This window comes from Uranotaenia lowii, chromosome 1, assembly GCF_029784155.1.
Source record: "Uranotaenia lowii strain MFRU-FL chromosome 1, ASM2978415v1, whole genome shotgun sequence".
Lineage (NCBI taxonomy): Eukaryota > Metazoa > Arthropoda > Insecta > Diptera > Culicidae > Uranotaenia > Uranotaenia lowii.
Genome location: NC_073691.1, coordinates 134,125,409 through 134,197,497, shown reverse-complemented (window position 1 = coordinate 134,197,497; position 72,089 = coordinate 134,125,409). Strand labels below are relative to the sequence as shown.

At 37.8% G+C, this 72,089-nt stretch overlaps 2 protein-coding genes across 2 annotated transcripts in view; one reads left to right on the top strand and one right to left on the bottom strand.

Moving 5' to 3' along the window:
* Nucleotides 1-10,572, top strand: part of LOC129740121 (uncharacterized) — a 14,035-nt gene extending 3,463 nt beyond the window's left edge. The window contains exon 3 of the mRNA XM_055731723.1: nucleotides 9,540-10,572. Within this exon, the coding sequence (XP_055587698.1) occupies nucleotides 9,540-9,906 (367 nt within the window). The 3' untranslated portion in view covers nucleotides 9,907-10,572. The remainder of the gene's footprint in view (nucleotides 1-9,539) is intronic.
* Nucleotides 10,573-18,697: 8,125 nt separating this feature from the next.
* LOC129740119 (uncharacterized) lies at nucleotides 18,698-39,969 on the bottom strand. Its single transcript, XM_055731722.1, has 3 exons — nucleotides 39,574-39,969; nucleotides 39,266-39,444; nucleotides 18,698-19,503 (listed from the first exon to the last, which is right to left on the bottom strand). The coding sequence occupies exons 1-3, from the start codon at nucleotides 39,664-39,666 to the stop codon at nucleotides 18,915-18,917; spliced, it is 861 nt and encodes a 286-aa protein (XP_055587697.1). The 5' UTR covers nucleotides 39,667-39,969; the 3' UTR covers nucleotides 18,698-18,914.
* Nucleotides 39,970-72,089: the final 32,120 nt, after the last annotated feature.

Here is a 72,089-nt window from a genome sequence, read left to right as displayed (position 1 = left end):
TTAAAAATTTGGCAAAAATAGATAAGATAGTCCTTTTTATAACCAACACAACGCTGCTAAAGTTTTGCATAACCGATCTCTAGTAATGTAGCTATCGCCGAAATGAAGTGCCCGGATGCTAAATGATCATAGCCTTAGGCAGTTGTATAGCTGAAATGTAAGCGTCATTCGCCAAATCAGTCAAAAATTAACGACCGCTAATTGAAACCCGTTAGAAATTCGCTGAATTGGTTGGAAATTGACATTTTGACAGGTTTCACTTCCACACGTGAACTGGGGGAACATTGATCACTTTCTTAATTCAATTTCGAATATTTTGGAAGGGGTTGTTTTTTTTGTAACATTAAAAATGTTAAAAATACTAACTGAGGTAAGGAGTACAAAGCACTTTTAAAGCATGATTATTGATAGCAGAATATTCAAACGACATTAGTGGCTTTAACTAAATGTTCGTTACAAAACCAGATTTCATGTTTCGGGGTAACTTTAATCAGTATGATTTAAACGTATTCCAACAACTTCCAAATTTTTGTTTTGATGCCAATTAGCACAGAAGGCTTAAAACATCAATAACAGTATTTTTTTGTTGGGACTCAATTGAATTTTTGAACGTTTTCTTTCAAAAACAGATATACATAGGTACCGTAATCCGGGGTAATATTGATCACTATTTCAATATTTTTCAATTATTTTTTCTGTTAAGGGGAATGTGGCATGTTTCATATTTTGAAAACCAGTACTGGACTCCTATGAACGTAAAACATGGTTGCAGAAATTTATTAGACTCCATTAAATTTGATTTAAAAATCGATTACGTCTCTGTTTTGAATCTGATGCATTGAGGAACAATTGGTCATTGGTTTCGACGGTTTTTACGAGTTTTTTTTTTCATCATAAAGGATACAAAACACCTTCAAAATATTTACAAATGCTTGTTTGTAAATTTTACCTTGCTTCTGTGCGTTTTCTTTTAAAAACATTTATAATCGAAAAAAAGAATTTTTTTGGTGCTTATATTTAGGGGCAAAAATTAAATTAATTGATAAATAGTTTGAGCTACAAAATACAAATGAAATTTTACCTTCACACAATCCTGTAGGCTCTTCCACTATTTCCATTTTCATTTTTTCTTCATAGTTAATCATTTGATAGGGTTCGTATCCATTTGTCCAAGGCTTTTAAATGCAAAAAACAGTTTTCAAAAATTCAAACCATAGACTGAGTTATTGATGATAATATGCAAAAATTTATTGTTGGTCAAAGTTACCCCGGTGATCAAATCTCTCCCAGTTTACGGTACTCAAAAGATGGACAATGTTGCTGCATACATTTAGGGGCAAAAATTATAACATTTCTCAATAGTCTTTGGCCAAATAACACATGAAATTTTACCTTCATGCGGTTCCCCAGGTCCTTCTACTGTTGCTATGTTCTTTTTTTATTCAAACTTAGCCATTTGATAGGGCTTTTAGCCATTTGTTTTAAACAGGCTTTCTCATAGAAAAGTTCAGTTTTTTTTCTAAATATCAAAAAATTATCGTAGAATGACCATAAAAATATCTCTAAAACTATACCTAAACAAAGGAAAATAGTTAAAATTTCATATAAAACAACCCACTTGCTTCTAAATGCTATAATTTTATCAGGAAAGGTGTTTGTTTGTGAGTCTACGAAAAAACAGAAATTTTTAAACTTTTAAGCTAACCTATTAAAGTAGCCTATTTAGAACTCAATTTACAGGCTTCAAAACGTAGCAAACAGTTTTCAGATATTTTAACTCCAGACTTAGTTAATGATGGTTATCTGCAAAAATTTCATTTTGATTAAAGTTATCACGATGATCAAAGTTTCCCTAGTTTACGGTACTTTTCAACTCCCAAGTGATAATCTTACAAATGATTCTTTTAATTCTTCATTTCGGTACTTTTTCATTTGGTTAAACATAATTTTGGAATTTCTCGTTCACTTCAAGTAAAGAGACGAAATGTTCCGATTGGATTTTCCATTTTTTGTTAATGTTTTTCCTATCTTACGAGAAATTTTTCCTACCGAATAATTTGGAATGACCCGACCCGACCCCAAATGACCCGACTTTTCAGAAAGTTTTGCACTGCATGCTTAAATTGATCCTAGGCCTATTACAAGATCTCATGCCAAATTTTGTCCAGATCAGATTATATGGGTTTTGAGACATTTTTTCCGGGAGGAACATGAAAATCCAGATTTTCATCAATAACTTAGGCCGTTGGATCTGACCGAAGCCATCTTAGTGGAGTGTTCTATAACCTTATTTATCCAGTTATGAGCTTTTTTTAATCTTTACACATATGTCCATGAAACATGAAATTTAAATTCATTGACAATCTTTGAAACGAGTCGAAAGGTTCTGCAACACTTAAACTATTTTGAAAGGAAGAGTGAGTGGAGTTTTAAAAAAAGTATACTCTTTAAAAAAAGACATTTTATAAATTAGTTGCTTTTGTCTCACTTGGAAGATATGATTTTCCCATAATAAATGTTAATTTCAAGCTTGTGAACGCGCTCAACAAAGCCCAAAATTTCGGATCGTATGACTGATTTGTGCTAAGGATTTCCGTTTTATATAAAAAAAAATCTTTTCAAAAAGTTAATTGAGAATTTGCTTTTCGTGAAAGTGGGATTATTTGTTATGAATGTAACTTCTGTAGCATCTCATCAATCTTCATGAAACTTTCACATGACATTGAAATGCTCCCCAACAACAGCTGAAATCTTTATCATACAATGTAATTCAGTTTGACGAAGTTCTGATTTTTTTCTGGATTACAAGCGCCAAACAATACTTCGCTCAGATGGGATGAAGGACTTCTAAACTAATCTGATGAAAATGTAGTCCGTAGTAGTCCTTGCAATACCTAACAAAATGCAATACCTAACAAAAGGCATTAGATTACAAAATTTTCAACTTAAAAAACCGGGCAATATCAGAGCAAATCAGACCAAAATTTAAATTAGACCATAAAAATTCAAGTATAAAAAAATGGAAAATAATCATATAAAAATATTTTTTTATTGAGTCAAATCTGCAGCCCCGAGGAACTGGGGTATGAATCGGCTTTTCCTACTTTTTCCTTTGAAAAATCGTACTAGCTCGGATAAAACCGAGCAATCTGGAATGCTTAGTTTAAAGCTTAGAGCTACTTTGATATTGTACAGAAGCAAGTTGCACGAATTTCTATACAAACACATGGTATTTGAAATGTACAAGTTAGGCCATTCAGCTCTCTTTCAACGTATTGGTAAAAGGCCCCGAAAAATAACTATGGAAATACTGGCAAATGTATGAAATTTATCAAAAAATCTCAATTTCTTAAAATTGGCAAGAAATAAAACTATGAGAAAAATATGCACTGATGCATTTTAATGCAACGAACAATACTTGGCTTTTCAACACCGCTAAATGAAATATGCAATGGTTTTGTTATTAAAAAGGACATCAAATATTTTTTCAATTTTTTTTTCCAAAAAACAACCTTTCGAGTGCCTTTGAATTAAAGTTAAATAATGAAAAATCATTAGTAATTAGGTAGCTCACCATTTCTTCTGCAGATAAAACATGTCAATGTTAAAAACAATTCGAGTTTTTATCAGTTGCATGTAATCAATAAAATATCACATCTTATCAGGCGTTTATCTTATGCGACCAGGTAGAGAATTATTCGATGTGCAAAAATGAGGCTAGAGAAGATTGAGCGTTGTTGTCTGATCCGATATTTTTTTGCAGCAAAAAATCTTTTAAAGCCGTATTTCATCAGTAAACATTCCAGATAATTTGAATCAGTATTGTTTTCGGAAAAATTTAAAAAATGGCAAAGAAAAACGATTGACAAATCACCCTTATAAATACCTATAAATATATATCCGGATTTCGAATTTGAAAAAAAGTTGGGTTTAATTTTTTTTAAGTATTACAGATTTAATTTTTGCTAAGTTCGAGGTATTACCTAAGAAGCATTTAAAAACGCTTTTCATTTCTCGTGCTCAAAGAAAACGTAGGTATCTGCAAAAATAATACGCCAACAAAAATTAAGACCATTTAGCGATTGCCGAAAAGGTGTTTCAGTGCTAAGAGCTGTTTCTGAGCATTGAGAAGGTACAATTTGAGACAAAACCTTCAATATGAAGCAGATATTGTGGAAAAAGTTAATTATTTCCAACTTGAAGAAATTTTAAGAGAAAATTCAATTCTTTTTATACTCCTTTTTTTTAAATGAGTGCAAACTCCTTAAAAAGCAGTTATGCAATCTAATTTTGATATGAAGATTTACCCAAAAAAACTTATCTATTTTTAATCAAAATGATTGGAGTTAACACATATATGCTTAAAAAGGATAAATTGAAGTTTTTAAGTGATAAGCGAAAGAAAAATGAAAAACCTGCAACGCGAATGTTAAAAAAGTTGTTTTATACAACCCGATGATTTTTTTTCGTGTTTCGGATAGCCTTCTCTATAAGGTTGCAAATTTTGAAAGTTTCCGATTTTTTCCCTTTCTTCTAGAAAAGACACCGAACAACGTTTTCATCATTTCATAGGACCTCATACCTACATGTTTAATACAAATAAAGAATTTTTTGTAATCAAACTTTATATGCTTCTGATTTGTAACCTTTTAGTTCTTGGTATGAGGTTGTTTCTTTACCGATTGCTACAAACTTATAGTTTTGATTACCTTATACCATAACTCTTGTATTATTTTTAAAATTTTCAATTGTTAATAAAACAACTTTGACAATTAATTGAGTGCAAAGTACGATTTTTTCACCACTTCTCTAAAAATCCTGTTGTCAAGCTCATGAAAAAAAAATATAAAGATATGTGTGCTTTAAGCTTGAGCAAAGCAATTAATTTAAGCAAAAAATGACTATTTGCTCCCATATGTTTTTCGATGCCTTTTGGGTCACCAAGCATCGTTGAAAAAAATGAGATGATTTGGTTGATTCTTGACTTAGCGCAACGCGTTTCAATTTTGTATGGAAGAAGAAATTTTCGCACATTAAATCATCCAGAAAATTCAAATAAGCTAGAAATGAAATTGGTCTTTGATTTTTGGTTTTGACTATTCTTAAGTTTAATTTTTTGCTAACATGATTAGCAACTAAGAATTTCATGAAAAAAATTATAACCATTTAAAATAAATAATCTGAATCCATTGAAAAGTATTCGATTAAATTATTTCATGAAATGTTTTTGCAATGGTAATATAAATCAATAAATTCTCTGGAAATGCAATGCAGTTTTATGAGATTTTTTATTTCCATCCTTTGGTTACACAGCTTTCAAATAAGCCGACAAAAAAGCAAAAACTTTAAAAAAATCTGAAATGAAATGTAATTACATTTGTTCACATGTTGTTCACATGAATTGTACTGCAAGAATCAGAAAAAAAAATAATCGAAACTTGATTTTTTTTAACTTTTAGTACATCTCTGGCGATTTTTGAATGAAAAATTTTATTTTCCCATACAAATTTCCATTCAAAATTAAAACTCGTTGCGCTAATTCAGGACTGAATGGATCGTTTCCAAAATTTTTACTGCTATTTCTGGCAGCATAAAAAATCAAAAAAGATTATAAGAGCTGTAAAAATTTGAGAATTTGAAATTACCATACAAATCTTGCAGCAGTCTATTGCATGCTCATGAACTGAGTAAAATTTTTTAAATCTTTTTAAAGCATATTTACAAAAATTGTTTAAAGCGTGTTTTCTCAGTTTTTTTTGACTTTGAAAAACTTATAAATTAATAATTGTGGTTGAATATTGTTCCATGTTTTTTTTTTTTAAATTTCAAGATTTTATAAAAAGTTTTCAAGATAATACATTTTGTACAAATCGGTAAAAAATAAAGGTTGAAATAAGTATTTCCATTTTCAATTTGGCGCATTAGAAATCATTCGGAAGTTTTTTATCTAGGCTTTTGGGAAGCGCCATAAAAATGTCTTGATACTGAAAATCAATAACAATATCTCTTGGATGATTCTTCACGTTTTCTCGAGGGATTTAAGGTTAGTTAATGCACCCTGAAAGTATTAGAGTTGCCAGTTCAAAAAAAATGAAAACGGACATAAAAAATCGAACAAAATCATCTTTGTAGATTATCGTCTTAGCTGAAATGCTCTTTGACTGCACTGCAGAGTTCAATAAATTTCTTAAAATATGCCAGAGCGCTGTTTTTAATCGTGATCAATGATTCACCTAGTTGACGAACGATTGTCACATATATTTTAGTTTTTATTCAATGATTTGTATTTCAAAATGATTATCAGCATTAAAAATTTATTATTTAAGCAGCATTAAAAATTTAAAAAAAATAATTAACCCCTGGCAAATAATTTTGTGTGTTTTGTTCTAACTTCAGATTCTATCTATTCCATGACTAATTAAATTTAACTTCACCTCAATAACAGTATTTTCTACTTTAATTGACTTTTTTACATTTTAATCAACACTTGTTTGTCTTTAGTGAATTTCAAAGCAATGCACTCAAAAAAAATTGATATATATTTAGCAACTAGTACGTTTGGCTACATTGCATTAGGTAAAGATATGAAGTTTGCAAATAATGCAACATCAACACCAAGAGAAAAACAAACAAAACTTTCGTGACTTTGCGTAATTAAAAGACAATCGATTAAAAAAGGAGGATAGATTTTTCTTCTTTTGTTGCTACTCTTGTTAAAAAAGCTTTTATTTTGAATCACAATTTAAAATAAACCAAATCAAGAATTGATTTTGTATTTCATTACAACCGTGTTTGCATCTAGTAAAGAATTGTAATGTGTTTTCTTTAACTCTTAAATCCGTTTCAATTGCACCAGAATAGTGTTGACGAATTGAAACCATTTGAAAAGTGTAATGAAATTTTAATGACATTTTCATTATAGTAGGGGAGAGTGGGGTATCATGGGCCATGGGGAAACGTGGGCCACTTTTAATATCTCAGATGTTTGTTAAGATAAAAATCTCAAACCAACTGTCATCGTCGTCGCTTTGCGTGAGCATATATTCCTATACGTTGTTGACTGAAATACGCATCATATGCTTCTTTAATTTATCAAGCAAAAGAAAGTTAGAAAAATTTACTTGCATAATTGAAAAAACACCCGCTAAGTTCATCGATGGGGAACCAAAAGTGCATAACAAAAATATGCTCATACGCTTATGATCTTAGTTTTGTCATGATCTTTCACGTGGAAAAGGAATTTTTGATGAAACATCAATAAGTCACACAAACGCAACCAATATGCAAATCATAGCTTTTGGGGAATCGTGGGCCACACATCTTGAATCACCTATATTTTTATGTTTTTATACACATTCAGAACTTAAAATACGTTTTTCCTACCTGTAAAGTTTTCTTATGCCAAATGAACAGTTATGAAAAATATTTTGTCCATCTTATATAGGAAATTAGCCAAAACGTTCGCGAGCTAGTTTTTGAATTCTTTGCCGTCATACACAGCTCGCTTTTTTATTTCATCATCTGAAATTGCTTTAAAATAACGAACTGAATTAGGAAATCACAGTTTTGGGTCAACTCATAAACTTTACTTGTAATTTGGTCAATTTGGATTTGGTGACCCACGATTCTCAACCATTTTTCAAAATCCAAGAAATATTGCTTTTTTTCAAACAGTCAGAATTAGGTGAAAATAAATTATTAAAATTTAAAAAAAATACCTTATGATACCTTGAAAATGTAGAAAACCATACCATTTTTTATTTTCATTTTATCTTTTATAATAAAGAAGTTATGGAACAACGAAAAAAAGTGGCCCATGATTCCCCACTCTCCCGTACATATTGTGTGTTGCCTGATTTCAATGCCATTGTCCCAATCGAAATCAGAATACAGGATGCCTTAATGTTTTGAATTTTCAATTTCAATGTTAATGTTTTGAATTTTCAATTTTAAAATAATTAGAAGTTGAATGCCACAGACTTAAACATATGAATCAGTCCATCATATAATAACTCCTGCTTGTCTACTCAATTTTAATATTTATGCAATTTTTAAAATTTATTTTATAAATTTGAGCTTGAAATCCATAACGTTCTATTGCATAAATTCTTGATTTTGCAAAGATGACTATTAACTGGTTCAAATTTAGTCATTGCAAGAATAATTATCAATTTTTGTTATTGATTTTTTTTTTGATGTTACATATTTTCACTGAGTGGTGAATATTTTAGAAATCTTGAGACAGTATTATGGTTCTATTATTTCCTTTCTTAATGATAATACGTTATTCTGATCCCTGAATACGTATACGTATACTTTTTGGTTCTAAGATGATTGGTATTGCTGTAAATAGCGATAATGCTTAACTGGTGCGTCTTGTACAGTTTTCCCCTATATATGTGCGTTTGTTTCCCGCTTCCGGTCGAAATTACCCAAGAAGCTGCCGGAAATTTGGTGCCGCACATTCGAAGAAACTTAGATTTAGCGCTGCCAAAGAATTTTCATTGCAGAATGGGTCGGTCCAGAAAAAAATTATGAAAAAACGGTTTGGAAAGAAATGTGGAAACATTTCAACAATCAAACCTCCTTTTCGGATACTTTGAGAATTTTCAACTTTCTGTTCATTCCCGTTTTCTAAATTGGAACCTGCTTTCCTTGAATAGCATATCATCGCACATGTAAGTAAATACATTAGTTTACATTTGCGGGTCAAAATTACTCAAGAAGCTTCCGGACAGTCGATTCCGAATATTTGCACACATTTGTTTGGTTTTTTTTAGAAGCACTGCTACAGAATATTCTATTCTTTTTTTTTCATTTATAGAGGATTTTAACCATTTTGGTCATTCGTCCTCTTACTATTTATTCTCTTACTTACTGAATATTTATTGCAAAGTAGATCGATCCAGAAAAAATGCGATGAAAAAGGTGTTGAAACATTTCCATAATCGAACTTTTTTTTGAATTTTGAAAATTTTCTTTTCATTCCCGTTGAGATAGAATAAATGTGCTTAATTTAGTTCACAAAATGCCATTTTTTCTCCTTTCCACAAACCGAGTTTTGAGTTACATTTCTTGATCGTGCAGCTACACAAACAAATTTCTGCGCACCCCAATTCCTCTTCGTAAAATTTTGTAAACAGGACGTGCGAACTGTCATTACAAAAGGGAATTACGTCATCGTGAATCGACCCATAAGGATGACCAAGGCGAATTAAGTTAGGTGGTCTAAACTGCCAAACAGCATTTGGAGCGTTAAATGTCGAAACGGCCGAAACTGACGCGAAGAAAATATTGATTATCAATGACGTCACAGATCATATCACTATTAAAATAATGCTGCTCTAGCTCAACTGTTTTTTAACAGCTGTGAAAATCTCGGTTCGTTTCGTCTTCTCTGTCGCATACAACCCTCGTATAATTTTGACAATTTTGGACCATTTTGGATCCATAATAAAGATTAATGGACTATATTTATTATTAACTAAGAAAAAGCTTGATAAAGTTAATTTCATTTCTTTCCATTCTACTTTCTGCAGTTACGCCCCGTCGTACTTCGATCATCAGGAGCCCTTCATGATGCCGTACAGCATGGACTTCCACCATGGCTTCCCCGGACACGAAATGTACCCGATGGGAATGGGCGCTCATCTCGGCCATCACGACGGAGCTTCGGCCCTGCACGCCGCCGAAGGTGGTCTGGGAGCCGCTAGCAACGTGAATGCCGTCGTCGACACAAACCAGGCCGCCGACAAGTCAGTCAACATCGGAAGCAGCAGCAACTCGGGAGCGGCCGTAGCCAGCAATCCAGCAGCCAGCTCGAACGATCGCCTTCACTTCCCCGGTGGCAAAATCAAGCGACAGGACTTCCTGTACCCAGCGGTGCAAACGGCCAAATTCTACTAGGGATCGGCTGCCGGAACATTAATGTCCCACTCATACAAAACATTCCTCCCCCAAATCCCCCTCCATTCCCCAAAAACACATACACACACAAAAATCACAAACACACCCAAGTCCCGAAACTAGGTGGAACATCCACCGGTCAGGGGACCGAAAGCCAAAGTCAATAGCGCCGATAGAAAGTCTACTACTACTACCTCTAAGCCGTAGCCAAAAGTAAAAAAAGAGTCTGAGTTGCGCTGATTCCCCGTCCCCTCGTAACCCAACAATTCCCCACCCCCAAAAAATGGTAATCCAAAATCCAAAAAAAATGTACCGAAGAAGAATCGTAAACCCCATCCCGATAGCCCGACCTGATCCAACCTCTGACCAGAGATGAAGAGACCGACCAAAAGGTGTAATCCAAACACGAGACCGGAGATTCTACTCGCCCCGAAGAACTGTTTTAAGTACGTAGCCTTTAGTATTTATTCGGAGTTCCATCCAGCTGGCTTGATGGGGAGCAGCGAATCGCGGCCGAGTCCAAGCCAAAGCCCCGGACTGGAACCCAACTGGAAACTGTTGTAAAAATATGCTTCCGCTTTCACTGAACCAACGCTGTCGATAAACTTATTATTTATTTATTTATTGAAAGAACTGGGAAATTAAAGAAAATCATGGTAATAACAACTTGAGACTTTTCCTTATCCGAGATCTAATCTCTTAATTCGAAAATTGTCCCTCCACTTTACTTTACATTTCGCTCGAATGGGTGCCTAGTGAATTGATTCGGGAAAGTCGCGTGAAAGCTTCGACGCTTTGCAGCAACTCATGCGACGAATCGTCCAAGTCCAGCAGAAAAGATTCGTGTTAGCATGCAAATAAACATCTCTAGCATACGGACGGCTAGCTCTCTGTTAACCACTTTCCTTCTAATTCCTCGTGCTCACCTACCGTTTCCTGATTCCGTGTTCTGCACAAAAACAACAACTATACCATTTCTCAAATTAGAAAAAAAAAATCACCTCTGGTTGTCCAGCCGAGTAAGCATCGCGATTAATTATTTTCCCCCAGCAGCTCCGCCTTTCGCGAAACGATCGTCTCGCGGCTGCTTCACCAAACTGGAAAATTGCTCGCCTCGTTGGGTGTTGATTCATACCTTCATATGAGAACCGGTTGGTGAGCATGAATGACTACCTAAGTATACATATGATAAACAACGATTGCGGTGACGACGGCGGCTCTCTTCATGCGAAAGCTTGTTAATCTTTTCTAATTAGCCCGAAAGTGGTTTAGATTCGACAATCTGGATGAAACGCTGCTTACCCATTCGTTTTTTCGGTTTGAATTTTGTTTGATCCATTTTGGCTGGTATGAAAAAAAATCTCTTTCCATTCATGTATGCTCTTATTCTCATGAATTCAAAGATCAAAGCATCGAGTTGAAGGATTTGTGATATAATAATGTTTTTCGATCGTTAGAGCTGCTAAGTATGTTTGAAATATTTTTCACGGGTTGTTTTTAAATCAGAATCCATCGTAGCTTGGGTCTGAGATGGTTTGTAAAATAGTTTCAAGAATCTCACTTTTAAAATGGAACACCAGCCGAATGATTAAGGTGATTTTCATAAATATTGGTTCACGAGCACACATTGACACAAGAAGTTGATTTATTTTGCAGAATAAATTCTCTAGCTTTTAAATCGGTGGGCTCCCATTCAAAACCATTGAAAAACAAAATTTTATACTTATAAAAATGGAGGCGTTTTCTTTGTAACACCACCACGATAAACACACGGTCGGAATGAAGTAAAATTCGGTACCCAAGGATTTTTCGGGTTAGAGTTGGTTTCTTTTATAGTTTCAAGAATCTCACTTTTTATGCAAGCGAGGCTCCCATACAAAATCAACAAGGAACACAACTAGAACCATTTTAAAATGATTTTCATGAAAATTGGTTGACACAAGAAGTTGTTTCATTATGATTATAATTTTAATGGCATGTGCGGCGGAATGAAAACTAGAGAGAATTTATTTTATAGAAATTTGAAAGAAAGGTGGATAGACAGGCATAAGTGCGCCAATAGGAGAAAGCTTGATAGGTGTGAAGTTGATTAATTATACGGAATGAACAAATTGGACAAAATATTGCATACAATATCTTTATATAAAAGAATTTATCAATTTTGTCAATAAAATATCTTGTACATTATTCAATCTCGCTTTCGAAATTTTCGAGAAATTCGATGGAGGCCCCAGAAAACGAAACAAGGAATTGATATTTGTTCCAGCCTAAATAAAAATAAAAAAGACATTGCATGGTAAATACACAGAGCGGGTGGAGATAAAAATTGATAAGATTTTTTGGCTTAAAAGCTACTTTGTTTGAATTTTTTTCAAAGTTTATGTACTTATGAAAATTCGAAAGAAATGACGTAATCCATAAATTGAAAACTCAAGGCATATGCAGCATTTATAACCAATTTTTAACGATGAGTTAAACCACTGATAAACATGGGTGAAGTTGAGATAAGTTTTTTTTATCACATGGGAGAACAATTCCCTTCACACCGATAGACTTCGACACTCAACCATTATAACTTTCATACGCCATCTTTTTTTTATTCTTCTTCTTCTTCTCTCCCTTTCATCTTCTTCTTCTTCTTATATTTCTACTCGCCGATACGATTTTTAGCACGACTCGGAACCGTCTTATAGAGTATTTCCTGAGACAGATTGTGGTAGGGTAAATTTTTGTTTTTGTTTTGAAAATTGTCAACGCCAACTGGTCGCGAATTTGATCTTTGGTGATAAGCACTGTTCAATGATTTCTTTTATAAACTTTTTTCTAACTAAAATCATTAACATACCTGTAGAGAATATTGGTAGGATAGTGAAAATAAAACATCTGAACCGTAATATGTATGGCATGATTTATGGTCCACCCTCCCTATACCATTCGAATGTGCATCTCGTAATAGAAAAGTGCTTCGTATGTTTAATGCTCACAATTAAATACGTATGTGTTCGTGTGTTTCGATATGTAAGTATAACATTTTTGAAGAGCGAGAAAATATTCGTTGATGGGAGAGATTGAGTGAGATAGTATTTAAGGCCGATTGGAATCAGGCCTAAGTTCGGTAAGAGATGTTAACAAGTATAGTTGATTCGCGTTTCATTTTCTGAAGAAGAAAAAACGATTGGTTACGACAATGCCTTCATGTCTTAACTTGGTATGAATTCACAATTGATTAAATAAAGAATTTTTATTCTCCTCACCAAGGCGCGCTTACAAAACCACTACAATAGCATTGCCAATTTTATTTCGTTACTATCTGGTCATTGAACACGCGTAATGTTGTTGTTATGTTTACCCTACCACGATATGCCGAGCAAATGTAAACATGAGAAATCAGCTGTTTGTCTGACGAGTGGGGGAATGGCTTATCAACAAGCTCCTGTTATGGTCCAGTTACTGAGACTATTTCTAGCGTTACATTTCATAAGGGCGAAACTAGCAGTTAACTCGAAACGAGAAAAACGCGTTTGAAATTTCGGAATATCTTATCAAAAATCCTATTTACAAAATCGACCCCTTTTTGTTCAAGAAAATCAAAAAATGTGCATTATATTCACATATTATTCGTTGAATCTCAAAAACTTCAACTTTTTTCTTTAAATTTCAGAGATTTTCTAGTTTCGCCCTTCTTTGTTAATTTTTGATTACAGTTACGCCTGTATGTAAGTTTCGCCCAATTGATCGGCCGTTTTTGTTTTGGTTTTGAAGTTTCACCCTTTGGTCATTCACGTAAAAACTAATTAGGCCGTTTTGTTACACACAGTCAACTCAGTTACGCCTATTGGCCCTACACGAATAGAAAAGCTAACCCCATTTTGAATAGGCGTAACTTCACGTTCCAACGAAAATGCATCAACAGGAAGTTTCGTCCAATAGAATTTTATCAATTTTTTTAAAGTTTTGAGTGATTTTAAGATGGAACCGCGTTTATAAGGTAAAGTTTCGCCCTTTTGACATGTTACGCTTGATTTGGCCAGTGAATCCGTTCATACTCCGTAGAGTTTACAATCTTTTTATAAAGGGTGTTCGGATCAAAAAGTGTTCATACTTAATTGCGTGTGAATCAATTATTTGTTTATTAAAAAAAAGTCAAAGTATCTTTCAATATGAATTTTAATGTGTATAAAAGATGAAAAAATGCTCAGTTAAGATTCCGGTTGACCTAGTCAAAATTTGCAAGCCTTTCGATTGACGCCTGCCTTCAGAATTTGTACAGTTACCTTATCCACTTTCTTCTCCGCAGAACGTCAGTTCTCTGTGAACTGTTTGTCGCTGCTAACATTTTTTTTGGTCTTTTTATGGTTCTGCTTTGCTATCGCTGAATATTTTTCGATTGTGCGAAGTTCTGGTCCGAAAATCCTTATCAGGTTTTTTATATGAATGATTAGAAACAATACGGCGAATTTATGTTGACCACTTTTTGAACCGATCACCCTATTTCCTTGGGCATCAAACTCCATGGCCTTTTTTCATAACGGCAGGATGACAAATCCGGCAAAAAAAGCACAGACAAGTCATGTTTTTTCAATAATTTCCTGTTTGACGGTCCCGGCTGCAATGAAAATGTCTTTATACAAGCCTCATGTACAGATAGCTTCCCAAACAAGATATTTCTTGGAAAACATTGATAGTTTAATATGCTTGAAAATGTCTGCCACCCTTCCCCACCCTGTTGCAGCATAAAATTCTTGTCCCGGAAGCTGTCTGAAGTCCGCCTTGGCGTGGGTTTCGTCGTCCATTACAACGTAATCAAACTTTGTCAACAATGGCGTATACAGCTTTCGAGATCTTGTTTTTGCCGTAAGGTTTAGCTTTTTAATGCGATTAGCTGTCACCACTCACTACCTTTTTATATGTCGATAGACCGGATCGTTTATGCACGGCTGTAGACGATATTCCCAACTTATTGGCGGCATCTCGAATGGAGATATTGGAGTTTCGCTTGAAAGGGCTAGCCACTCTTTCGTTCGTTTAAGCGGCTCCTGGATTTAGGTTTTCCCCCAGATCCCGGCTTCCTAGTTGTCAAATACGCTCCCCGAACACTTCTATTACTTTGGTGACGGTTGGTTTTGTCACATCTAATGATTTGGCTATTTCTGCGTACGTGTAGTTTGGGTTTTCCAAACGCATGTACAGAATTTTGATTCGTAGCTCCTCTCTCTTGAACACCATTTTAAAAACTAACGACCTTATTTCGAAAGCCAAATAGAAGCATCATTCTGCACACACACACACATGCACGCACACACACACACACACACACACACACACACACACACACACACACACACACACACACACACACACACACACACACACACACACACACACACACACACACACACACACACACACACACACACACACACACACACACACACACACACACACACACACACACACACACACACACACACACACACACACACACACACACACACACACACACATACACACATACACACATACACACACACATACACACATACACACACACATACACACATACACACACACACACAATTTACGACCGGTGTCTTACAAAATTTCCTTAACCTAGATTTAGGGCGGCGGGATTCGATCCCTGGACCTCTGGCTCATAAGTCAAAGACTTTCGCTATTAGGCTTCACGACCATCCCTTCAAAAAGGTCAAGTTTGTGGAATTCGGAACAGTGGATGGTTTAGGGATGAAATGAAGATGCAGAAAATAAAGTTTTTCTATATGAATAATTAAAAATAAAAGTACAATTTGGCAACACTGAAGATAACACTACACACCAACATAAAATAAACTTCTATGACAACGTTTTATATCTTGGCAACACTAGGCAAAACGAACAAAACAAAGTCAGTCATTGATCTATTGTTGTGAGCGACAATGGCTGAGAGAATCTCTGATTTAAGAATCGTAAGAATCTGAAAATCACGACATTAGCATTGTTGGTAGAGTAAGCAATAGGAGTGCAGATGATCAAGGCTGCTACCTACCTACCTACCTAAGGGTCCAGCGCCGATTGACCGGCACATAGGGCTGAGATAAAAGATCTCCACTGCTGGCGATCCGAAGCCAGCGTCTTCACGTGCTGCCAGCCAAGGTTCTCGTCAACTGTGCGGATTTCAGAGGCTAGACTTCGCCGCCACGAGCTTTTGGGCCTGCCTCTTCTTCGATGCCCATCTGGATTCCAGTCAAGCGCCTCTCTGCAAATCTCGTTTTCATCTCTTCGCAGCATGTGCCCAATCCATCTCCACTTACGTTCCCGAATCTCGATTTCTAGCGCCTTTTGATGACACCGGCGATGAAGTTCAACGTTAGAGATCCAGTTGCCAGGCCACCAAGCGCGGATGATGTTCCGCAGGCAGCGATTCACAAAACAAAAACAAAACAAAGTCAGTCATTGATCTATTGTTGTGAGCGACAATGGCTGAGAGAATCTCTGATTTAAGAATCGTAAGAATCTGAAAATCACGACATTAGCATTGTTGGTAGAGTAAGCAATAGGAGTGCAGATGATCAAGGCTGCTACCTACCTACCTACCTAAGGGTCCAGCGCCGATTGACCGGCACATAGGGCTGAGATAAAAGATCTCCACTGCTGGCGATCCGAAGCCAGCGTCTTCACGTGCTGCCAGCCAAGGTTCTCGTCAACTGTGCGGATTTCAGAGGCTAGACTTCGCCGCCACGAGCTTTTGGGCCTGCCTCTTCTTCGATGCCCATCTGGATTCCAGTCAAGCGCCTCTCTGCAAATCTCGTTTTCATCTCTTCGCAGCATGTGCCCAATCCATCTCCACTTACGTTCCCGAATCTCGATTTCTAGCGCCTTTTGATGACACCGGCGATGAAGTTCAACGTTAGAGATCCAGTTGCCAGGCCACCAAGCGCGGATGATGTTCCGCAGGCAGCGATTCACAAAAACTTGCAGTTTTCGCGTCGTCACCGCATATGTGCACCAAGTTTTATACCCGTACAGCAATACGGATTTGACGTTTGAGTTGAAGATTCGGATCTTAGTTCGTAGAGAGATCTGGCGTGACCGCCAGATGTTTCGGAGACTCGCAAACGCAAATCGGGCTTTTCTGATCCGGGTTTCGATGTCCTTCTTGGTACCACCATCAGGCGTAATTTCTCTACCAAGATACTGGAAGCACTCCACTGTCTCAACCTGTTGTCCAGCTACCACGAAATTGGAACGATTTTCTGTATTGATTTCCATCGACTTGGTCTTTCCGACATTGATTTTGAGACCTGCTGCCTTGGAGCTTCCGGTGAGGTCGTCGAGTTTGCTCTGCATGTCTTGATGTGTTTGGGCGAGCAAAACAATATCGTCTGCCAGGTCAAGGTCGTTCAGTTGCTCCATGGTTGAAGGATTCCACAGCAATCCTCGGTTTGGTCTACAGTCAATCGATCGATTCGATGAGATGGACTAGTTTCTCTGGGACCCCTCGTCGTCTAAGAGCAGCCCAGATATTTTCGTGGTTCAGTCGGTCGAATGCTTTTTCGAAATCAACGAACACCAGCAGAAGAGAGTCCTGGAATTCGTTGATTTGTTCCAGTATTATTCGTAGCGTTGTGATGTGGTCCACACATGATCGTCCGGATCGGAATCCAGCTTGTTGCCGTCGGAGTGTAGCGTCGATTTTCTCCTGGATCCTGTTCAGGATCACTTTGCAGAGTACTTTGAGGGTTGTACAGATCAAAGTTATGCTTGTTGGCTGCTGCTACGATTGTTTGAAAAGACGGATTGGCTCTAGCGCTGATTTTTAAGACTGCTGCTCCGATTGCTTGTTTCTGATTCGGCCACCGGCAAAAAGACGTAATGGCTAAAGAAGCGCAGATTTTTAAGGCTGCATCCAACATGACTGAAGTAAGGTGTAAACACTTTGGCAAAAAGTAGACGAGGGTTCGATGCGGCGAAGGGGGTAAAACGAGGTGAAATTTTGACAGCTGGATGTTGGCTGGCCTTTGTTTTTCAAACATAGTCTTTGGCTAATCGTCAAGAGATTGCTCAAACACAAATTTTTCCTTGACTTTTTCCCAGAGTGTACGTATTTTTGATATTTGCATTGATATTTGTTTCATTGATCATTCATTACATTTTTTTGTAAGATAAGAATGATACGTGGTAGAATGTGTTTTATGTTACAGTAAACTGGGGTATTGCGAACCTAGGTCAGGCAAATAGAAATTTTGCTGCAGCATTTTTAACTGTTCGACAAAAAAATTGAGCACTTTTTGAAAAGATTTGTAATCGTTAATGATAAAAATTTGTGCCGGAACCAAACAAAATCAACAAAGCCGTTGTTTCATAGATGAGGCATGCTCAGTTTGGTGAAACTTGTAAACTTATCCAATGCAAAACTCTCTCAACGACTTAAAAAAAAAGAACGCTGCACACGGTTGATTTGGCCATTTTTAACGATTTCACGATTTTTGAATCCGACCACGTTTTTGACTTGAGTGTCCAAAATTAATTTTCGTCTCGCGGCTTCCATCACGTGTTCCTTTTTTGGAACAAAACGAAGCGTATTGAAATTTTCAGCACTGAAAGAGGAAACATTTCTGAACAAAGTACTGTCAAAAAATTCCAGATCCGACAACTAGGAGCGCAACGGTATAATAAACAGTGCGTCCAGATTTGTCGTGATCCATGGCTTAAGGATATATTTAACTATACATTCTTGGGTACTTACTTTGATTTTGGGTTTGTAATATTTGAAATGAATATGCAAAACCCAATGTGAATTTGATCAGATTTTATTGAATAAATAAAGCGAATAAATAACTACAAATTACTCGTTTGAAGAAGGCAGCTCCAGTGGGTTAAAGTAATAATATGGCGAAAGAAGTAACTATCACAGGACAGAATTGCTTTTCAGAGTTGAAGTTTCAGGTACCAGAGAGAAAAAAATACCACTCCTAGGACATGGAAGACATGTCATAAGAAAGGAAAAACGGTTACAGTGGCATCTGTCCCCCGTATGCGAGCTCGTCGGCATCCTTGGCCGTCAGTTTGCTTTCCAGGCCCTTGGTAAACGACTCAACGAAACCATCGATGGCACGAGCCCAGCCAGCGCTGTAGCTGTCGATGTGATGATGATGCTCTGGCGGGTGGGCCACCACCTCATATGTAACATGTTTTTTGTGCAACAGCTTCTTAATTCCGATAATACCGGCTAACAGAAGTGCCAGCTTGCTCACTAGTAGAGCTTTTCCCACCAGCAACGCGATTCCCTTCAGCACCAGTGCACCCATAATGCCGGCCTTCATGAAGAACGCCATCAGCATCGGACCGTAGTGTTTCATTCTGCCTCGACCTTCTTCGAAGAATTTTCTGGCATCCATCGACACACCGAAGTTCAGTTTGCCACCTTCGCCCGTGGCCACCACTAAATCCGCCGCCTGGAAGGCCCGCCACTTGACGCTGCGGCTCTGAATGAAACGCCAAATCTTGTCGGCCACAATAACACTCAGCTTGTGGTCATCGGAACTGCTGGAGCGTGCCAGCACCGAGAGCTCCTCCGGATCGTCCGCCGTGCCATCCGATCTGTGTGAATGTAGATAAAAATATGGAAAATGAGTTTGGCATTCAGAAACAGCAGATACTGCACTATTAGACTGTGTTGAATTGGAATCATTTTTGAGTTTTTCAAACCCTGGGGTGTAAAAGCTTCGTTTTGGTTAAAACGTTATCCATATTTCGTTAATGGTTTTTGTGAAAAATTATAAATTCTCTAAAAGAAATTTTCTGCTGAACAGTTTCGTTCAGTACGGTTTAAAGATAGTATTTCGGCCGGAAATTTTCTAATAAAAGGCAATGCGTAAAAAGTTCTCATTGCGTGTTAGATGACAATTTTCGGCTAAAATACAATCTATGAACCGCAATAACTTTTTTGTTTCAATTCCAATAGTATTGTAGCCTTGGAGTCAAATATGTGTCTTTGTTTAGGATTTAAGAAAATTATTCGTAAAATGCAAACGTCTAGCGCAGAAAAAAGTTATCAATGAAAAACCAGATTTTTTTTCTTCCTCCCGAGAAAAATACCTTAAAATAATAGTCACGTTTGAGATCCAAGCAACCTCCCCCCCCCCCCCCCCTATGGTCATATCGTTCTGAAATATGACATGTGACTTTATGGTAAGCTAATGATTAGTTTTAACTTGGGGCGAGTGACATTAACCATGTTTTATTCTTCCTATACTATGATATGCAAAAAATGCAAAAAAATACTGTTATGGTCGGTTATGCCGACCATTCTTGCAAGGACCTCTTCTTCAACATCAGCATCATCAACGTTCACAGCCTTCACCTCGGAAGAACCGGTGACGACAAAGACGAATTCTCCACCCAGCTGGAGCGTGAATACGACTGCTGCCCAAAAGATGATTTCAAGAACGACATGGGGGATTTTAACGCTCAGGTCGGCCAGGAGGAGGAACTCAAACCGGCAATTGGAAGGTTCAGTGCGCACCAGCTGACCAACGAAAACGGCCTCAGACTTATAGATTTCGCAGCCTCCAAACGAATGGCCGTACGTAGTACCTTTTTCCAGCGCCGCCTCCCACACAAGTACACCTGGAGATCACCGTACCAAACGCAATCACAGATCGACCACGTTTTGGTGGACAGCCAGCACTTCTCAGACATCATCGACGTCAGATCCTATCGAGGCGCCAACATCGAGGGAGACCATTATCCGGTGATGGTGAAGATGCGCCCAAAACTCTCCGTAGTGTACAACATACGAAACCGACGCCTGCCACAGTTAAATATCGAACGACTGAAGCAACCTGAGGTCGCGGCAGACTAAAGCATGGATCACTACAAATCTGAACGCATTAAAAAGGGTGTATCTCGGAGCTATGTAAACGAAATAAAAATGTTTTGTGCTCAAATTGTAGGGTTTTTACTGCACTTTTAAGGAAAAATAATAAAAAAAAGAATCCGGTGTGGTTTTGATTAAATTTCGTACTTTTCGTCGAGAACCACTCATCTAAGTTTGGACACCCTATTCAATGACCTCAGCGGTCATTCACTGCCCTCAGCGGCCATTTTGTTCCACAATCTTTTCATCTCTGTTGCATCCCGAGTCGTCCTATCATTCTTCTTCATCTTCTGATTAACAATGGCCCAAAATTTTTCGAAAGGGCGGAATCGAGGGGAGTTGGGTGGGTTGATGTCCTTTTCGACAAAATTCACCCGTTGGCCCGATATCACTGTAGTACCACTTTGCTGTAGTGGCAGCTTGCCAAATCTGTCGAAAACTTTACTGGTTCTTTGTAAGATCTAATAAAAGGAAAAAAACATTTTTCAGGCACTCCTCCTTGTACATTTCGGAGTCCATGGTCTTGTTTTTCACAAAAAAATAGGGTTTTTTCGGCCGCAGATCAAAATATCTTGCCAGATCAAACATTTTTCTGCAAAGTTATTGGCAAAAACGAATTTGAACTTGATGGGGACATTACTCCGACCAGTGGCTCTGTAAAATTTTTGGTCAGGAATCCTCCCAAAATCAGATTTCGTGATTTTTGAACCAGACCACATCGGGTTTTTGAGCGTGGGTGTCCAAAATTAATTTTCGTCTCGCGGCTTCTATCCCGTGTAACTTTTTTGGAACAAAACAAATCGTGATGAAATTTTCAGCACTGATAGAGGAAACATTTCCGAACAAAGTACTGTCAAAAAATTCCAGATCCGACTACTAGGAGCGCTATGGTAAAATAAACAGTGCTTCCAGATTTCTGATGATCCATGCTTTATGCGCAGTCGCTCGAAGCAGCGCTGCCGGCAGAGGGCGAGCTTGACGAAGCCCCTCTCGAGGACTGTTGGGAAACCATCAAGACAGCCATCAATGGTGCTGCGGAGAATGTCATCGGTCATGTGGAACGAACTCGATGGAACGACTGGTTCGACGAGGCGTGTAGGAGAGTGATGGACGATTTTTTTTTCGATTAGGGTAAATGTACCCGAACTTGGCCCCTAAGGCATGGTTGACTATATTTCCCATGATTGAAGTCTTCCTGTAATATGTACCTTCAAAAGTCCTTCGACAAATATGATTGCTTACTAGCCTGAAATGTAGTAAAAATATGTCCTTGCTTTAAAGCGGTGGATAGTTTGATATAAACCTGATCAAACTATTGATTGAAATGCTCCTTATTGTGGCCCCCGTTCCGAATTGTGGCCCTTTATGAGTTCCTTAAATTGGCAGCCTCTAGAAGAAATTTGCCTCACTAATACAACAACAGCCCCCACGAATTCGTTGATAATATCCTGGAAGGAAGCACAACAATGTTCTGTGTTGTTTTCAAAAAGTCGAAAGTACGAAATGTCAACCAATTTTTAAAATCGATATTTGCGTGCAGAATTATAATCTTACGTAAAAAAGTTTCATTTGTTTGTTTCAGTTTTTGTTGTGTTTAAAATTTCTATTATCAGAATGACAATCTAGAACAAAAAGGTTCGAAAATATTGCATTGGTTAACATAAAAATGTTTATTAACCGAGCAAACAAATCGTTTGTTCAATTTTTTAAAATGAAATCATGATAGATCTGTTTCCAATGAAGTTAACATACGATAGTGAATGTTCATATTTTTTTTATTCCACTCCCATAAAAGGAGGAGAGACATTTACAAACCAAGAAGACATTTACAAGCAAGAAGCAAGCTAAAGCTAAAACTCAAGTAAGCGAACAATTCTTTGAATCATACCTACATACTTAAAATGTCGCCCTTAGGAATTTTCTAGCAATCGTTTGCGTACACCCGGATAGCAAAACAAGACAAACTATCGCTCACTCCAGCCAGCCTGATAGAAATAGATTGCATCTCACTCGTTCGTTTGGGGACTGTAGCCAATGGAAGCGAACAACAAATTTACAAGCTGGGTGAAATTCAAGCTGCATCCCACTCGCACTCATGCAAAATCATCATCCAAACTCGGCAGCGCTTCCTTCGCATATTCCTTTCCTACGGAAAACAAACGTCGTCACCTCTGCTGATGCACAGTGATCCATAATATAAAACAAACTTGGTCAAAATATTATTTTTGGTTTCACATGAAATTGAAAACAATAAAATTTAGCTCTTAGTAACATAATTTTTCAACATTGTAATGCAACTACTTTTTTTAATAAACATAATATTTAGAATGTCATAATTTTAACTTTGTAACCATTCCTTTCAAAGCGACACATAAACCACAAATGTTCATCTCCAGCACAAATAAAATGAAATCAAAATACGTTGGACCTTATTTACATTTGTAGATTTCTTTTTTGGGTATGGATAAAGTTACTTCAACGTTGTGATCCAAGATATCGATTCGGATCCGAATCCTGTTGATTTCGTGCTCAGAAGTTGAGAGGAAAAGTTCTAGAAGTTTACCAAAAAAAAGGCAGCTAAACTTTTAGTATTATAATTCCAACTAAGATGCCAAATACGCTTGAGAGATAAATAAATTGATTATAGTCCAAAATACATTTATGGTATTTTCAAGTTATTTTAATTCAATCATTCTTTTTACTTTCGACCGGTTTTAAATTTCCAGACCACTGTGCACTAAAGGCCGACGATTCGGCTGCCGGCTGCCGGCTACCGTCTGCCTGCTAATTTCGTTCTCACACATACATACAAACCTCAATTAGTGGAATTTCATGCCAAGATTAGGCGAAAAAAATGTTTATATTTTCTTCAATTTTAGATCAAATATGTAAGTTGTTTGGAGTAGGTTATAATTTTATATTTTTTGCCACGTTTTGCTGTAACCAACGGTATTTTTTAGTGATTTTTTCATAGGGAAGTGTGTTTTTTAAATCGATCCGAAGGTGACAGATGCACTAGCAAGGTAGGTTCATTTCAGATTTTTTCCGAAAATCGTAATTTTACTTCCAGTTCGTCATGTGAAAAAAAATTATTACGCAGTTATTTGGATTCAATTGCGGGCAAATGCTATGCAGAATGTAGACAAATGCGATTTTCTTTTATGTTTGATTTATTTTATATTTTTAGGCATATGTTTGACATACAAATTACCAAAATGCATTTTGGCATGCCAAGATAAGGAGCATGCCAAGTTAAGGCTCACTTACCCTATAGTCGTTTTAACATCTTTATGTCATTCGCGACTTATATCAACGATGCAGTTGGCGGACAAGTCATTGAAAAACTTATCCGGTACAACTGTGTTCGATGTTTACTCTTGGGCTCGAACTCACGGACATCGGCTCAGGAAGCAACAGACTTGCCAACTGAGCTATATCACAAGCCCCTGAAAGGGTGATGGACGAAGAGAATGCCGCGCGAGTGGTGTTGAAGCATGAAGATAGCAAGTGCGATGTGTAGCATGCCATGATTTTATTTTTTTTTATAATTTCGTTTATTTGGAACGGCTCGGACCTTTAGTTTAACGGAGCCAAAATCAAGTTTCTTTTTTTACAATCAAATTCTTAGAACTAAGAGTAGGTAAAGAGACGAATAGAGGAAAAGAGTAGTTAAATGCGGAGATCAATAGATTTAAGAAAAAGATATATCTCGAACATATAGTCTAAGTCTATCGCAGCCAACACATCTCTCACTGGAACGTTAGGTGATTTTCCTCGGGCTCTTAAAGAGTTGACTAAGTTCCCTCTGGCGACAAGATGGACCTCACATGACCAAACAAGATGCTCGATGTCGTGGTAACCTTTGCCACAACTACATAGATTGCTGCTAGCAAGATTCACACGATAAAGTAGCGCGTTTAAGGGACAATGATTAGACATGAGTCGAGAAAATACTCGAATAAAATCTCGACTAAGGTCCAACCTATTGAACCATGGTTTAAGGCTTACCTTAGGGATAATCGAGTGGAGCCATCGACCCATCTCATCCTCGTCCCAATTGCGCTGCCAGTTGACAAGAGTGTTTCTTCTGACCAAAAAATAGAATTCATTGAAGGCAATTTGACGCTGATAAATATAGCCTTCAGTTGCACCCACCTTTGCTAGTGAGTCTGCCTTCTCATTGCCCAGTATCGAGCAATGTGAAGGAACCCAGACGAAGGTGATGTTAAAGTAGGGTTGCCATCCGTCCCGCAAAAGCGGGACATGTCCCGCTTTTTTGGTAAATGTCCCGCCGTCCCGCTTTTTACTCGAAATGTCCCGCTTTTTGAACTAAGTTTTCAATTAAAAATAAGATTTCCCTACGTTTGATTTATTTTGCTTTATCAAAACTGCACATCACACAAATAAGATGTGATCCCTTATTTCTTTGGGAAATATCTTTAAATTTATCTATGCAATTCCTAATAATTTAAAGCTCCATTTGAGTAGGTATACGCCATATGAGTCATAGTATTTATCTATTTTTAAAACTGGTGGAAATCAAGTTAAAATGTATTTTTTTTTATTCAAAGTATCGTTTATGCAATTTAGTGTTGAAAATTGAAAATTTGGACACTGAAAACAGTATCGAAAAGTTCTACATTACAGCACTGAACTCAGTTTCGAAAACTAAAATCCACGGCCTACTTGATCATAAATTTGTAGTTGTTGGCATGGTTATGGCCATATGTTGTTATTTGTTGAGATACCCTTCTTGTTGGTTAATAAATGAATTTTTCGAATTTTCATAAATATGTGTATGAAAATCGTTGCAAAACTCGATTTTTTTTAGCAATCGACATACATAATTATTCGACTCGTCAAATCTCGTTGAATAAATTGAAGACTCTCGTTGAAAAACCCAATTTTTGCAACTTATTGCTTAAATAACTATTTGCTGCATGGCGAAACTTATAGCTTTTCAGTATTAAAATATCAAAAAGATCTCATTTTGGATAATGCTAGAGATAGGTTACTGAAAATGACACTCTGATTTCGCACTGAAACGGATTCTGGAGGATGGTTCATTTGATTTTTATAATTTTGAAATTCTCCCAATCTTGAAACAAAGCTTATTTGAATTTTACAGTGAAAAAAATTATGCTGTAAATATAATGAAACTCTTTTCACAAACCAGAAATTCCAAGCTTATGAATATTCCATAAAAAAAATCAGTGAATATCTACATTGTACATATGAATTAAATATGTATAAAAACAAAATTGGTTTCCTTGTTTCAAATGTAAGCTAAGTTGCCTAATGAGAGCCTTATCCGAGCATTTATTTCGTCATGACATTCAAGTATTGTAAGAAATCAAGAAAAAATCTTGACATTTTAAAAATAAAAAACCGCTTGAAAGCTGATATTTTGTTAAAATTGATTTCACTGTTGTTTCAATCAATGTTGTTTTATCGTCTTTGTGTCATTCGCACTTTTTTCCCAACGGAAGAACATTGAAAAGCTTCAAATTTGTTCGATGTTTACGCCTGGATTTGGAAGCATATTGTGCGTTAAGATAAAAATTTTATAAACGTCTTTGGTGAACTGGCATCATGGCTGACTTCCGACCAAAACATATTGAGTCGTTTTATTTAAGCGTGCGCCAAATTCATATAAAACCAACGTTGCCACAAATTCATTTGAATCGTTTGTGTATCTCATTCTTGCCCAGAAGAGTATATTCCACGCGATCACAAACGATTGCTGGCGAAAACAGTAACAGCAACAACAAAAAAAACATTTCCACCCCGGCAGAGGGTGGTTTGAACAAAATATTTCGATCCCGACCGATTTTACTCAAACCGTTTGGGCGATCATACAAGCATTGCCATACACGATGCAAATCGTGTTCACAGCGACAAAATTTCATCGCATTTGTACCAATGTTGTGTAGTCTGTGGCCCGCTTAAAGTTTGTAGAGATACTTTGGTGGATACAAATTTATGTGTGGCAATGTTGCATATAATGCACTGTGATTTTTTAAACACAACTGTCAAAGTTCGGAAGTAAGTTCGGGATCGGAAGTCCGGACTTCCGAAGTAAAATTTAGTGCTGGCGCTATAATATACGTTGACTCGAAAAGTAGATGTTATATCAACTGAACTTTGCCTCTATTATCGATTAATAGATCTATATACTAGAGATCTATATACTAGATAGAGTAGAAAAAAAACATATTTACGTATGTGTACATACATTTCATGACTTTCTCGAAGAATTTTTAAAATGTCCCGCTTTTTTTGGCTGTGTCCCGCTTTTTTTCTCAAAATGTCCCGCTTTTTTTGAAAAACATCTGGCAAGCCTATGTTAAAGCAGCGTCTGAATAAAGCACTCAACGTTATCCGTATCTTCTCAAGGAAGTACGGTGAGTGCTTTCCGGGCTTAATTGAACGAATAGCCTCAATAGAGCTAAGACTGTCCGTTACAATGAAGTAGTGTTCAACGGTTCGCGTGGCTATGTTATCCAGTGCCCAATGAATGGCTGCTAATTCAGCGATATAAACGGAGCATGGAGATTGCAGACTATACGATGCACAGGATATTTGTTTGAACACTCCAAACCCAGTACACTCGTTTATAAGAGATCCATCAGTAAAGTACATTTGTTCAGCATTGACGTGTCCATACTTTGCATAAAAAATCCTTGGAACAACGGAGGGACGATGTTGTTCAGGGATCACACGGATTTCATGCTGCATGGACAAATCAAACTGGACAGAGGATATGTCGTAGTCAGGGAGAAAAACACGGATGGAAGAATACGATGAAGGATTAACCGGCATAGACATGAATTCATGATATACAGCCATATATCTTGTTTGAAGATTTTGCTCAAGTAGCTTCTCGAAATTTGCAATCACCAATGGGTTCATGACCTCACACCTGATGAGGAACCGAAGGGACAGTGAATAAAATCGATCTTTCAGGGGAAGTACACCAGCCAAAACTTCGAGACTCATGGTATGCGTTGAGGGCATACAACCCAATGCTATTCGCAGACCTCGATATTGAATACGCTCGAGTTTGATGAGGTGCGTTTTAGCAGCTGATTGAAAACAGAAACTACCATATTCCATCACTGAGAGAATCGTTGTACGGTACAGTTTTATAAGATCTTCTGGATGGGCTCCCCACCAGGTGCCGGTGATTGATCGGAGAAAATTGATTCTTTGTTGGCATTTTCCTTTCAGATACTCAATATGGGCTCTCCAGGTACACTTGGAATCAAACCAAACCCCAAGATACTTGAAACACCTCGATTGAGTGATCGTTCTGCCTAGGAGTTGAAGCTTAGGTTGAGCAGGTCTATGTTTCTTAGAGAAAACAACCATCTCCGTTTTCTGAGGGGAAAACTCAATCCCAAGCCCCAAAGCCCAGGAAGACAATCTGTCTAAAGTATCTTGTAAAGGTCTGTGCAGATGAGACTCAGTAGATCCTGTGACAGACACCACGCCGTCATCTGCAAGTTGTCTTAGAGTGCAGCCTTCAGAGAGACAACTGTCGATGTCACTTACGTAAAAGTTGTACAAAAGTGGACTCAAACATGAACCCTGTGGGAGGCCCATGTAAGAGGTTCTGCTAATTGCTATATCTCCGTGAGCAAAGTTAAGATGTTTCTCACAAAGCAAGCTGTATAAGATGTTGTTCAATAGTGGAGGCAGACCTCGGGAGTGTAATTTGTCTGACAAAACCTCTATTGAGACAGCATCAAAAGCTCCCTTTATGTCTAGAAACACTGAAACCATTTGCTCACGTTTCGCATACGCCATTTGAGCCATGATTTTATATAGATGTAAAATAAGTTAGAAATACATAGTTTGTTATTGTTAGACCACCAACCGAGCAGTTTCTACTTTCTTTCCACTCCTTCTCCCAAGAGGTTATGGGCCCAGGAGCTAACGTTGCCTAGTAACCAGTCAACAACGGAAGAAAAAATTTTCCTCAAGCAGTTGAAATGGGGAAAATATAAGTTCCAAAGCTGAATAAATCGAATTACAGCAGCTGGAAGTTCAGCACCGAGCTGCTGCTAATCCGGGAGGACCTCTGGAAGTATGTCACCGGGACGATACCAGAAGCACTGGCTGCGACGGAACATGTCCCGGGAAACGAAGCCGAAATCAAAGCCTGGAAGTACGGGGACCAACGAGCACGAGCGACGATCGGTCTGATGATGGAGAGCAACCAGCATGGCCTCATCAAGCAGACGACCACGGCTCGTGAAGCATGGGACAAGCTGAAGGACCACTTCGAGAAGCCGACGCTGACATCCAAGGTCTCGTATTTGCGAAATTTGATCTCCAAGCCATTCTGTGAAGGCGACGACATTGAGAAGCACGTGAACGAGATGGAAGAAGTTTTCGACCGCCTATCCGTGGGTTGAAGCTCGACGAGAAACTGCAGATTGCGGTGGTGCTGAGTAGCCTTCCGAAATCGTTCAACGCCCTGACGACCGCGTTGGAGAGCCGGGCGGACAACGAACTTACGTTAGAGCTCGTGAAAACCAAGCTGATCGACGAGGTGACGAAGCAGGAAAACTACGATCCGGAATCCGTTCTGAAGGCTGGATCTGGTAAGAAGGTCTGCCATTATTGTTGGAAGCCGGGCCATAAGCAGAGGGATTGCCGGAAACAAGCAAGCGACCAGGAAAAGAACACCAGAAGCGACCGGAAAAACCGGAAAAATTCACTCAGAGCGAAGGCCGTGCGTGAAGCGACGAATGAAAATTGTGCTTTCAGGACGAAGCGGACTGGACACACCGGAAGCTGGGTCGTCGATTCCGGGGCGACATCCCACATGTGCGCCGAACGAGATTTCTTTCTGGACCTGGATGAAACCATCAACGAAAACGTCACGCTGGCCGACGGGACGATGACAGCTGCGAAGGGCAAAGGGACGTGCAAAGTGGATTGCTGCGATCTGGAAGGCAAAAATCGCACAATCACGCTTTCGGGTACTTTGTTCGTACCGAATTTGGAGACCAACATGATCTCGGTGCGCAAGCTGGTTGTTAAGGGCGGTGAGGTGATTTTCGACACCAAGAACTGCAGGATCATGAAAGAGACGCAAGTTGCAGCTGTGGCGGTTGTGGCCGGTGGGTTGTATTGTACAAGAACGCCCACAACGCCATGAAAGTAGAAGAGAAAACGCACACGCAGGATTGCCAGCACGCGTGGCACAGAAAGATGGGCCATCGAGACAACGACGCCGTCCAGGAGCTGTTTAACAACAAGCTAGCGAGCGGCATCAAGATCACCGATTGTGGCATACGGTCCGTGTGCGAGTGCTGCCAAGAGGGTAAACTTGCACGACTTCCGTTCCCGAAGAAAACGAAGAAGCTATCGAAAATGCCGCTGGACCTGATCCACGTGGACATATGTGAACCCATGAAAAATGTTACGCCAGGAGGATGTCGGTACTATCTGACAGTCACCGACGACTTTTCCCGATACACAACCGTGTATTTTTTGCGGGAGAAATCCGATGCTGAGGAGAAGCTGAGGGATTCGTTTTGGAGGCAAAGACGAGATTTGGCAGGCCGCCAAAAGTCATGCGCTCCGACAATGGTGGCGAGTTCAAGAACAGGTCGTTGGAAAGGTTCTTCAAGCAAGAAGGAATCAGACAGCAGTTTTCAACGCCACACACCCCACAGCAGAACGGAACATCAGAACGCAAAAATCGTTCCCTGAACAAAATGGCGCGGTGCATGCTGCTGGACGCAGGGCTACCGACGAAGTACTGGGCGGAGGCTGTGAACACGGCCGACTACCTACAGAATCGTCACTCCTTATGAAGCGTGGTGGAGAGAAAAGCCAGACCTGAGCCACGTACAGGTTTTTGGTGCGGATGCATACGTGTGGATATCGAAGCAAAATCGAACGAAGTTTGATGCAGCAGCGCTGAAGATGACTTTCCTTGGTTATTCGACCCAACAAAAAGCGTACAGATTCTTGGACAGGAGCTCCGGGCACGTCATCAACAGCAGAGATGCCCGTTTCATGCCGACTGGCAGTATCCAAGAAGCAGAAGAAGGCAATGGAAGTATCGTTGATTATCGCTTCTATTCGACCGACAATTTTCAAACAAATTCATTTCCTATCGTTGCAGGGGACGTTCTCTGTGAGCCAGCAGACGACGAGGAAGGATTCAAGTCGGGTTCCGAAGACAGCAAAGATCAAGATACGTTCATCGAATCGGACGACGACACCACACTCACCGAAGATCACGATGCCGCACAGTAAACGAAAATTACCGAGTTCGGTAATTTTTTTACCGAAATCCTAACATGTGTAAATCGGTAAACTGTTCGGTAATTTTTTCGGTAAAAAATAAACGAAAATCGGTAAATGAAGGATCGATTTACCGATGTTCGTTTATTTTTTACCGAAAAAATTACCGAACAGTTTAACGATTTACACATGTTAGGATTTCGGTAAAAAAATTACCGAACTCGGTAATTTTCGTTTACTGTGCGATGAACGTCCCCTCAACTAGCACGCCGATACGTGTGTCAAGCCGATCGAACAAAGGGGTACCGCCACCCCGATTTCCCGAAGCCGGCAGCCTTGTAAGCCAGCAAACATTCGAACCGAGGACTCTAGCAGAAGCGCTAGCAAGTCCCGAACGGGATCACTGAAAAAATGCTATGGATGAAGAGTATGCTGCCCTCCAAGAAAACTCCACCTGGGACATCGTTAGCCTTCCCCCAAACCGGAAGCCGGGAGCGCGGGAATGTTGCAAGATACAAGGCCCAGCTAGTTGCCCAGGGATGCAGCCAGAAATTTGGTACTGACTACGACGAGGTTTACGCCCCGGTTGCGAAGCACACCACGTTTCGGGCACTCCTGTCGGTAGCAGCACGTCGAAAGATGCAAGTTAAGCACGTCGATATCAAGACGGCATTTTTGTACGGAGAGATCTCGGAGACCATCTACATGCGTCAACCGCCTGGGTACGAATCCGGAAATCCCACGGAAGTGTGCCATTTGAGGAAGAGTTTATACGGCTTGAAGCAAGCAGGAAGGGTCTGGAACCAGACCATAACCGACGTTCTGAAGCAGCTGGGATATGAAGCTCCGAAGCGGACTGCTGCCTTTTCGTGAAGAAAGACGATAGGTTATCATTCATTCTACTCTACGTAGATGACATGCTGATCGTCACCAACGGCAGCAAGGAGTACGAGCGAGTACGGAAGAGCTTGGAGAAGAAATTCAAGATTTCGTGTCTGGGCGATGTCAGCAATTATCTTGGCATCCGTGTTGAGCAGCAGGAAGACGGAAGTTTCCTGTTTAGACAAGAAAGTTACATCGAGAGAATATTAACGAAGTTCGGGATGGAGCAAGCCAAACCATCGCCGTTTCCGATGGACCCTGGCTACGTCACGGCAAAGCAAAAAGAGGAAAAAGTTATGGCCACCATCGAGAAATACCAGAGTCTCGTGGGAAGTTTACTCTACGTCGCCGTATGCACGCAGCCCGATCTGGCAATCACGGCGTCCATCCTCGTGAGTAAGGTCAGCATACCAACGGAACGTGACTGGACAGAAGCAAAACGAGCCTTGCGGTATTTGAAGGGTACTGCTGGACTGAAGCTGCAACTAGGAGGAAAAGGTCATCTCGAAGGTTACGCTGACGCTGACTGAGCAGGCGATCGTGCGGACAGGAAGTCGAATTCCGGATTTCTGTTCAAGCTTGGCGGTGGAACGATCAGTTGGACAGCACGAAAGCAGGAATGTTTGACATTATCTTCCACCGAAGCGGAATATGTTGCACTCGCTGAAGCTAACAAGGAGCTACTCTGACTCATAAAGCTGATGCAAGGACTTGGCGAGGACATCAAGCAGCCGGTGATCATCCATGAGGACAACCAGAGCTGCATCAGTTTGCTGAGTGCCGAAGGTGAAACCAGACGGACGAAGCACATCGAAACCCGATACAATTTCGTTCGGGATCTGACCAGGACTGGAATCGTCAACGTCAAGTATTGTTCGACGAAGAATATGTTGGCAGACATGCTGACAAAACCCCTGAACCGGATCAAGTTGCAGAAGATGAGGGAGAAGATAGGCCTGCAGAACATCGTCCTTGAGGAGGAGTGTTGAAGCATGAAGATAGCAAGTGCGATGTGTAGCATACCATGATTTTATATAGATGTAAAATAAATTAGAAATACATAATTATTAATTGTTAGACCACCAGCCGAGCAGGTTCTACTTTCTTTCCACTCCTTCCCTCAAGAAGTGACAGTAGTGCAAAGAGGGACCCGTCGAAATATGGAAAATCACCGACAAAGGAAGAGGCAGTAAGTTCACATTTTTCAGGAGAAAGAGCGCCGCCTGGAGGAGGAGGAGCTCGATGAGCTGGAGCAGCTGCATTGTTCCTAAGAAACACGAAAGTTCTATCAAAACTTCACATCGTGCCTCAAGCCGAACGGAGGGCATCCTGACGAAAATTGGATAGAAATTAAAAATCTCAAAAAACTGCTTTGCATTGCTAGTGAATTTATTGATTAATATAACCTTTGCAAAAACATTTCATGCTATCATTAACAGCTCTAGCAAGCAAAATCCGCAATTTTTAAATACTTTTCAATGGATTCAGATTTTTTATTTTGAAAAGGTAATAACTTTTTTCATGAAATTCTTAGCTGCTTGTCATGTTAGCAAAAAATGAAGCTTAAGAATAGTCAAAACCAAAAATCAAAGACCGACTTCATTTCAAGCTTATTTGTATTTTCTGGATGATTTAATGTTCAAAAATTTTTTCTTCCATACCAATTTCCATACAAAATTGAAACGCGTTGCGCTAACTCAGGAATCAACCAAATCATCTCAAATTTTACACTGATGTTTGGTGACCCTAAAAAAGATGAAGGGGTTGTATATTAGATACGACCGCCGGGTTAACGTAGAATTACGACGATTTGATTTGTGTCAATATATTATTTAATAAATTTGTAAACGTGACTTATGCATTTTATTTAATGTACATAGATCACATGGGTCAAACTTGTTACATAGCATTGATATTTTATGTTATACAATAATTTTTTTTTTTTCAAAATCGTTGCAAATTGACCGCCTTAGAAAAAAAAATGGATAGCATTAAACGCCTAAAGGTATGTAATACAATCCAATCGTTTGTATTTAAGAATCTGACCATAAGCTTTTTGACAAACGCTTGCGGTTCAGCGGTGGCAGTGGTGGCATTTTCATTCATTTTCTTTTAATTCGGATTCATGAATACAAAAATACCAGAAAACGATTGGATATCGAACTTAATGTTCTGATCACGTCGTTGTGTCTGAAGAATTTTCGTAGATGATGGAATTTTCTCAGAGAAACATGGGAAACAAAAGAAGGGAAGAATGTAGCCGTAAGAATAATGAAGTTTTCAAAAAATATAACGACTAGCCAAAGGAACCTTAAACCGCAATCTCTTCGCCGTTGTACGTTGTTGTACCAAGCAATGGTTTCATGTATATATATTGAGAAATTCATTGTAAATTATTTTTGAAAATGTACTGACTGATTGGATAATTAAAACACTGATTGAAGGAAAACCTAAATACCACTCAACTATTTATTACCAAACAACGACTTGATACTTATCAATATGGAAAAATAACTCAGTTGCTCAGTGAAATCATCAAATTTGATGAGTAATCAGTTAAATATAGTTCATAACATTCAGTCGAGAAAAAAATTATGTTAGATAAATACTCGGCAGCGCTGTCCCACGCTCAATCATTTCAACAGCCGTTCCACACCAACATCTGCAGGTCTCAAGCGTTTGATTTAAATCAGTAGGGGGAATGTGGAAAATATGCTCTAATGAAAAGAACACCTACGTATTCATCGAATGTTTTCATAAATATGCATGTGTTTCCTTCATATTGAAGAAATTGAAAACTTTGAAAGTTTTCAAGACCTCTTTTTAATTCTAAAAGCTGTCATATTAGCTAAAATTCTTATCGTTCGGATTTTAGGCTGCGCTTATCATTGTATTAATATTTTATAAAGAGATATGTTCGTATTATTTCATTGCAAACGGTGCAAACCAATTTAATTGTTTGCTTTCATGCCTCACCTTCTGTTTAATGAATTGAAAATTTTCCTTTGTCAAACGGTTTCAGGGCATTTAGTCGGATAGGCGCATATAATAAAACTTCCCTTATCTAGTTTTTCATTTTTTCCAGTTTGCTCCGTTATTCCCATATAGCAATCACAAGCGTAACAGAACGCTTGAATGTAGGGCGGGGAGCAAATTTTTTCATACTTTAGTTAAAGTTTCGAAATAGTCAAGCAATCAAACAGCCCTTTTAAGGGCTCATAATATATTCGAAAAGAGTCGTCTTGAATCTTTAAGGTCTTAATGGAAGGGCATGTGCTGGATGGGTGGATGTGCGCTGGTTGTGTGTGAAGTGTGTTAGGTATGCATGATGTGAGTTGAGTATGCATGATGTGAGTTGAGTATGCATGATGTGTGTTGAGTATGTAAGATGAGAGTTGAGTATGTAAGATGAGAGTTGAGTATGTAAGATGAGAGTTGGGAATGTATGTTGATTGTGTGAGTGCGACATGTGTGAGTGTAGTTGTTGTTGGGTGTACCAAGATTGTAAAATGTGCGCTGCGTTTGAAATGTGTAAAATGTTATGCGTAACGTGTATTTTAAATATGACTTGTGATGCGTGTTATGAGAAACCAATGTGAAAAACATGTTAAATTACATGAGTCTGCAAATATTTTCTGAATTTCTAGTTGACGCTGGCTTGCGGATGGGGATGAAATTACGGCTCAATATAATAGCAGATCTATAGAAAATTCTATTGAGACAACGTTTGAACCAATTGTCTCTAGTCGTATTTCTATCAGATTTGAGGTATTTAGTGTGCTGTGAATGTTGTGATGGGCCCTGTGCGTGTTGCCCTGTGCCGCCTCTGCTGCTGTTTAATCCTGCTTGCTGGTAGGTTACCACAGCGGAACTACAATACGATATCTGCGTTGGATTACCGCTGGTGGGGTCCAGACGCAGATCGAGTTGCATGTCTGTTCTGCTCGACAGGCAAATTTAAAACGACCGCGTCGGCGGCAAACACCTTTCTTTTATACTTTTTGAAGGCTGAAACAATTAAAACTCACTAAGGGGCGGAGTCCGTGTTTTTTTTTTTTCATTTTCGACTAACCAATCAACGATGAGCAGTCTTCATATGTCTTTTAGAAAAGATGTCTCTGAAAGAGGCGTTTTTCGTGACGCGAGATCTTTTCGCAAATTTTAATTTGTCCCCCCTATAAGGGTATATACGGACGATAGTATTGGCGAAAAATTGGCCTCAGCCATAACCTCAAATTTTTATTTTCTGGCGGCCTCACCAGTGATGCTAGGTGCGTTACTCAAATCAGTATTTGCTTGTTTAAAACTAATTACAATATTTCTGAGTTGATTTATTTTTTTAACTATCAACAGCTAAACGTTTGAATTCATTACGGGGCGTCCCTAAATGGATGAAGATAAGCCATCTTTTGCTAATGAATTTCCAAGGTGAATTCAAAACATCTGAAATATATGTTCATGTACTGCTTGGTAGATTAAAAAAGAGTTGTTTCTAACTTCTAAATGAATGCAAAATCATTCACTATTACAAACAAGTAAAATAATGATGACCCCGTCTATGTTGAATTTGAAAATAATCGCCTAAATGCTCTGATTATTTTAAACATATCCACATAATTAGCTACATCGTTTAAGTGTGCGATACAGTATGTTGATATTTCGTTCAGATAAATGATGTCTTTAATTTCACATTCGAATAGAAATCTACGGGAAAGTTGCAAATTCTCAGTACTCATGAAAAGGTTTTTCAATAACTATGCAATTAAAAAAAATAATCATTTTACCAAATATCAATGCACTTGGCACCCCTGAACACCCAAAAAATCAAAACACGAGCATCTGTGTATCGCTTTTCCACAGGGTGAATTTGTCGAAATTAGTACTGCAAAATCGCGATTGTCGTGCGCCCTTCTCAAAAATCGATTCTGTTCTCCCATGGTTTGAGGTTAGGGCTGAGGCCTCCTGATAAGTTGGTGTTCGTGTAGAACTGTCAATATATCCTAATAGTGTTGCCGTAAGACGTAATTCTACGTCAAAACATATGGGAGCAAAAAGTAATTTTTTGCAGCGGTCTTATGTACGTGCTGGCTTTCGGATCCGAGACCCGCTTGTACAATAATAACAAGGTAACGATCGACGGCGACGAGCTGGAGATAGTTGAAGACTTTGTCTATCTCGGCTCACTGGTGACCGCTGAAAATGACACCAGCCGTTAGATCTGGCGGCGAATTATCAGCGGAAGTCGTGCCTACTATGGACTCCACAAGCAACTGCGGTCGAGAAGACTTAGCCCTCGCACGAAGTGTTATCTGTATATGACGGCGTGCAGGAGAACGGAGTGTGGAGGCGAAGGATGAACCACAAGCTCGCGCGACTCTACGGCGAACCACCACCTAAGCAGGAGGCCTCAGCCCTAACCACAAACCATTGGAAAACAGAATCGATTTTTGAGAAGGGCGCACGATAAACGCGATTTTCCCGTACTGATATTGACAAATTCGCCCCGTGGAAAAGGGATGTTCAGGGGTGCCAAGTGCATTGATATTAAATGATAAATGAGCAATAAATCTAGCGTAACATTTCAAAAGGGCGAAACTAGCAGTTTGCTCGAAACGAGAAAAACGCGTTTGAAAATTCGGAACACCTATTCAAATCCTATTTAAAAAATCGACCACTTTTTGTTCAACAACATTAAAAAATGTGCATTATATTCTCTTATTGTTCGATGGTTATCAAGAACTTTAACTTTTTTCGCTTAATTTCAGAGATTTTCGAGTTTCGCCCTTTTATTGTTTTCGATTCCAGTTACGCTTGCAAGTTTCGCCCAATTGATCGGTTGTTTTTGTTTTGGTTTTGAAGTTTCGCCCATTCGTCCTACACGCAAAAACTAATTAGGCCGTTTTGTCACAAACGGTCAACTCAGTTACGCCTATTGGCCCTACACGAATAGAAAAATTCACTCCATTTTGAATAGGCGTAACTTCACGTTCCAACGAAAATGCATCAACAGGAAGTTTCGCCCAATTGAATTTTATCAATTTTTTGAAAGTTTTAAGTAATTTTAAAATGAAACCGCGTTTAATAGGTAAAGTGCAACCGCGTGCATCCGGAATGACCGTTAAATCGATTTGTTTACATTTGGCAGTTTCGCCCTTTTTAAATGTTACGCTAGAAATGATTATATTTTTCAATTTTATTGTTATTGAAAACCCTTTCCATGAGTACTTAGAACATGTATTTTTCCTGTAGATTTATTTTCGTATGTGAAACTAAACGCATCATTTATCTGAACGAAATAACAACTAGCTGTAAAAACAACTCTTTGTTAATCTACCAAGCAGTACATGAATATATTTTTCAGATGTTTTTAATACTCCTTGAAAATTTATTAACAAAAGATGGCTTATCTTCATCCGTTTAGGGATGCCCCGTAATGGATTCAAACGTTTATCTGTCGATAGTTAAAAAAAAATCAATTCAGAAATATTATAATTAGTTTAAAACATGCAAATACTGATTTTAGTAACGCACCTAGCATACCTGGGGAGCAGCCACCAGCTAATCAAAATTTGAGATTATGGTTGAGGTCAATTTTTCGTCAATACCTTCGTCCGTATATACCCTTATACAAGCTTATATTTATAAGAGTTCCATTCCGCTCTAGAAGCGTGTTCAGTTTGCTCCACACAGGTACTTATTTTAAGCTTTTGGGACACGAATGTTCCAAATTTTTAATTCTTTTAATTCACAACCAGATAGGAAATGGTAATCTTATGTGTCTGAACATGTCACACTAATGAAACCAGCATTATAAAGCTGTTTAGGATGATAAAATCAGCGTTCTTCATTACATCCTTATTTTTCTGGTTTTTTTCACATTTGAGACCTGAAGAATCCATTTTTAATTTTCTTGTGTCAAACTTTGAAATAAAATCCATTAGAACAAATCGTTGGATTTTTCAAATCGAAAAGAATATACACAATCTAAAACTCTTTAAGCTTTCTTACTAGCTGGAAGCATAAAAATGCTATTTAAATTGAGGCCTTATTAATTTATTTTCAATTTCAATATTCTGCGAACTAAGATTGTGTTTTATAAATAAATTTGTATCTGATACAATGTTGCATCACACATTGAATATCCTGCCTGATTATCACACGCTGAGAGCATCAACTACTGCTGCCACTCATGTAATTAAACTCGACTGTTAATGTTTCTTGGTAATTTTCCTCAATTAACACTTGTTGTTGGCCTGAGGCTTACAGAGCTGTCATGAAAACAATGCTTCTGTTTATTATAATCCTTCCACGATTTCCGTTCACAATAACACATACCTCGTCCTCAGCAGTTCTACACTATCGCCCAGGGCAATGCTGGACTTCTTCAGCATCCGGTTCATGTAGCTCACCAGCTTGAGCATCACACAGGAGCTGTTATCCTTTTGGGTGCACTTGGCCCCAAGCCGCTTCACGAAGGAATCTTCCAGGGCCGTTTTGACGACCGTTGATGGAGCCTAAACGTTGCAAGATGGTAAGACGAAGGAAAATGAACACCATTAATTACTATTCTTGCATTGTCACTGGAATTGTGTGAATGATAGAATCCCTTTTTGGAGCATCCGTTCTCTCGGAGAATTCCGTACCACATGATTGATGGGTCCTCCGTTATCCAGAGCCGGATTAGCGTAGCTCATCGCAACTAGCAGACATGGCAGAAGAAAACGAATCACTTTCATTTTTACTTTCTTTGGGTTCCGATCCTAAGTGTAATTTTCCTTTGCGTGTCTCTCAAACAATGTCACGCCACCATTAATTTTCCCCAAACACAAAGATGTCCTTTTTTGGGATCCTTTAAGGATCGGATTAATTTGACACTGTTTGGATGACACCACCTTGAGCACACGCTACAATTTCCGAATTTTTACACGGAACGCCAAACATTAATTGCGATTATCGCCCGCTCTTCTTAACATTACCGTACACGAAACGTGCGCCCAGATCTTGGAATCACCGAAGCAAAACTGAGCCATAATATCAAGTTGTCGTATTTATAAGACCTTGCGCGAATAAGTGACCCCCCAGGGGTGTCCACCATGTTCAGATTCTTCGCCACGAAACTAATATCATCACTCTCGCTATCATTGAATCCAGCTCTATATGCCCGGCCCCAGTTGAAGAAACAGCCAAGTTACAGCCTACTCACGAGACGGCCCGGGAAAATCGTAAGTGAGATGCCACCCTGAACCCCGATCGACTGTGCCATCATATCTACTCCTTCTCATCCTCCCCGGCTTCCCATTAACTGCCAATGGCCAACGCCAACGATTTTCTCTCCAATACCAGGCTTACAGATTCCGACGGCCAAGATCACAGTAGGTACCGAGGTACTTGTGGGGCTACAAATTGCGTCAATAATTTTCCCGCTGCAGCATACATGAACGTCGGCTCCGCGAAAAAAAAAAACAAATCCTCCAGTTATCTCCGAGGGACAGGTATCTAAGTGCTGCCTAACCGGCTTTTCTGGATTGAAGGTACCTTCTGTTTCCAGTAGCGAAAATGGAAATTCGCCAAAAATAAGCTTCGGGCTGCGACCAGCGATAGGTTTGAAAAGTTTCCACCAAAAAGGTGCTGGATGAGTCTTCAAGCAAGTTGAAATCCGAGTGTCGTTTTGCGATAGAATTGTGTGATTCGAGTGAGCATTCCCTGGGGCTTATTCTGCGAGGCGAGTGACGTGAAGTGACTTGGCTTTTTATAGTCACGGTATTCTAGCAGGCGAATGCCGTGACTTGAATGAACTTTTGGTGACTTGAATGAACTTTTTTTTTCTGTCACCGTATTCTCAGAGGCGAATGGCGTGACTCAAGTCGGTGCCAAGTGACTTTTGAAGTCGTAACCTATTCCGCAGGTGACTTGGAAGAAATAAAAACGAAAACTTTTCAATATGACAAAATTGTAATGATATTATTGACAGAAACTTAAAAATAAATGTTTTTAGATGAAAAAAGTTTTGATAAAATACAATTAACCCTTTCCTTCCCACGAGGGACTTCACGTCTTAAAAATAGAAATATTGATTATCAACTAATGTTCTACAATGATAGATGCACGATTTTAGCCTACTTTCATGATCCAGTTGATAAATTTGGGTTTTGAGATGGATCATATATGCTCCATTGGGAAGATAAAAACACATAGGGTGCAAATGAAAAATAAGATATATCGGCAAAAATACTAAGAATTTCATCACTTCATTGATCATAAACTAAAACTATCCTATTTTGTGAAATATTTCTTAGGTATATGAAGCCCTCAAAAGTCAAAACATTGATTTTTTTAAATATTATAGTTGTGTCTTGAACAATGGCCGCCATGAAACTTTTCCTCAGAGAAACTGAACATGCCGTTTTTCGAAAAAAAAACACAAGCTTTTGCTAATATTTCGAGACATGTGGTCATTATAGAAGATGAAATACCTATCCTGAAGAGAAAAAACTTTTGGCGAAATGATTTTCATGAATATTGATAAAAAAACTTAGCATGATGAAAAGTACGTTTTGTTCCCAGTGTCCCTGTGATCCACTTTACTTATTTGCAAATTTATACGTTTTAGTGGAAATCTAAGCAAACCATCATATGATTTTGCTTACACAAGCAATTTTCTGCACGTCAATATTTTTATTTGAGGATAATTATGAAATCTTGTGAAATTATTGAACATCATATGACGACTTGATTTTAATTTAAAAAAAAATCCAACTTTTGCGCAGTTTTTGATAGGCCGAGCAACAACTAGTGAATCGATTTTTTTTTAATTTTGTGCAATGATTCTTCATTCATACCTGCACATTCGGTGAGAAAATGGTGTTGATCCAAAGAGCCCAATTAAAATTCGAGCTGTGCAAAGTTGTGGATCACTTATGCTACCATGGGAAGGAAAGGGTTAAGGTCTTCCGAACTACTTTTGATACGAGTTCCACCTATATGTAGTTTTAAACAATTCTGTGTGAAGGGTCCGTTGAAAATATGAGCCTGAGCATTGACGAATGTTGAAAAATCTGCTGCTCAAGGAAAATTTTAGGAAATCCATGGCATCGTGTGAATTTAATTGTATAACAAAAAATGTTTTTCTTTCTTGTAGCTGTGGATGGCTTTTGTTTCGCTACTTTTAATTGTTTTATTTATTGAATTGTTTAATTAATTAATTGTTAATTTCAGTCAGGATGAAATGAAATTGAGTGGAAATTATCAACCTTGATCTAATTACAAAAATTGGAACAAGTTTTCTTATTAATGGTTGAAATTATATTGACTGAAATTTCATTTCAATTTTCCCACACTAAACTTGAAAATTTTAGTTTCGATATGTAGATTTAAGACCCCAGAAACTACATCCACTTCTGAAGTACATTAAAAAAGAAAACTGTATTTAGATACTTTACTTACTTACTTAATGATCCCGCGCCGATCCTCCGGTGCATAGGGCCGTGGTAAAAGACCTCCACTGTTGACGATCCGGAGCCAGCGTCTTCACCTGGTCCCAGTCAAGATTCTCGTCGACAGTTCGGATTTCAGCGGCTAGACTTCGCCGCCACGAATTTCTGGGTCTGCCTCTTCTTCGATGACCTTCTGGATTCCAATCTAGCGCCTCTCTGCAAATCTCGTTTTCATCTCTTCGCAGCGTGTGCCCAATCCATCTCCACTTACGTTCCCGAATCTCGATTTCTAGCGCCTTTTGATGACACCGGCGATGTAGTTCCTCATTCGAGATCCAGTTGCCAGGCCACCAAGCGCGGATGATATTCCGCAGGCAGCGGTTTACAAATACTTGCAGTTTTCGCGTCGTTACCGCATATGTGCACCAAGTTTCGCACCCGTACAGCAATACGGATTTGACGTTTGAGTTGAAGATTCGGATTTTTGTTCGTAGAGAGATCTGGCGTGACCGCCAGATGTTTCGGAGACTCGCAAACGCAAATCGGGCCTTTCTGATCCGTGTTTCGATGTCTTTTCTGGTACCACCATCAGGCGTAATCTGGCTACCAAGATACTGGAAGCACTCCACTTTCTCAACTTGTTGCCCAGCTACCAGGAAACAGGAGGGATCTCCTGTGTTGATCTCCATCGACTTGGTCTTTCCGACATTGACTTTGAGACCTGCTGCCTTGGAGCTTTCGGTGAGGTCGTCGAGTTTGCTCTGCATATCTGGTTGTGTTTGGGCGAGCAAAACAATATCGTCAGCCAGGTCAAGGTCGTTCAGTTGCTCCATTGTTGAAGGATTCCACGGCAATCCTCGGTTCGGTGCACAGTCAATCGATCCAATCAGAATCTCATCCATTACGATTAGAAAAAGTAGCGGTGATAGAATACATCCTTGTCTCACTCCAGCAGTTACCGGGATTGGTTCGGACAAGACACCGTCGTGCAAGACCTTGCACGAAAATGCCTCATACTGTGCTTCGATGAGATGGACTAGTTTCTCTGGGACCCCTCGTCGCCTTAGAGCCGCCCAGATGTTTTCATGGTTAAGTCGGTCAAATGCTTTTTCGAAATCAACGAACACCAGCAGAAGAGAGTCCTGGAATTCGTTGATTTGTTCCAGTATGATTCGGAGCGTTGTGATGTGGTCCACACATGATCGTCGAGATCTGAATCCAGCTTGTTGCCGTCGGAGTGTGGCGTCTATTTTCTCCTGGATCCTGTTCAGAATCACTTTGCAGAGTACTTTGAGGGTTGTACAGATCAACGTTATGCCTCGCCAGTTACCGCACTCTGTCAGGTCTCCTTTCTTCGGGACCTTTACGAGGATACCCTGCATCCAGTCGGCCGGGAATGTTGCAGTATCCCAGATGTCAGCGAAAAGACGGTGCAACATTTGTGCTGATAGGGCAGGGTCGGCTTTCAGCATTTCAGCAGGGATGCAATCGATCCCAGGTGCTTTGTTGGATTTCATGTTTTTGATTGCCGCTTCTATTTCAGCCAGCGAAGGCGCTTCCGAGTTGACGCCATTTATGCGACTTACTGTTGGCGCTTCGAGCTGCAGATTCTGTTGGCCATCGCTATTCGTGACTCGGAAGAGTTGTTCGAAGTGCTCAGTCCATCGTTTGAGCTGATCTGTTCGATCGGTCAATAACTGACCTGCTCGGTCTTTTAGCGGCATTCTTGCATTAGTCCTTGCACCACTGAGGCGGCGAGAAATGTCATAAAGTAATCGGATATCTCCATTGGCGGCGGCTTTTTCTCCCTCTTCGGCTAGGGAGTTTGTCCAGGCTCTCTTGTCTCGTCTACAAGCTCGTTTAACTGCCTTTTCCAGCTCCGCATATCGTAAGCGGGCGGCTGCTTTGGCTGACCCGGTACATGCCTGCTCAATTCCGACTTTCGCCTTTCTCCGATCATCGACCATCCTCCAAGTTTCATCCGTCATCCATTCACTCCTTCTTCCACAAACTTTACCGAGAGTACCATGGCTCGTCGTGATAAAGGCATTCTTGATTCCACACCACTGTTCTTCGACTGTTCCGTCTGTCGGCAGCTCCGAGGCTCGGGATTCTAGCTGTTCAACGTATGCCCTTTTCACCTCTGGATTCTCCAACCGGCGGACGTCGTAACGACACCCGACTTTCTCCTCGCGCCGTTGGACACGTGCAACTCTCAGTCGTATCTCGCCAAGGACGAGGTGATGGTCAGATGCAATGTCTGCGCTTCGCTTGTTGCGGACATCAAGAAGGCTCCTTCTCCATTTTCGGCTGATGCAGATGTGGTCAATTTGATTTTCTGTTCGGCCATCTCGGGATACCCAAGTGACCTTATGTGCTGGTCGATGGGGGAAGAGCGATCCACCGATCACCATGTTGTTGTTGCCACAAAATTCTACAAACAGCTCTCCGTTTTCGCTCATCTGTCCTAGGCCATGGCGCCCCATGATGCGCTCAAGGTCCTGATTGTCGGAGCCAATCTTTGCGTTGAAGTCGCCCAAATGGATTTGAATGTCACCCTTCGGAATTCTCTCAACCACGCTGTTCAGTTGACTGTAAAACTGCTCTTTCTCCTGCAAGTCGGCAACGTCAGTTGGCGCATAACACTGGACCATTGTAAGGTTTCTAACCCGTGTTCTAAATCTGGCTACGATTATTCTTTCGTTTATCGGTTCCCATCTAATGAGGGCCGCGTAGGCCTGCGGGCTTAACAGGAAACCAACTCCTCGTTCCCGAGTAGCATGTTCTCCTCGTATGCCAGAGTAAAGCAGGACTTGCCCGGATTGTGTCTTGTGTTCTCCAGTATTAGGCCAACGGACTTCGCTCAGTCCCAGAATTTCAAGCTTGAGGCGGCTAGCCTCTCTAGCAAGTTGTTCCAGTTTGCCTTGTTGGGCAAGGGTTAAAACATTCCAAGTTCCAATTCGTGTCCGTGTTTTCATGCTAAAAGTCGTCGCCAAAGTTCCAGGTCGGTCATTTCTTTCGGATTCCGTAACAATTTCAAATCGGGAGCAGTAGGTTGTTAGCCTAAAGTCCCTATCCCGCGATGGGGCTGCCATCTTGGACATAGCTGGCGGGAGCCGCATTTCATAAATTCAGCCGCTTGCTACAAGACAGACGGTGTTTGAGCCGCCCCTGACCTGGAGAACAGACGCTCGGTTGTTGTTGCACGCCGCCCCTGACCTGGGGAACAGACGCGTGCGGCCACCTTCTCAGTCTGCATGCGACCAAAGCATCCACCGGGGTTGGGTACCCGATCTCCGCTTAGGTTACTCGCACCCCAGCCGGCACCGCGGGGAGGTAGAGATAGGAGTTGTGAATAAGAGGTGATATGACCACTATGGGGTCTCGTGTTGCACATTATCCACCGTTTACCAGCCTGTATTTAGATACCTACTTTATAATTTATTATATTTCTTACTTTAGAGAAACCTTCGATTGGAGCACTGAACCTCAGGAATTCGTAAATTTTGTTAGCCAGCCAAGACACAAAAATAGCTCAGCGACCGGCATATTTTTCATAGAGCTTTTATCACATGATACGGCCATCTCGATTCTCAACTAATTTCTAAATAAACTAGTTTTTATTTACGGCCATAGAAACACCGGAATTCCGCTCACATCCTGGTCCAACTGCAGATTGCCCGACTGGTCAATTTGAGAAAGAAACCTTTCATGTTGCTGTTCCAGGAAACTCAGATTAAAAGGTGGGCAGCTATCACGATTTTGTGCCATCATTACTGCGGAAGAGCAGATCGTTCTGAAATAAATTGAATGATTTATTAACAAAAAATTTAAATTTGATTAACTTTACCTTTTTCGTATTATCAAATCCTGATGTTTTGACAGTTTGAACAATGAATAATAGTTTTGTTCAATAGCAAATGGCAGAAATGATAGATGAACCACATGGTTTTTGATTGAGAGAAAAACTCTAATCCCTAAAATGCACAATTAAATAAGAAATAACACAACAAACAAGACACACTGGATTAGTTTTACAGCAATGCTGCTCAATTTATATTTGGTAAGTACTTTTCCGGTTAATTAAAAAAAACAGCAAATCAAATCTCTATTAGTTTCGTATATGTCCCATCGAACGGAGCTATTATCAATTCATTTCCTTGCGATGAACAAAACAAACCTCGGCCATCTTGTCGATCGCTAGAGAGAATGAACCAGTCACCTAAAGTGAGGTGACTCTGGGAATACCACGACTAGAGTCACGTGACTACGACTAATGTGACTCCGAGTCACTTCATTCGCCTCGCAGAATAAGCCCCCCTTTGTGGGCCCTGGGAGAAAAGTAATCAATCAATGAAAAAATTAAGAATAGGTACGGATTTGTGCGGCGCACTACTGCCTCGTTTAGGTATATGTGGGCCTGATAGAGGGATTTTGCTTTCTATTAATAGAGAATTTATGAGAATTCAGCCGAAAACTGTTTAAACCCTCTAAAGCTGTTCGCGTTTTGAATGCGTTTTGTAGGTTATTTATTCTTAACAGTTTTTCATAATTAAAAAATGAAGTCAAAATGTTTTACCAGATTAAATGTAGCTCATTCCGAATGAAAATAAGTTCTGAAAAAAGATCTCTATTTAAAATACTTAAAACTTCTGATAAGTCCCGCATATTGCGATATCTTTATAATATTTGGATTTTCAAGAATGAATCTATCCATCGATGTACAAATATGTGGGGGTCCAAAAAAAGTTTGAATCCCTATCACGAAACTCCAGTAGAAAAAATTCTTACTTCAAAATAGACATACAAAAACGAATTTTGCAAGGTTAAAGAAGTGAGGGTAGTATTTTTTAAGACATAGCTTGCATATCAAAAGTTAAGGCTATTATACCATGAAATAAAATAAAATTCATCGTGTGTATCGTGGGTTAACCCTTTCCTTCCCACGAGGTTTTTCACGTTTTAAAAATAGAGATATCTACTAACAACTAAAGTTCTAGAACAAAAGATACATTATTTTAGTCCATTTACATGATCCTGTTGATAAATTTTGGTTTTAAGGTGGATCATATATGCTCCATTGGGAAGATAACAACACAGAGGGTGCAAATGAAAAATAAGAAATAACGACAAAAATACATAGAATTTCATCACCTCATTGATCACTAACTTAAACGATCCTAATTTGTGAAATATTTCTTGGGTATATCCAGCCCTCAAAAGTAAAACTATTGAAATTTTTGTATTTTTCATTTTTGCCTTGAACAATGGCGGCCATGACACTTTTCGCCAGAGAAACAAAACATGCCGTTTTTCGAAAAAAAATCAAGAGCTTTTGCAAATATTTTGAGACATGTGGTCATTTCAGTAGATGAAATACCTATCCTGAAGGGAAAAAGCTTTTAACGGAATGATTTTCATGATTATTGATAAAAAACTTAGCAAGATGAAAAGTACCTTTTGTTCCCAGTGTATCAACTGTGATCCACTTTACTTATTCAAAAATTCATAAGTTTTAGTAGGAATCTAAGCAAACCATCATTTGATTTTACTTATAGTGTTTTCGTTTATTGCCAGTGGCAACCTAGTTATCCACGAGTTTTGCCCTAACTGCTGTTATTGTGTTCGTTTATTAATTCAGAAGTCCACTAGTTTTGCCCGAGATTTGAACCTCAAGCAGGCGGTTGCAACCCGTAAAACTTGTCAGTGTTGGGGGTCAGCATAAGGTTGACTATAGCAACCATATATTTGCATCGTCCCGGGTGATGAATCTGTTTGTTTATTCTGAGACAGTTTTGCCTCGCGCCAGTGGAGAAAAACGAAAACGGCATTACACAAGCAATTTTCTGCACGTCAGTATTTTTATTTGAGGATAATTATGAAAACTTGTGAAGTTATTAAACATCAAATGACAACTTGATTAAAATTTCAAAAAAATCCAACTTTTTCGCAGCTTTTGATCTGCCGAGAAAAAACTAGTGAATCGATTTTCTTCAAATTTTGTGCAATGATTCTTCATTTATACCTGCACATTCGATGAGAAAATGGTGTTGATCCAAAGCGCCCAGTTCAAATGCGAGCTATGCGAAGTTGTGGATCACCTGTGCTACCATGGGAAAGAAAGGGTTAAAGTTTGGCTGGGACTTAATCAAACCATGTTTTGGCTGCCAAGAAGCAGGACTGTCTTCGGACAGAATCAACTCCTCTTTCGATGTTGTGAAGTTTTCAATGCTGTTTCTGTCTTGTTTGACTATCATGTTACAAAATCTAAGTTTAAATGTGCAATCCGTGACGTCACTTAACTTAATTGCTATGTAATTTAATTATAAGCTAATCTTAAACATTCAGTCTGTATGACAATAGTCAAAGACTCCAGAAATAAATAAAATATCATATCTAGCGTAACATTTCAAAAGGGCGAAACTAGCAGTTTGCTCGAAACGAGAAAAACGCGTTTGAAAATTCGGAACACCTATTCAAATCCTATTTAAAAAATCGACCACTTCTTGTTCAACAACATTAAAAAATGTGCATTATATTCCCTTATTGTTCGATGGTTATCAAGAACTTTAACTTTTTTCGCTTAATTTCAGAGATTTTCGAGTTTCGCCCTTTTATTGTTTTCGATTCCAGGTACGCTTGCAAGTTTCGCCCGATTGATCGGCCGTTTTTGTTTTGGTTTTGAAGTTTCGCCCATTCGTCCTACACGCAAAAACTAATTAGGCCGTTATTTATCACACACGGTCAACTCAGTTACGCCTATTGGCCCTACACGAATAGAAAAATTCTCTCCATTTTGAAGTGGCGTAACTTCACGTTCCAACGAAAATGCATCAACAGGAAGTTTCACCCAATGAATTTTATCAATTTTTTAAAAGTTTTAAGTAATTTTAAAATGAAACCGCGTTTAATTGGTAAAGTGCAACCGCGTGCATCCGGAATGACCGTTAACTCGATTTGTTTACATTTGGCAGTTTCGCCCTTTTTAAATGTTACGCTAGATATGGAACATTTTACCTCTTCCTCGAACTTCATATTTCAAACTCAAAATGAAGCTTTCTAAAATTCGATTCGTTGAAAACAAATTTTAATAACAAACTTTAAATTTTATACTTTTGTAAAATCAATTTTCTATCAGTCAGTCAGTAAGACGATTAGTAAATAGTTTCGGCAATTTTATCGAGCGAAGATTTAACATGTTATCTAATTATTGCGTAAGAACTTGCTGATTTTTTTATTTACAAGTAAGTTTAGAAGGCCTTTTAACTTGCTGATTGAAGGAAAAATAATGATTAAATGAAAAAAAAAACCATTAACCATTTTTGAACTTCTTTAATTTTATTGCAACATTTCTTAAACAAAACTCCAAACAGAAAAGCAACATCACATTGTTCAAAAAAAAATATATTTACTTACCTACTTAATGTTCCCGCGCCGTCGTCGACAGTTCGTATTTCGGCGGCTAGGCTTCGCCGCCATGAGTTCTTGGGGCTGCCTCTTCTTCGAAGTCCTTCTGGATTCCATTCTAGCGCCTTTTTGCAAATCTCGTTCTCATCTTTTCGCAGCGTGTACCTACTCCACTTACGCTTTCCCGAATCTCGATTTCTAGCGCCTTTTGATGACACCGGAGATGTAGTTCCTCATTTGAGATCCAGTTGCCAGGCCAGCCAGGATGATATTCCGCAGGCAGCGGTTTACAAATATTTCGCGTCGTTACCACATATGTGCATCAACTTTCACACCCGTACAGCAATACGGATTTGACGTTTGAGTTGAAGATTCGAATTTTCGTTCGTAGAGAGCTGGCGTGACCGCCAGATGTTCCGGAAACTCGGAAACGCAAATCGGGCCGTTCTGATCCATGTTTTGATGTCATTTCTGGTACCATCATCAGGCGTTATCTGGCTAACAAGAAATTGGAAGCACTCTATTTTCTTTGTTCTTTCCGACATTGACTTTGAGACCTGCTGCCTTGGAGCTTTCGGTGAGGTCATCGAGTTTGCTCTGCATGTCTTGTTGTCTTTGGGCGAGCAAAACAATATCGTCTGCCAGGTCAAGGTCGTTTAGCTGCACCATAATTGTCGAAGGATACCACGGCAATCCTCGGTTTGGTCTACAGCTAATCGATCTAGTCAAGTTCTCATCCATATCAATGAGAAAAAGCAGCGGAGAAAAAATACTCCAGCAGTTACCGGGATTGGATCGAACAAGACACCGTCGTGCATGATTTTGTACGAAAATGCCTCGTACTATGCTTCGATGAGATGGACTAGTTTCTCTGGGATTCCTCGTCGGCTTAGAGCCGCCCAGATGTTTTCGTGGTTCAGTCAGAAAAATGCTTTTTCGAAATCAACGAACACAAGCAGAAGAGAGTCCTGGAATTCGATGATTTGTTCGAATATGATTCGTAGCGTTATGCTGTGGTCCACACATGATCGTCCGGATCGGAATCCAGCTTGTTGCCGTCGGAGTGTAGCGTCGATTTTTTTTCCTGGATCCTGTTCAGGATAACTTTGCAGAGTACTTTGAGGGTTAAAAAGATCAACGTTATGCCTCGCCAGCTACCGCACTCGGTCAGGTCATCTTTCTTCAAGACCTTTACGAGGATACCCGGAATCCAGTCGGCCGGGAATGTTGCAGTATCCCAAATGTCAGCGCAAAGACGCAACATGCAACATTTGTGCTGACAAGGCAGGGTCGGCTTCCAGCATTTCAGCAGGGATGCAATCGATTCCAGGTGCTTTGTTGAATTTCATGTCTTTGATTGCCGCTTCTATTTCAGCCAGCGAGGCAGCTTCCAAGTTGACGCCATTTATGCTACTTACTGTTGGCAGTGTTGGCGCTTCGAGCTGCGGGTTCTGCTGGCCATCGCTATTCGTGACTCGGAAGAGTTGTTCGAAGTGCTCAGTCCATCAGTTATTAAAGGGTGATACGTTCAAAATTTGTTCATCATCGACTTGACGTATTTCTTTCAATTTTGCATTTAAAAAACCTGAACACCCCTCATTTTGAAGGTGTGTGTGTAGAATGTTGCCTCTATTTCGATTTTGGAATCCACTCTTCAGTTGTTAAAATGCCGTCCAAGGAAGAAGAGCAGCGTATCAAAATTTTGCTCGCGCGTCGCGAAAATCCGAGCTACTCGTACGCAAAGCTGGCAAAATCGCTAAAAGTTGCCAAATCAACCGTCACAAATGTAATTAAAGTGTTTGGAGAACGTTTTTCTACAGCCAGGAAGTCTGGATCGGGGATAAATCGAAAACCGGAAGCCGCTTAGACGACAAAGAGAGTTGCTAGTAGTTTCAAGAGAAACCCTAACCTCTCTCTCCGAGATGCCGCAAATAAGCTGGGTGTATTGTCTTCAACCGTGCGTCGAGCTAAAAAATGAGCCGGACTATTGACTTACAAGAAGGTAGTGACTTCAAATCGCAATGATAAACAAAATACGACGGCCAAAGAGCGATCCCGGAGGCTGTACACGACGATGCTGACGAAGTTTGACTTCGTGGTAATGGACAACGAAACCTACGTCAAAGCCGACTACAAGCAATTCGTGTGGCAGCAGCCTAAAGAATACTGCCACTGGGATACTGGTCCATGTCGTACGAGGCGACTTATCCATTTCTTCCCAGATACGTTTATCTCATATTTCTGTCTATTGGGAATCAATGAGGCTGTATCTGGGCGAGGGAGAAAATAGGTCATTTAACTAATCTCTTTGCTCTCCTAGTAGCTCCGTTCAATAAAATCTCTTCACAAGTGTTCAAATGTGAATCGCAAACGCATCGCTTACGGTCCCATTGCTTTTGGCTATCTGTTAATATTAACCTCCTTATAATGGACAAGTATTCTGTACCTTCTATCTTTGGATTGGTAACAGAATGTTGTGGAGGTAAATATCCGTTCATATAATGATAGTTAATTGTTATAATTTCGTAATGGTTATTCAATCATTGAAGCCGTACAAATATCGTTTCCGTGGGAAAAAATTTCAAAAAAAAAATATTATTTTAGGTTGCCAAAAGGCTTCAATATTCCCTATTAAATCAAGTTTTTGATCAAAACTTGATCGCATGTCGACAGTCATATCTGTTTAACCTATTATATGTCATTTCTCTTGTATTGACACGTGTTCCCTTAGCTTTAGAATGGTTATAGTGTTAAGAAGAGTCAAAGCTCCTTTAATATCATACTCTGATATTTCGTATCATACGTCAATACTGGTTCTGGAATCCACTGCTACAGCTTCGTGCAGTGTTTATATCGCTTGTTTCAAATTTGGCGTCACAGAAGCTCATTGTAGTCGTCTAACCAGAGCGCTAACTGGTCAGTTAAATTATAATATATAAAATCAAGACTTTGGGCTCTGAATCTCATGTATGGTTAAGCTATGATTCAGAGGTACTATTGTACTTATATTTACCTTCCACTTAGTGTGTACATGTCCCTCTTTTGCCGGACTTCATTTTTTTTAATGTATGTCAGAATTTAACAAAGAAAGCTAAAAAAAGTCCTTATTTCCAATATTATTATTAAAAAAAAGCTTCATTGCTTAAAAATTCCTATGTCGATAGGCTAAATGCCAGCTTTGCTATTCTAAAATCGTTTATTTGCCCTCAATTTAGCATCCTGGTCAGAACATTTTCTGATCATTGTAAACTCAAATCTCCTGAATTTTGTAGTTGTGAATCAATAATGTGTTATTCTTTTTAGCTCATATTTGCCTATTTTTCGTTTGTTAGAAAGCTTTTATGTACTCTCACCTATCCTGTTATAAGTGTATCTTATTCAAAGAATTTAAACTAAAATAAAAATCTGTCATTTTTCACCCAGTGTGGTTATAAGCTTCAATGCTTCAAATTCCCTACGTGGATTGGCTTTATTTCCAAAATATTTATTTATTTTCTAATCCTTTTATGGTTTTCAGGTTTCTCAGGTATATGATGAAATCTGTAAAAAAAAGGGAAAGACACAATTTTCCCGCTTGTTTGGATAACTTGCCGCTATCAAGCCTGCCCCTTTTCTGATACCTGAATGGACGACGAAACCTACGTCAAAGCCGACTACAAGCAGCTTCCGGGACAGGAGTTTTATACGGCAAAAGAAAGGGGAAAGGTAGCACATTTTTTCAAGCACATGAATCTGTCAAAGTTCACGAAGAAATATCTGGTTTGGCAAGCCATCTGTACCTGTGGCTTGAAAAGCAGCATTTTCATAGCTTCCGGGACTGTCAACCAAGAAATTTACGTGAAACAGTGTTTAAATAAACGTCTGCTGCCTTTCCTGAAGAAACACGGTTGTTCCGTACTGTTTTGGCCGGATTTGGCATCTTGCCATTACGGTAAAAAGGCCATGGAGTGGTACGCCGCCAACATCGTGCAGGTGGTTTCCAAGGACAAGAACCCTCCCAACACGCCAGAGCTCCGCGCAATTGAGAAATACTGGGCTATTGACAAGCGGAACTTAAAGACGACATAAAAAACTGCTAAGGACGAGCAGCAGTTCAAGGCAAACTGGCTTTCTGCGGTGAAGAAGGTGGACAAGGTGGCTGTACAAAATCGCATGGCAGGGGTTAAGCGTAAGGCCCGGCAATTCGGATTTGGAAAAGCGGAAGCCTTACTGAATATTTTTCTTGAATTTTATACTAATTAAACTTGAAAAAGAAATTTAATTTGATTTTTTAAATAAACGATTTCACCGATTTACACGCGTTTTCCCTTGACCAAATTTTGACCGTATCACCCTTTAAAGGCATTTTTGATTCCTTACCACTGTTCTTCGACTGTTCCGTCTGTCGGCAATTCCGATGCTCGGGATTCTAGCTGTTCAACGTATGCCCTTTTCAGCTCTGGATTCTCCTAACGGCGGAGGTCGTATCGATACTCGAATTTCTCCTCGCGCCGTTGACTGCGCAACTCTCAGCCGTATCTCGCCAAGGACGGAAGTGATGGTCAGATGCAATGCCTGCGCTTCGTTTTTTGCGGACATCAAGAAGGCTCCTTCTTCATTTTCGGCTGACGCGGATGTGGTCAATTTGATTTTCTCCGTTGAGAGATTAGATTTTATAAATGTTACCACTTACTGAAAGAACGTCAGATCACTTGTTGCTTCTAGCGCGTTTATCAAAAAGAGAATGAGTTCCAGTGAAACATATCGAAGAAAGTGCCAAGCAATTTAAAATTGCTAATTTGATATCGAATTAGAGCAAGATACCTTCAGAAAAAGTTGTTAAAAGAACGATAATTCGTAACCCAGCATACCATATGGTATATACTTTCTACCGCACTTATCCGCACAACCAGGCCATTCTGGGAGATTTTTTGAAAAGTTTGGGATAAAAAAGGATCAGAATAAAATATAGCCATTTAAGGGGAAAGTGAAAAAAGTTAAGTGAAATTTAAAATTTTCATCGAATTACATCAGAGTTCAAATCGCATCTAAGGATAATACAAAATATTTTTGTATTTAAATTAACCTTTTAAAAATTGATTTACAAAAAAAAGTAAAGTAAATAAAAATAAATCAGAAATTGAATAAATTTTATTAACAAATATTTGGCCTTTTTGGCCTATCCGGCCGAATACTTAGTTCCAGTAATCGGTAAGCCAAATAGTCGGCATAATGATTGTTTGGTGGTATTCGGGCCGGCTGAATATTCGGTACATCTTATTTGAATATGAGATATACCTACTTGTATGATCATTTTCTGCAGCAGGAGGATAGGATTGTAAATAAAGGAAGGGAGGAGTAGGCCTTCCATACTTTTTTTTTGCATCCGAAAATTTATCTAACAAATGGACAAAATTTCACATGAGAAATTTGATTGATATTTGATTGATAGGAAAAGATTAGCATTTTACATTCCCATGATGTACAATTAAGATTAATCTCATAATATTTGATACACTTTTGTAATGATTCATAAATAAATGATTGAAAACTCGAACATGTGTAACTTTCAGCAATTTATACAGACACTATTCTTCCCATAATTCGTGATATCGTCACACGCAAGTTGCCCACACCTTTTGCCGCTATCTCTGTTATGTGGGGGGAAGGACCTTTTCAAACGAGACCTGATTCACAAGTCCAAGTTGCCATCGAGAGTGAAAATGCTGCTGGCTTGCCGTGGGTTGTTTGGTGGAAAATAGCTTACACTTTTATGGACGTTTTTCATTCAAAAACCGGCGTTGCGCCATTCACGTCTGACAATACGTCGTAAAAAGCGTGTAACGTCCGGCCGTCCGCCTTGGAGGAAGAACCGGTAGGTAAAACATCGCTGGTTTATGGCTGTAGGAAAAACATCCAAACTGTCATTCCCAGTTCGAACCAATATAGCGGACACGACTAGGGGTCTCGGACGAACGCCTCGAGACCTCCGGGGCTGGAAATGGAGAGAAAACACATCAACTTTATCAGTGAAGGCTAGGTGGAAGGCGCGAAATGCCCCAATGACAACATTAAATCTACATATATCTGCTCCGAGTTAACCCTCTGTTGACTAGCGAAATAATTGCAAAGAAATAAATGGTGAAGATAGGATTTTTGAAGAAAAAAAAAATAAAACAGAAAATAAAACAGCAGCCATTTGATGCATTATACATTTGTTTTAGGATGCACTGCAAAAAGGTATGAATGGAAGTTTGGGAATTCGCTCAAAAAGTTTTGTTTTATTTGAAAATAAGTTTTTTGATGGTCAATTGAATTTAAAAAATTTGTCACTAACAGCAAGCTCATGCGGTTGTGTCTCTCGGCTACATGATCTCACAATAAAATACAGAACATATAGAAGGATGTGCATAGGGTGGTCGGATTTACCGGTTTTTTTTCAAATCCGGTATTTCGGTATTTGTAATTTATAAAACCGATAAAACCGGTAAAACCGGTATTTTTTAAACTATAACGAATTCATGAAAAAGTTTCGTCTTATTGCAGTAGTAAGGTCACAAAATCCTCAAAATTTTTAACGCAATAGATTTAGCAACATTTTTAATTTTAAAAAATCGTATTGTGCGTTAAAATTGTCCCTTTGTCATAAATCTATCACCACCTTCATGACCTTCGATGCTCCTGGCTGAAACTGGATACTCTTGCTGATCGACGAGAATACCTCAAAGCGGCGTTCGTTGGGAAATATAGGATAGACTTCAACGTAACTCCCAGACAACTGAGAAGCCGAGAATTTCTTCGGCTTGGATTCCATCGAACGCTCTACGGCCAGAAAGAGCGTATTCGTGCAATGTGTGCAGTGTTTAATGATAGATGCAGTGAATTTGACTTTCATTTGACCGTAGATACTTTGTTGAACCGCTTACGAACTTCAATGTTAAGATGATTTTAATTTGTATTCTGTATCTCATGTTAGATCTTAGTATTATTTTATTTTATAATCTCTGTATTTCAATTTTTAATTCCTGACAAACTATTGTAATGCTAATGTATTGTTCTTGCCATTGATGGGTTTTTATGCCTAGTGCTTTTCCCATCTCATCCATTTAGACTTTTAGTTCGATGGATTAATAGATAAATAAATAAATAAATAAATAAATGATATTCATAATGTTTATCACCGTCATTTTAATGTTATAATTTCCTATGCAGACATTATGAAAGTTTCATATAATTTTCAACGAATTTTTAACTCTGTAAAACAGTATTCAGATTGAAGAGAAGATTTTACAGGTTTAGTACAAGTTTTGTAGTCTTTCTTGAAAACGATATGAAATTTGATATATCAAAAGATCACTTAATTGATTACTAAACAAAACTCCAAAAACTATCACAAAGCTTTTGGTAGACTCACTAAATTACAGATAATTGTGAATGTTTTCCCCGCAACCTAGGTCGTGATCGCTTTAAGTTTGCTTTCCCAAAATTAAAACGAACAAACAGAAATAAAAATCTATTAAAAAATTCAACAATAAATATAGATTAAGGTTGCCAGATTGCCCGCTTATATCCAGGTTTGCCGGGATATTTAATACTAAATTTGAGAACAGTCCGACCCGGCCCGGTTGCCTGGATTTCATTGAAAAAAGGCCCGGATTTGGCCCGAATTTATTCACTTTATTTGGAAAATTAAACAATAAAAACAACAAATTTTTTTTGAGCGAGTTTTATAAAAATAATCATGAAAGGTTTTTTAAAGCCAAAAAACGGTTTAAAATCTATCGATATCGATGAGTTTTGATGAAAAACATTGTTTTTCATTTTTTTTTCTTGATTTTTGTTGAGGAATTTCTGAGTATTGGGAAATTTCTTCGGATATTGCCCGGATTTATGATCGTCACTTTGAAATCCCGGATTTTGTCAGGTTTTTATATAAAAATTTCCCGGTTTGTCCGGCCAGGATACGCCCTGAAATAATTCTGGCAACCTTAATATAGATCCATATGCTCTTTGATGCTATAATACTGTTGAAAATGTATGAAATGTTGGTACTGCTTTATCTGAAAAATAAGAAAAAAAGAGCTCCATCAATTACCGTGAAAATATTGATAGAAAAATTTCATGCAAACATTCTAACATGTATTTAAATGCTGACTCTTTTGAAACATTTCATGTTTTAAACAGTTTAAAATGTTTCTAATGAGTTTTCAACATTTTGGTTTTTAAATTTTTAAATTTCGAAAGCTTGGCACTGCTTAGAACGATTTTGATAAACGTGGCCTGTTCATAGATAAAACATTTTTGCATCTTTTGACCAAATTCCAGTTTTCAATTAAAGACAAGAATGCGAAATCTCATGAGATTGAGATTTTTTTGAGTGAGATATTCCCTTTTTGAATCTCAGTATGATGCTAGGTAATCTCATCGTGAGTATCACAAACGGTTCTTGTCTTGAATGTCAACGCTTTCTCAGACTGAGAATCACGAGCAGAAAAACTACTTTTTGGAACGCAGAGATGCCATGGAATAATATTTGTGCAAGCTCTTGAACAATGAAACAAGTTTTATAGTTCAGAAAAAGCTGAACATACCACGACTTTTTAAAAACTGTCGATTATACTTGATGAATGTTAAAGGCCAGTTATACTTTTTTTAAACATTTTTATAGAGAACATACTATTAAAAGCTCCGTACAATCAGGTTGATGATAAGAATTTGTTTTTTTTTATCTATATCTTATGCAAAGTTGCGAAATCTCGTTCAGTTAATATTTTATCTAGTGAGGTTTTCCTTTTTGAATCTCAGTGTGAAACGTTAACGTTGATTGTGATTGAAAGTTTTGATTTTAAAACATCTTTCTGAAGAATGTATTATAATGACTTGTAAAAATCTGATTATAATATTTATGTCTTAGTTTAATGAAAGTTTTACAGAATGAGCAAAAAGTTTTTATGACCAAATATGTTGATGAGTCTCGCTCGTATTCAGAGGATTTAAGACATGCAAGTTATGAAATTGTATTTCCTACAGTAATGTACTTTTTAATCTCTTAAAAACGTTGATGCAAAGTTTTGCAATCATGGAAAAGAACCGCAAACATTGAAATGCCCAAGCTCAAAATTCTTTAAAAAAAAACCCCAATGGCTTAATGTGCTTGCCAGAAAAAAAAACATCTCAAATCTTCTGGACATTACAAGAAACTATAAAAAATATAGCAAAATCTGAATAGCTAAATATTTGATTATTATAAATATTAACACAAAAAGTACCGCAAAGACAACTTAGCTGGGAAACACTAAAATTTAGAATTAAAATTATAAGGATCCACCTAATTTTACAAATTTAGTATCTTTGAATTTCCGAAAGTTTTTTTGTCAATATTGCAGAAAAAAGTTTTATGATTTTATTTATAGCATTCGAGCTATGCTTTGCTTTTACTTGTAGCGGCAACCTTAAAAACGAAGTTGAAATTCATAGGCAGCTATGTAGAGTTTTAATATAAATGAGGAAAATAGTTTCTTAATCTTCCAAACAAATTAAATTTTAAAATATAAAAATTTAAAAAAAAGATTGTTACCAACGAAAAACCATTCCAATTAAAACGCATGGCATCCCAGCTTATGCAACCGGCTGGAATCGACCACATATGAAAAGCATTTATGAACCAAATAAAAAGTAATAAAGAAATATCAAAATTTTCCCTTTCAAATGAAAGCGGCGGTTTGTAGCTTCTATCCTAAAGGCTGATCTTTTTTATTTCAATTTAAAAAAGACATTTTAATGATTTTTAATGCATTTTAACGATTTTCTTTTTCAAGAGAAGGAAAGCCGGTTTTATTAGCACCGGCTCACAGATCTTTTTCAAATATTATCTCGGCTCGCGTGATGTTTGAAATTCATTGTGGGAAATTTCTGAAGTAGAAAACATGATCGTTGCACCAAAAAGTAGGATATGATTCATACCAGCCTATCAAATGTCCGATAAATTCACTTATTTTATTAAGAGCGTTTCCAGAAGATTTATAGAATTCTAAATAGAAAAAAGAATATGACAGAAATAATAATGTGCCATTGAATATTAAGATAGATCAAATATTATTGTACTACCATTTGGAGTAATTGTAAAATCGCTTCTTTTGTTAAGCGGCCTTACTTCTAATTTTTTGATTATTATCTTATGAGCTTTTAGACACATGCATCAGAAATGAATTGTTCTTTAATTATCATACCTGGATTTTTTTTAACGATTTTTGAGTACGTTTAAAAATGCCATTTAAAAGAAATTCGTGAAACCCTTGGAAAAAACACTGTTCAATTTTATTAAAATGGCTAGTTTAGACTGTTAATTGATCATTCACAGCCTAGTACATCATTTTGAAGTGGTTTTTGTGAAATCGGGAATGTTAAGATTGGTTTCGTAAATTGGTTTTCTCTACGGTTGTTCCGGATCTTTTACAGTCTCTAAGTGACTATTACTGTCAAAAATTCGGCAGAAAATTGCACTACCAATGAGTAGTTTGGAACAGAGAAGGGATGTCAAGGACCAAGGACGTTTAAAAAAAGATCGTTTGAAAAGAGATTTAAATAAAAGTTGAAACAAAGGACAGCTTATCACTGACAACACGGCTTCTATTTTTTTCATTTAGTTGATATAAAAAAGAAGGTTTTAATTCTGAATGTATAGATGCATATTTGTTAGAATACATGATCTTTATTAATATTTCCAAATTAAGATATCCTTCACTCGTACACAACATGCTCTGAAGAAGGGACCGCATGAAATTTGATGACTGTGATCATATTACAGTTCAACATATTTTTTTTTGTATGTCAACAGCCGAGAAAATACAAAAAAAAAAACCTAAATAAATCTGAGTTTTGACCTTTTTTTTGTAAATATTTCAGCCTTTGAGAGTTAAAACAAATATCGATTTTTCTATTAATGTATTCTATGCTTAGCTAACCAAGCATATTTTACTGATTTCAAATAGCCAGAAAATCGATTAGAAATGTTGCTTTTAATCCCATATTATGTTGTTGCTTTTAATTTTGAAAACCAACAAAACGTCAACGACTGAATTTTATATTTTTTTATTTAAGTCGTCTTGACTATGAAATCTATGTACAGACCCCGTTCGTTTTTGGCAACATTCGATTTTGGCAACATTCGATTTTGGCAACATCCGATTTTGGCACATGTGCCAAAATCGAACGGTTTTTAGAAACAACATTACAATTTAGTTTTCGTTTTAACAGGACCAATTTAAATCAGACAAATACCACTAATACGTTTTTGTGTTCTGAAATGGTGATAAAATGCAACAATAAAAACAAAAGTTTTTAAAAAAAATTATTAAGTACTAAAAAATGGCAAAAAGTTGAAAAATTCAAAAAGTTAAAAAACAAATTCAAACAAAACACTGAAAATGACTAAAAACAACTAAAAAATGATGAAGAACGAAAAAAACAGCAAATATTATAAATGAAAACAAACATTATAAACAAAACAAGATAAGTGCAAAATGCATCAAAAACATGATGAAAAAAATAAAAAATTACTTGAAATGGTCGGAAATTGACTAAAAATAACGTTTTTGATAATAATATTAGTTATTTTGTAAAAATAACTGATAAAAAAGTGGAAAAAAAACCGTTCGATTTTGGCAACATTCGATTTTGGCAACACAAAATGTACGAGCGTGTTGCCAAAATCGAACGAGGTCTGTATATAAAAAGCAATTTCTGTATGTTTGTTTGTTTGTTTGTTTGTTTGTTTGTTTGTTTGTTTGTTTGTCCTCTATAGACTCAGCCGTTTTAAGAGTTAGAGGTCTGAAATTTGGCATGGATGCTCATTAGGACCAGGAATGATGAAAAATGTTTTCAGATTTTTGGATGACCCCTTCTGAAGGGGGTCGTCCATACAAGACAAATATTATTTTCGCGATATTGACGTTACTTTTCGTCGGATCGTGTTGAAAATTTGCTTATAAATGTTTTGAAAGACGGGCAATTGATTACAGGTGTCAAACTTTGTGTAAGGGGTCAGCCAAAGGGGTCGTCCATATGAGCTGTTCGCTGTTTTTACGATATTGACGTTATTATACATCGTATTTAGCTGAAAGTTGGTACACGATAGTTTTGAGTGACGTGCAATCAATTCCATGCATCAAATTCAGTGTAAGGGGCCGGCAAAAGGGGTCGTCCATATCAACTTTTCAATATCTTAGTGATATTGACGTTTTAATACATCGGATAGGAATGAAAATTTGCACATAGGAGTTATTAGGGACATACAATTGATTTCACTTATCCAAATTAAAAAGAGGGGTCGTCCAAAGGGGTCGTCCATATTACTATTCACTGTTAATGCGATATTGTCGTTATTATACATCGGATTCAGAAAAAAATGGGTACACGAGAGTTTTGAGAGACGAGCAATGGATTTCAGATATTAAATTCAGTGTAAGGGGCCGGCAAAGGGGGTCGTCCAGATTAACATTTCGATGTTTTTGCAATATCGTCGTTATTTGACATCGGATTGGGATGAATTTGCACACGGTAGTTTTCGGGGACGGACAATCGATTTCAGATGTCAACAGTTTTGCCAGGGGTCGACGAAAGGGGTCGTCCATATTAATTCATTTTTCACTGTTTGTAGAAATATTGACGTTATTATGCAATGGATTGCTTTGAAAATTTCACACGGGAGTTTTGAGGAAAGGGCAATCAATATCAGATATCAAAGATTATATAAGAGGCCACCGAAACGGGTTTAATTTTTGGGCAATAATTGCGCTGTTTTGCAACGATCGATTCAAAATTTATACACGGGGTTTTTTTGGCACCGTCAATTGATTCCTGATTTCAAATTTAATAGCAGTCCAATATTTTGGAAATTATTATTTAACAATGAATTCGGAAGTGCATCTGGAAAATGTTCGGCAATTGACTTTCATACAAACTGTTCATGACATATTCCAAGTTCAAAGCGGAACGGAGTTCGTATGGGATCAGCTAGTTATGTTATAAATTGCTTAGTACCCAAGCGCCGTATTTGCAAATAATATTATAAAATTAAAGTGTTGTACTCAACATTTATAAGGTAATGTGTTGTGTACATAGACACTTTTTAAAACATAGGTACCACGAGCTTTAACACTTTCGTAATTAAAAAGTTTCAATAAACTCCAATCAATAAAGCGCTCTTTTTTTTATATCAAACATTCAAATATTCCATAGATTCGTTACAAATTTAACTGTCGTCAAAAAATAGTAGGGGAAAAAGTGGGGAATATAGCTGAAGATTTTTCTAATGGGATTCTGGATTTCTGATTTTTTTTTTTCTAGATGTGATGCTCAGTGAATTTCGTTTGACATCGAAAGCTTTGAGCATCACAACGAAATTCATTGTGCTGCTTAATTGATACTCATCACGGTGAGTATCAATTTCAAATGAATATCTGAAATCTTGCAACTCTGATTAAAGATACAGTGATAACTTGGGTTTATTGAGCTGAGATTTTGAAACTGATTGAATAAAATGTGAGTGTTTGTACTCTTACATATTTGGTAAAAAAAAATTCAGTTGTGTCAATTTTATTACAGTGCCAAAGACTGATGAATAATTTACCGGAAATACCGGGTTTTTACCGTCCTAAAAGTCGGTATTTCCGGTATTGGAAAATGGACGGTTTTACCGGTTTTACCGGTTTCGGTAAAACCGGTTAGACCACCCTAGATGTGCATCGGGAAGCCTTCATTGCTTCTGGCGCCGCCTTCTTACTCTGGCTTATTTGAATGAAAATATAATAGAAGGAAAATTGGGTGCCATGACTTTTACTTGATACGAATAAAAGCTATTAATTAATAATGAAGTTCAACAAAAAACATTTGTGAAATTTTTTCTCCGTTGTGTTATTATTTTGCGCAAGGACAATCACAGCAAAAAATAATTGCATGATTTTCGGATGAATCCTTTATTTATTTATATAGCATGTTTAATTCATAATTGAAAGATAAAATTAAAACTACAATAAATTTGGACCCTTGATTGAAAAATTCGAAGCGGAAATCTTTAGAGGTAATTGCTAATGTGTTTTTATTTAAAACCCAATAGAATACTCGATCAAATATTTGTTTGGTCGGATAATTGAAAAGACCAATATTTGGTATCTGGCCGTTGGCTGAATACCGCTATTCGGTACATCTCCATACTATATATTCATAGAATTATATCTCGTTCTCAAATATTGACCATCTTATTCCGAATTTGGTTTCTTGCTCGATTAGTTCTCAAGTTATGCATAAAAATGTATGAGAGCCAACTTCCTCTCTCTTTCTATCTCCCTCTAGAATGAGAGAGGGTTGAGATCTACAAGGAAATATTTCTCTCATAGGTACCATTCATGTCGAGTGCCGAAATTTATTTAAGGGAGAAATTCTGCAAGTAAATTGTGTGGGATGCGAGCCCTTTGTCAAAACTCATTTTATACCAGTTCTGATGAATATCACTCAGAAATGTTTCAATTAGTGTAACTTTTTTTATGTTGGTTGTATATTGGAGCCTATCATTACAAAAGCAAAAAATGGAAAGGAATGGAATATGTGGACTTGTGGTATATTCACGTATTTGTGAACATGTGACAGTGTCAAAATGGCAATATCTGGCTATGACAAATTTCAACCACATAACAGAATTTAACCATGTGTCATTTATCATTAGACAAAATTTGAGCAAGCATTATAATCAGTCCATGTGACATAATCGGACGATGTAATATAATCCAACCATGTGACATAATTCAACCATGCACCATAATTAACCGACCATGAGACGATCATGCAATATAATCAACCATGTGACAGAATGAGATTATTCAACATAATTCACCATGTGACATTGTCTGACCATGCGACATAAGCCAGTCATGCAACATAATCTGACCATGGGAAATAATCTGACTATTCAAAATAATCTATTTTACTACTATTTATAGTAGTATTTCCAACAATAATCCACTTATATTCAATCATATATCTGATTTCTTCTCGGCCAACTATAATTATCAAAATTTCAACAATACATATAAAAGACAATTTGATATATTTCGTACATTCAACAATGTATATAATACATCTATTATATAAAATTCTCTTGTAACGGTGTTTGTAGTACTACTCCTCCGAAATGACCCACACGATTCGAATGAAACTATTTTTATAATATTTTGTAGCCATGCGAATCGGTTTATCTATATATATAAAAATGAATTTCTGTCTGTCTGTCTGTCTGTCTGTCTTTCTGTCTGTCTGTCTGTCTGTCTGTTCCCTATAGACTCAGAAACTACTGAACCGATTTGTGTGAAACTTGGCAGGTGGGGGTATTGGAGGCAGGGGAAGGTTCCTATTATGGTTTGAGACCCCTCCCCCATACAGGAAGGGGGGGAGGGGCCTCCCGAACAATAGTCAATTTTTTGCATAACTCGAGAACCAATCAAGCAAATGGTATCAAATTTGGCATGGTGTGGTATTTGGGGACGGGGAATATTTCTATGATTATAAGGTACCCCTCCCTCCTCTCAGTGGGATGATAGGAACGGGGGGAGGGGGGCTACCATAGAATTTTTCATATAACTCGAAAACTAATCAAGATATTGGAACCAAATTTGGCATGGACAGGTATTTTGATACGAAAAATATTTCAATGATTAATTGAGACCCCTCCCTCTTTCCGGTAAAAAGGGGGAGGGGCCCTCTTTCATATTTTTATACATAACTCAAAAACTTATAAAGAAAATGGAACCAAATTTGGCATGGGAGGGTATTTGGATACGACAAATATTACTATGATTATCTGGGACCCCTCCCTCTTTCCAGTAGGGAGATATAAAGGGGGGAGGGGGCCTCTTTAATAATTTTTACATAACTCAATAACTAATTAAGCAAATGGAACGAAATTTGGCATGGGCGGGTATTTGGGAACGTGACATATTCTTATGATTATTTAAGACCCCTTCCTTTTTCCAGCTTCAACAGCAAATGGAGCCAAATTTGGCATGGAACGATATTTGGGTACGAGAAATTCTTCTATGAATATTTGGTATCCCTCACTCCTTCAAAGAGGTGGATGAAAAGGGGGAGTAGAGGTCTCCCTTACAATTTTCAGTATAACTAGAGAGTTCATCGATCAAATTGAACCATATTTGGCATGTGAGGATATTTGGATACGAGAAATGTTTCTATTATAAATTGAGGCCCCATCTTTTTTTAGCGGAAAGATATAAAGGAGGAAAGGGGGACTTCCATACAATTTTTTTGCATAACTCGAGAATTAATCGAGCAAATGAAACCAAATTTGGCATCAAAAGCATTTGAGTACAAAAAATACTTTTTCTATGTGAAACAATTCCTTTCTTGCAATAGGATGATAGAATTAGGAATATAGGAGGGGAAGAGGAGGCTTACATTTAACTTTTTTTTACAAAATCCGAGAAATGGACAAAGGGAGGTGAGCCCAATACAATTTTATTACCATAAGTTCTCAACGAATAAGTTCTAACGAAGCCAACAAATGGACACAAATATGACATGGAAAAGTACTTGGTTACGAGATATGTTTCTACGATTGTTTTAGACCCTTACGCTTTACAGTGTAGAGAGGGGAAGAAAGGAGAAGGCTCCATATACATTTCGTTGTAAAGCTTAAAAACTTATCAACCAATCAATGGAACTATATTTGATATAAGAGGATTTTCGGGAACGAAAAAAATGGGTATGATTATTAAAGATCACGACCTCCATTCAGCAGGAGGTGAAAGAAAGAACAGGGGAGAGGGCTCTCTTATCAGTTTTTAGCATAAATCTAGAACATATCAAGCAAAAACAACCATATTTTATAAGTTAGATTGTTTGCGTACGATTAATTTGGGCCCTCCCAGCTCAGGGTGAAGTTTAAAGAAACAGATTAAAATTATCAGATCTTCAACACAAATTTATAGCTCAAGATTCAAAAAATTAGTTTCAGTCATCTTTGTACTGCAATTCAAAACTCCAGCTGCAGCTCTCATTTTATAGCGGTTGCTTTAGAATTATGTTATAATTTGATTTAAAATAATGCCAACAAAACAATAAAAATATGAATAATTTCTGAAAATACTATTTGTTTTTGAAAGGTGTAGCAAAGCACACCGGGTCAGCTAGTATCGAATAAAAACAACACAAAGTCGCATGAATTGTCCGTAATAATTAAATTTGTAGTTTTTTGAATGAAATTAAAGTCATGGCTTCCATTTTTTTGAAATTTTTTTTCCTTCGGGCGGTTTGTTTTTTGTCTCCAAGGTCGAGGCGTCGCGAGCAGACGTCGTTAGAAGATAGTAACCATGGCACAGCATACTGATCAGTGAGAATATTTTGGCGCGTATTTCTCAACCAAGCATATTTTCAATGCAAGTGGTGGCGATATGAAGCCTTGATGTGATTTTTTTGTTCTTGATTCCTAGCTCATTTCTACAGCACATGGTTATGAATGACGCCTAGATGTGACTCAGGTTGACATTTTGTTAATAGAATGAAACATATAATATTCGTTTTGCCAAAATCTGAAATTGAAAAGTCAGGCATCCATTTTTAGAGATTTTCTTTTCTTCGAGGGGTTTGTTTTTCGTCTTCATGGGCGAGGCGTCGCTAGCAAACGACGCTGCAAGATAATAGTAACCAAAGCATACTGTTCATTGATCGCTGGAAAAAATTAAAAATTAGGCGCCTATTTCTCAACCAAGTACCTATATTTCTTATGGACGTGGGGCGATATGCAACCTAGATGTGTTTTTTTTTTGCTTATTTGTACACAGCACATGGTAATAAATGACACCTAGATGTGACACGGATTGATATTTTATCAATCGAATCAAAACCATTAAACGATTTCAAATATTAAAACCATTTTTAATTCGTGTTAATTTAAGTAGTAAATTGTTGTCCAGACGTATGAATTTGGTAAAGATAAATATGAAATAATGTTATGACACTTTGCGGACGTTTGAAAATAAGAAATTAAGAAGCTTTACATTCAATTTCGTATAATCCAATACGCCTTGAACGCTAGACACATTAACTGAACAAGAGTCTATTCTATTCTATTTTGTTCATTTATAGAGGATTTTAACCAACTTGGTCATTCGTCCTCTCATCAAGAGTCTGTTCTTTGAAATAGATTAGATAGGATTGAACTATTTGATTTTTTGCAAACGTAAATTGAAGTTATCAATAAAATAATCTACTTTTTAATAACAAAAAGTGAGGATATGCAATTCCAGAAGAATTTTCAATTGAGAAAGTAGACTAGAGCAAGTGCAAACTATCAACTTTTACAAAAAATGTATACATTATTTCTTCATCTAAAAATTGTTGGGCCCAAAAAAAAAATTGATTAAATAAACTTAACTCTTTTTTTTAAATCATTCACCAAAAAACTGTTTACGCGTTTACTGTTTGTTTGCACACACAATTCAAGTACAAACTTAACATGAAAAGTGTGTTTTTGTTTTACATATTTTGGCTATATAGAGGAGACTTTTGATTCACTTTTTTGTTGAAAAGTTTTTTCGTGATTGATATTCCAGGGGCAGCAGATTTTTATGATGAACTTTTAATTTGACCTAAAAGTGTTAAAAATAATATTAATTCCTGTAATTTCTAAGGTGGAATAAGTGAAAACGCGCCATTTAGCTATGAAACATCTACAATTTGAGAATTTTATCTCCAAAATGGTCAGAAAGGATATCCCGAGTGTTGAATCTGAAGCGGATATTCAAAATTATTGTAAATGTCTTTGTAAATCGAGGTCTTTTAGATGAACAGCATTCAGTAGAATTGAAGTACCAAGTATTAATTTATTCCGGAGAAAAACTTATTAAGGATATAGCAATGAAAGTTGATAAAACAGACAAACAAGAACAAGTATTAAATTTATTTTAAAGTTTTTTCACTGACGCATCTGAAAAAGACCTATGTGTTTTCACTTGCCCCAATAAATGGGACAAATATATACTTCGATATTTCCTATTGTCAACATAACTACAATTTTTTTTTTGAAAATATTACGTTATTCAGGGAATATGAAAGTTGAACTGTGATGATATTCGTTAGGATTTGACCGGTGTTTCATTTTTGAAAATTAAGATTTACAGTAAAAAAGACACTGAATTTTTATTAAGGTTTTGTTTACATGATAATTTTCAGGAAACAAAATGAACTCATCGAAGCCTGAACAGATTATTTCTTTTCGATCTATTAAATTAAAAAAAAATCTGCTTTTCAATTAAATGTTATTAAATCTTAAAAATATAACGTAATCCTACATGAGATCGCAGATCACCACCAACAACCCAGCAAACATTTTTGTAGGTATATTTCTCAACAAACTTTGCTATACGCTTCATATACATTATAAAATCATCTTATATAACTCGAAAAAACAGCATTTACGTACTAAAGTGGAGGCAATATACATACATATTTTTAACTTCTGGCTTATGCGATAAGTGTTGTAAAAATTGGACGATATACAACACCTTTTACCGTACATCCTGACAGTATGCGAGAGAGCGCAAGTTTTGCTCTCAATGCATGCAAACCGTTGCCAGCGACAATATTTGCTGCTTCTCTCATTGGACAGTTTAATCAAATGGACCCTCTGATTTTTAGAAATCTGGTTTCACTGCTAATCGCAGAGAGAACAACAAGGTTGTTTTCTCACTTGAAATCCTCACGCGGGAGACAAATTTGCAAACATGGCGCAATTTTGTCATATACGAGTCGGTAAACTCTAACTAACCATTTTTACGATCATTTACTTGGTTTGGTAGGAATTACGATTCGCATTAACATTGTTAACGAGTTGAGCTGACATTTCTAATGCGATGTTATGTTTGCTGGGAATGTTCAGGAAATTTTGAAATCAGAACTGCTTCAATTAAAATCTTTAAAATAATGGGTGAATATATCTAAACATATGTTTTCCTCTTTTCAAAACCAATCGTTTCTTTGATTCATCGGGTTAAAGTTCAAAGGAATTAATTTGCACTTTTGCTTGAATAAAAAAAAGGAATTTGCAATACACAATATCGCCAGATTTAATGCCATGACAAGTGCTGTTTGGGAACAATTTAAGTTGAAATATGTAAAGTCTATAACTAAATTATCAGGCGAATCTTTTTGGAAATGATTTTGGTGAAAATATGAATTTTAATTCAAACTGCTTCGAAGGATGGAGATGGTGAATAAAAAGCTGTTTGAAAATGGTTAGTAAAAAATCTTTTCTTATGTTTTTTTATTTCATCAGCTTTTAAAAAATACACCATACAAAGCTAATTGGGAGCTGAAAGCGCTGCGTTAGGCAAAATATTCGGCAAATACTCCAAAATTTGTCCCGATATTAAAAACAATATAACAAAACGGAACAATTCTACTGAATGGAATACAGCAAATGAAACATACAGTTATTCATTGAACAAGTTACAAAAATTGAATTTGAAAAGACCCGTTGAGTTTAAATTCTTTGGTTTAATTTTGATAGAATTGAGCGGGACGACTCGAGTAAAGGGAAAGAAGGGAAATGTAAAGAAAACTAGGAAAAATAGAAAATGGACGCCAAATTGAACATGGTAAGACGAAGTTTACCGGGTCTGCTAGTTCAACTATAATTTTATGATTTATTTTGTGCATTCAACTATAAATATAATAGATCCAACAATAATGCACGATTGATGTCATACATTCAATAATAATTATAGTAGAATCAATTATAACTATATGATTGATTTAATTATAAATATGATAGATTCAACTGGAATAATATGTTTGATTTAATTAGAAATATGATAGATTTAATTTCATTTCTATTATTGATTTACTGAGGTGAACTATAAATATTGTAAATTTAAATTCTGTTTGTATTGAAAGTTATCATATCTGAAGATGTTTTTTTTTCGGAATAATTTTATGGCTACGTTTTATTTTCTTTTAATTTATTATTTCTGCATTTTACATCTAGTTCGTTTTAGCCGCCATGATGCTAGAAAACCTGACCGGAAATCCCGGTATCCACGTCCTGGTTCCTCCGCTGGAAAATTCACTCAATATCATGACATAAATCTATCATACGCTGACTTACCATAATGCTAGTTTCCTGTGGGATCCTGCCAGGATCACTTAAAAGAACGTCAAGACCAACGTCGATTTCGCGGGCAGCCAGAGTGGAAAGGTGTACCTTTCCCAATTCCAGGAACTGTAGGCCTACTACACAACCGCTGCCAAGAACTGGTGGAGGAAAATGTTTCCCCATCGCCATCGATGTCAGGAACTGCCGACTGAGCCCTAAAAACAGCGATACGATCGCTGTAAGCAACACGTACTGGCCCTACACTTACGATTTTTGTTTTGTTTTGCTGATGAACACTATAGTATTCAAGTAACACACAATCTATCATAACAATATATTTTATTGTCCTATATGTGTAGTTTAATAGTAGAATCTATCATATTTATAGTTGAATCAATTATACCACTACAGATGAATCTATCATATTTACAGTTGAATCGATTTTACCACTACAGTTGAATCTATTATATTTATAGTTGAATGCCTAAAATCAATCAAACAATTGTAGTTCAATCTATCTTATTTACAGTTGAATCCATTATATTCATAGTTGATTGCGTAAAGTCAATGATCAGTTTGTAGTTGAGTCTATTATTTTTATATTTGGATGCGAAAGACTCAACTACGCGTTGATGCTTGGTATAACCAGCTGAAATAATTAGAACAACTGTGGTCTTTTTTCTCCGTAATCGACAAAGTGACATAATCTGACTGTGCAACAAAATGCACCATGTGACAGAGTTCGACCATGTAACATAATCGATCATGTGGCATAATCTGACTACGCAACATAATCGATAATGTGACATAATCTGACAATGCAACATAATCTACCATGTGACATGATCTGACCATGCAACATAATCGGACCATGAGACATAATCTGACTATGCAACATAATCTACCATGTGACATAATCCGATCATGCAACATAACCGTACCGTGACATAATCCAATCATGCAACAAAATCGACCATATAACCACTAATCATACTGACAGGATCATATTCTGGCTAATTTTTTTCGTCACATTTAGCAGGTTCGCAATACCGACGGTAGATGGCGAACCTACCATTTTTCCGATACAAATGCCCTGTATGAAAATTGTACCTGTTTAGCTCGATTTTATCGTCTCAATTGCCAATTTTTTTTTCGAAAGTTGGGTGGAACCTTCTAACTG

What these genes read in the sequence shown, in the direction of transcription:
- LOC129740119 (XM_055731722.1), bottom strand. Translation starts at nt 39,666, where the DNA reads ATGAAAGTGATTCGTTTTCTTCTGCCATGTCTGCTAGTTGCGATGAGC. An exon ending in GAGGACCCATCAATCATGTG is followed by an intron (nt 39,445 to 39,573) that starts GTACGGAATTCT and finishes TGCAACGTTTAG; the next exon opens with GCTCCATCAACGGTCGTCAA. An exon ending in GTAGAACTGCTGAGGACGAG is followed by an intron (nt 19,504 to 39,265) that starts GTATGTGTTATT and finishes ACATTCACACAG; the next exon opens with ATCGGATGGCACGGCGGACG.